The sequence below is a fragment of the Sander lucioperca genome, chromosome 11, assembly GCF_008315115.2.
Source record: "Sander lucioperca isolate FBNREF2018 chromosome 11, SLUC_FBN_1.2, whole genome shotgun sequence".
In the NCBI taxonomy this organism is placed as follows: domain Eukaryota; kingdom Metazoa; phylum Chordata; class Actinopteri; order Perciformes; family Percidae; genus Sander; species Sander lucioperca.
This window is the reverse complement of record NC_050183.1, coordinates 33,605,052-33,665,999: the sequence shown is the minus strand read 5'-3', so window position 1 is coordinate 33,665,999 and position 60,948 is coordinate 33,605,052. Positions and strand designations below refer to the sequence as shown.

Here is a 60,948-nt window from a genome sequence, read left to right as displayed (position 1 = left end):
CAGCTTTGAGCTGTCTCACCAGAGGATCTGACCGTGGTGGCTGACACAGCGAGACGTCTGCCTGTTTGGGGACAGAGGGTGTATGTAGGTCAGCCATGTGCCCGCATGCTGTGACAGCAGCATGGTCACTGTGCTGTGCAGCAGGACAGGGATTGGAGTGGACAGAGAGAGCCAGCGTGGAGAGAGGCCCCCCTCACACGTCAGCACCGATACTTCCTCATTTGCCACTTTAAACACTTTGACATTATCAGGCCACACAGAGCAACGTCCACCCTCATTATTCTCACCTTTGGTACTGCAGCAAAATGGGCAAAGAGAAGAAGAAACCGGCAGAAATACTGGACGGACATCAGATCATGGTGCGTGCCTGAAATGTTGGGATGGTCATTTGATGGGTGGAAGCCCCATCCATGTCAAGACATGGAACACTAGTGATGTTTAATTACAACACGGTTACAGTTTTGACAATATAGAGCTGTGTAAACACCTGATTGTAAAAAATAAGCTACTGGCAAAGCATGGCAACACAGCTTACTTATTTTGGATTTAAATTTGAAAATGTGCAGAATAATTACTTTACTCAAATACACAAACAGAATAAAAAAAATAAAGTAATGATTTAAATGTATTTATTACGCAACCAAGAAGTTCTTTTAAGAGATCTTTTATTAAAAAAAAAGGGTGACTAGTAGAGTTCCAAGTACAAGTTATTATAAACCCATAAATGATGACATACTGCCATCTAGTGGCTTAAACACTGAGGCTCAGATGATGTATCAAAAATGAAAAAGGTCGTATTAACATTTTATGTTTGAGATCATTTTACACTAAGAATGTCAGTGAAACAGATTAAGAGAGAACAGAGTGATAACTTTCTAGAAGTTGGTCCATTCTATGAAAATAATGGGTTTATATAAGGTTACAAAAGGTATGTATTAAAAATGCTGTCATTGCTGTAGGCGAGTCACCGAAATGTAACAAATGTTGGCTTAACAAATAAGAAAAGGAGCTCATCGGTTGTAAGGATGCATTGAACCGGATGCAGATTTGATGTTTGTCTTGATGCTGCTTGGCATTTTTCCTGAGGAAGAAAAAAAGGGAGAGAATCAAAGGTTCGGTAGGTAACTTTAAGAAAATAATTTTTTTAAGTTTCTACCAAAGATTAACAACCAATCAGAGCTGAGGAATCTCTAACGAAGTGTCATGAACTGTGGTCAAAGCCTAGTTTTACAGTTTGATTGGAGTTCACGAGCAGTCATCGCTAGAGACTCCTCGGCTGTGATTAGTTGTTTTCCTTATGCCATTAGGAGCACCAGGAGGCAGAGGAAGGTGATTTTGTTCACAGATTATCTGATTCATGTAGTAATGTCAGGATACAGTGACAGTGTGAGCAAAAATTAAAAGTTATTTTTTATGAAAGTTGCTTTAATACTTGGTTACATGTGCACTCAGAAATCTACAGAGTTCAGCACATATCAAGGGTATTTATTACTTATTAAATAGTTCCCTTGAAATATCAGGCTCATTCCGAGATGAATTTCTGTCTCACCTGGAAGTGGACGAGCATGACAAAAAGCGGAGGTCAAGTCAGATAGTTTTAAACAGCATCACCACTTTATAAAAGGAAGTCAAACATTTGCCCTGACCCTGCTCATCATAAGAAATATGTATTTGTTAGATCTATTCATTAAGCTTTTACTGTCCAATAACTGTTTAAATTATGTTGTGTGGAAGGGTATCAAAATATGGTGAAATCATTATATAATTTATCATTTAACCTTTACACTGTAATTAATAAATACTGTACATAGACATTTAATGTAAAGACCATGTCCACCTCAAACTCATTCACATCCTAAGATAGAGAATTTTAAAGCATTAATTATTAATACAAATATTCTCACAATTACACAAAGACAGGGAGCTGAAGAACAGCAATGGCTTAACATCAGTACAAAAGAATCCAACACGAACAACACACACTCAAAGTAGTCAGGTGAAATACTAACCCAGCTCTCCAGGTCTCCTACCTGGCTGCCCTTGCTGTTGTGGAGCCACATGTCCACCCATACCTGCTTGCTGGCTTGAACCACCACCAATAGTGACCTGCTGTAAGGTTGGACCTCCACTCATCATGGGCCCTTGCCCTGGATGTCCAGGGGCCACTGGACCTGGAGGTCTACATTTGGAAAGCCCCTTTCCAAATGCAACAGCTCCAACCAATGCGTTAGTATCAGCAGGGTTGAAAGATGGTTTGTTCTGCCGTATTGCTGGGAGAAAGAAAAAAAAAAAAAAAACGTGTCAATATATTTAAATACATTTGAGAGGAATTATCTGGAGAGTGAAATTGCAACATACCTGCACTTTCTGCATCTCTGTCATCACGAGGATTGTTAAGTTTCTCTAGCAGATTGGAACACAATTTATTCAACGTCTGGATCTGTTTCTGTTGATAAAAATATAACCGGGGACGATGGGGTTGAACAATGCAACATATAGCTACAGCTGTAAGCAATGTAAGGCAAATAACTGTTCTACATTTTACCACAACCAAATTGTCATGGAAAAACTTAAGCAGCATACTGGATACGTAAAGAAGGTTCGGGAGATTTTGATGATTTACACAGAAGCATTAAATGAAATGTAGTGCGGCCCCAACACTAAGTGTCTGTGTATTTCCAAGAGGCATATATCTCTTGCTAAAGCTGTCAAATTTGGGTTATGCAAAGATATTGATGGCGCCGTAAAGCTAGGTTTATGCTAGCCACGGTGTTCCCGACGCTCCCAATCTCTAGAGACGCACATAAATTCATACTTGAACACAGGACAGGTTAGGTGTTGGAGCAGGGTCGAATAGATCTTCTGGTCCCCTGACCTGTGACGTAGGAGTAACCTGATGTTACCCAAGTTTTCCCCCTTGTCTCATCTTACCACAACATAGTGTTTCTGTGAATTTCCACCATAAAAATGACTTAATATTTTTGCATATGAGTAAGACAGCATTGATCAACTCAGTCCATATGATAACTATTAATACCTCTTTCACACCACCTACCAGGGTTGGGCTACGGTTGTCTGATCAGGGTTCAACCCTCCTTTTGGAAATTCAAACTAAGCCAGTAGGGCTACACAATGAATCAACTTTTAATCACGATCACGATTTTGGCTTCCCACGATCAAATTCACGTGATCGAGCGATATTTAAAATGCTTCATTCCATTCATAGAACACTCTGTATCAAAGTTGTTTTTTTTTTTTTTTTCCAAAGCTCTGTAAACCACTGTCTGATCACGTGCCTCCATGAGCCAATCAGAGTTGTTCCCTGCACCGCGCAGCTTAGTTTAGATGTAGACAGTCACAGAGGACAGAGTAACGTGAGGAAAATTCCACAACAGACAGCAGTCGGTCATAAGTCGTCACAAGGTTTACCAGTTTACCAGTAAACGCAACATTAAGTCCCGTCTGTGTTGTTTTTCAGACAACAGCAGTGACCAGTGCTAGTTTGAGTCTTTTAGCTCATAGCTTTAGCGGCAGACTGTTGTACATCCCGCTGTTGGAATCCTCTACAGTGAAATACAGTCACGCTACACCGTTTAGCTGTCAGCATTTTAGCCGTGTTTAATCCAATTACTACTGTAGCTAACGCAGACATTTAAGTGGCACCGTAATCCGTGTTTGATTTTATCCGGTAGATACCGGGCAACGGTGCCCTATTGGCACCAGATTTTAACATGCGCCATTAACGTGAACAGAAAATTGCGTTGCCTGTATCTTTTCATCATCAGAGCGCAACGCAGACATTTAATCCGCGTTGCTATTTCGTCCAGTTAACATGAACAGAAAATTGCGTTGCCTGTATCTTTTCACGGCAAACGCGCATGTTTGGAAAGCGGTCACACAACAGCTGAAATGGCTCCTTCATAGTATCCTTCAACAAAGGAGGAATGTAGCACAATATGGATGTGAAAGCAGTTATAATTAGCCTATGTGACAATAAAATTTGTTTTGGTTAAAATCAACAAATAATCATGATAATTAATCGTGATCAATATATTGATCAAAGTAATCGTGATTATCATTTTGGCCATAATCGTGCAGCCCTATAAGCCAGTCTAGATGGGTGTATTCCTGGTCATGACAATTCGGAGATCCCCTGGGTCAATCCGTGAGCAATGCATAACAATTTCCTTAAGTGCTAGAAATGGGCGAGGCTTTCACATCATATTCAGTGAACAGCTAACATCACAAACTCCAGTCCAGCTGTATACCAGCAGAACTTATGTTTTGTAGCTACTTGAATCTGTCATTGTACAGTAGGGAGATAAATAAAGCTTACTTTATGATTGTTTCGCAGTGATTAAGTTCTAAAGCACAAATAAATAACCATCTAACACTTCTCAGGTGATTTTGTGCAGAGTGATTTCTCAGCTCTGCATATTTATTGCAACAGCTGACTGACATTTCTCTTTGTTTGATTTCATTAAAAGTAAAGTTGGGCTTTGCTTTTGTCTTCATGACACATTTTTTGAAAAAGAGAGAAAAAGAGAGAGAGATTCGCTCTCCCCAGCAGCCGCACTAAACTGCGGTCTGCAGACTCTCTCGTGCTAAAGAAAGGGAGTAAGAGCGGCGGTGCCGAGACAATTAAACAACTTATTTTCACACGTTTAGATTCTAACGCTGGGTTTTTACAGGCAGTTTTGCCTTTAAAACTCAGCTACCGCTCTGCAAAAGGCAGACTAGTGAACATCCGGGCACTCACTGTCAGTGGACTGTTCGGAAATGAATTGAACCGCTCTGCTGTTGTTGAAGCTGCCGGAAATAATCCTAGTTGTATACAGTTTATGGTGAAAACTCAGCGTAAAGCACAGTGAGACAAAATGTATGTTGTTTTTTTTTTTTTTAAAGTGTACGGCGAACATAGGCGCCGACCTGTGACGACTGCCCCATTGTCATTTCCAACCAATCGCATAATTTGTCCCGCCCCGGCTGTTAGTGACCCAAGTTGTGCGCAATTCACATGGAAATCAACCCTAGTCTACCCTGATCAAACCCACCTGGCGACCTGGGTCACGAAGCTGAGTAGATCGGGGAGGGTTAACCCATTCAAACACACAGTCAACCTGGGTATAACCCTGATTGAGACATTGGTGTAAAAGGGGTATCCCTGACCTGTGCCACCTCTGGACCAATTCGTGCCGCCTCTGCACTCAGCTGTTTCTCCTGCTCCTCCACCTCTGGATCAGGCTTGGTCCGCAAGTAGTCTGGTACAATCTCATGGCTGAACACTGGGACACGCTGCTCTGTGAGTTTCTGTGGGGGAACAATCAGAGGCCGTAAATGGACAGGTCAGAGAGATTGCTTTAACATCAGAGAAGCAGAAACGTCAGTCGGTCGCTTTGATACTCACTGCTAAATCCTCATCTCGGTCTGGAGACAGAAGCAGTGGTATTATAACCTGGTTGCGAAAAGATGGTGTCTTCTCGTTCTTCAGCAGTTTATTGATAGTGTTTAGCTGACCAGATAGAAGAGCGAAGTTGTCCAAAACAGAGGGCCTGAATGACACAAACACACATCACAAAAAAACTTCCAATAAAGATAGTTGGAGGAAAAACCTTGCACAGTAGTACGGGAGTATTACACTGGGTTTTCACAGGCAGCTAGCTATATTTCAACTGCAAATTGTTTGTTACCATCCAGAAATGTCCCGTGCACAGCAAAGTAAAATAAAAAAAATGATAATACAACAGAGGCAGGGTCTCTGTAGATACAGGCACCGTCACACACTTTTCGTGGGTCCTAAGTGATGATTGAGAGTGATTATTTTTGTATTAGTCTATACATTGTTTTTATGAGGAAAGCACTGCTTATTAAAAGGTATAATAAGCAGTGCTTTCCTCATAAAAACAATGTATAGACTGGTACATACTTGTATTTAGAGCGGATTTTCAACGGTACAAACTGAAATTAAACCGATATTAGCGACTCTTTGGAAAAATGCTTTACTTACCATGTTAATCGCTCGTATTCATTTTCCAACTTATAAATGAAACTGTGAAGAGCGTTTTTGACGTGTGCTACCCGAGAAACGAGAGACTCCACCGCCGCTTCTAACTGCTTCTCTTCTCGTTGCTATGGGAGATAAAAGAGAAAAGCTCTATGTGATAAACAAAAACGCCAAATGCACACCGAACACATCAAACAATCCTAACGACAGTCTGTGGGAAATACGTTTTTTAATTAATTTTAGTTGAAGTTTAACGTTACATTAAGGTTGACCCATTGTAACAGTTACGGTAAACTAGCTAGCTAACGTTAACGTTAACCTGAACGCGAACTAACCTAACTTAGCTAGCTTTTGACTAAACGTTAACGTTAGCTAGCTACCTTATTTAGTAAGCTAACGTTACTGCTGGCTCTACAAATAAGTAAATCAGAAGCACCATATGCACAAGTAAACCGTCAATGAAAATACCTGTGAATAATGTAACAAAGTATCATACTGTAAATGACAATAAAATAACATTACCTGCATTGTTGAACTATAAACTAACGATGAAATGGTCAAAATCCGTGTCAAAATCAGTCAAGGTAGAAACACTTTCCGGTTCACGGGTTATATAGAGCTGGTAAGTCCCGCCCCTTCCGCTAATCGCCCTGGACCTCAAAGTGGAAAAACCGTCAATGCAAGTGAATGGGAGAAAATAATTATTTTCTGTACCCGTTTGAATTTTGCCATGAATGTGAACATATGTTGTGTGTGAATTTTTTATATAATTTTTCGTGTAAAGAATGCTTCAATTTAGCGGGTAGAATTTTGATACGGTTAGACTTTGTGTGAGAGCACTTTGTGGACTACAGCTCTTCGCTGCTTCTAGCAGAGTAGTGGGTAAGTCAACGTTTGCTATTTTCACATACCTGATCCGTTTTATCCAGCGATTCCTAGTTTTTACTTCAGACGGGAATCTGAAGAAAAGAACAGCCCATTTTGTTTGAATGGTGACATTTGGGTACAAAACACACAGGCATCTCGATCTGTCTTCATAGATTATCGCACCGTGATTTATGGAGGGAAAATGCGTTATGGGGTGACGTCACATATGCGACATGTAGTCTTTCTAGTTTTGTCTTTTCCACAACGGCTAGCCGAAGAATCATGCAATATACTGTCAAACTCGTTACATGAAAAATTATATAAAAAATTCACAGACAACATATGTTCACATTCATGGCACAATTCAAACGGGACCAGAAAATAATTATTTTCTCCCATTCACTTGCATTGACGGTTTTTCAACTTTGAGGTCCAGCGGGGTTTTACGGAAGGGGCGGGACTTACCAGCTCTATTGCCTCATAGACTGTGGTTGACCTTCTTTTTCTTCTTCCTCTTTGGAGATTTACGGCAGCCGATATCCGTAATGTTGCATTGCTGCCCCCTTCTGGAACTAGTCTTTTACTGTGGCACCTTCTTCCAGTGGATTTAATTAACAGTGACTTGATCCCACTAATGACATTGGCCATACTATTACCCAGACCCAATTGTCTGAGTTTGTGCAAATACCTCCCTCAGTATAGTATCGAAGTCTTCACCAACATGTCAACAATGTTCAAAGATCTCCTATCAGCATCCAGCACTTTGATTCTTTCTGACTTTTTCTGTATCTCAACAGCACAATGTATTACTGTGGAAAGAAATGCCAAAACCCCTTTTTTGTCCATGCAGATGCTCTGATTGGCTGCATCTCTTTCCTGGTCCAGTTCCTCTTGCACCATTTCTTCGTTTCTCTTTGACTCATAACCCCACCCCTAGTCACTACACTTTGCATTAACCTCCATCCTGGACTATACACCCGCCGATTGCATACTATATATTTTTTGCACATCCTGCACTCAACCCATCCTGCCTCCTTTTCCTTAAGAGCTATTTTGTATATATTTGTTTCTGTATTTATTGTTTATTTTAATATTAATGTTTAATGTTTGTTTGTTTGTTTATGTATGCACCAATCAGCAAGGCAAATTCCTCCTAAGTGTAACTTCAAGTGGCAATAAACCTTTCCTGATTCTGATTCTTAACAGATTCAGTCACAATCACTTTACTTTTCTGACCTCATTTACTTTCACTTGGTTTATGTTCTTTAGACACTGTGCTGACCCCGCATGGTGATTTCCCTCACAGTGCAGGCACTTTGCTTGCTCTTCTTTTTCTTTGCACTCCTCAACACAGCAGCCTTTCCCACATCTCCAACATCTTCTGACTCTTCTACATACTGCAGCAAGATGTCCATACTCCTGGCAGCAAAACACCTGAGAGGAACTGTCTTAATATGACCTCACCCTGTACTTTATCTTTACCCCACATTATCTCAAAATACAAGGATTGAGATGTCACAAAGGTTGATACAGAAAATGAAACAGACACTAAGCCAGGGCAGGAGATTGTCGACAAAAAACATATAGGGCACAAAAGAAACTGTAACTGAGACACAGCATGAATTAGGGCAAATGGAGCACACTGTGACCACTAGGATGCAGAATGAACAAAGCAACAATCAAATGACAATCCAGAGACACATACTGGTACAGAGGAAAAAACTGATGTCAGTCTGAAAACAGGACAAATACAGAGATAGAGACAAAGGTATTTTAAACACAGCTAAAGTAGTTGGCCTGGGCAGCCAAAACTACAGGTTAATGCTTCACCTTAAGCCCAGTAATGTTGCAGGCACTACAGTCCACTGACATGTCAACCATAAAGAATCTACAGATATAAACTACTGTTACTCGAGTTAACAACACAGATGTATGTGAGGATGTATTTCTAACCAAATATATGCATCATTTGACTCAGCAAAACAAGAGGAGATAAAAAAACTGGTGTGATAAAAAGTTAGGGATAAGAGACAAAAGTGCATTTTTTACCAAATGGGTATGCACCCTCAAAAAGACACTCGCTGGTTTAGTACCAAAAGCAAGGCTTGTGACTAGAAGTTTTGAGGAGTTAAAAGGCTGCGTCTCATTTCTCTATCTTACCCCTACCCCTTACCCCTAGCCCTTGGTTTGCGCGCTCCCGGGAGAGTAAGTGCTGTCCCAATACTCATTTTGGTCGAGGGGTAGGGCCAAAGAATTTCTAATACGGGCTTTGGTAGGGCTAAAGTGTCCCACATATACTCCAGAGTCTCTTCGGCTACTTGTAGCAGCAATTTGTCAAAGACAGTGTACGCTTTATCCTATGGATATAAAATTGGCATTTCTACAGGGAATGGAACTGTCATGTGACATTTACATCAAGCCTCCTCCTGAGGCTGACTGTGAAGAAACTTCACATGGGGTGCGCTCACTTTCTTCCCATCTCAGATCTATATTCCTAATGTGACGTAAAGAGCATGACAACTTCTGTTTTGTGGGACTAGGCTTTGTGGCTTTTGACAGAAAAGTTCAAGTACAGCAGTAACTAGTGTTACAGACAATCATCCACTGGTTGATGCACTCAAGTCCATAAAGTCACTGAGAAAATACTTTGGAAGTGAGCAGAATTAAAGAATTTATTCAAACCCAAAAGGTCGAGCGAGTCCTGTTGCACAACACAAAAGAACAACTTGCCATTACCCAAAAGGGTCATCAGTTCCCCAGATACTTAAGGCACTTAGTGAAGGACAATGGAAACTTGATTAAGAACAAAGCTCTGTTTCTGAGTCAAACTTAAAGGTACTCCATACTAGAGGCATATTAAAACATGTTATGTTGTGTTGTTGTCTTGTTATATTTATGTTCAATATATATAATAAGCAATATTGTGAAGATGGTATAATAAGGTTTTAGTAATGTTATTGATATGCGATGAGAGCTGACTGTCAAACATGACACCAAGGTATTGGACAAAAGAGGATGGAGTTACTGGAGTGTTGGCAATGGCTTGCTTTTTTATGGTTTACACAGTGCCAATCAGAAAAATCGCTGTTTTTGAACAAGAATAAAGATCAATTTAATAAAGTACTACTGAAGAGTAATCATAAAACTTTATTAATATGTAAGAAATAAGGATACAGACAATGTCATACAATAATACTGACAAATGGATCAGATGTTGCTGTGCCAATTAATCATTAAAATCTCATAACAATGTATAACATGCTGAATACAAGGTAGACATTTGTATCCTTTGGTAATCAATGTAATTAAGAACACATTTTTACCCTCTAATTTCTAAGTGAGACTTAAAGTTAAATAAAAACATAAAATGAGAAATCCAACAGAAGGTAGTGATACAGTAGCTGCAACAGTGTTTTCTCCAGCACTGCAGATCCAGTACCAGCTGTCCTCTGATATAGGAGCCCTGACTGCACAGTCACAGTGCAAGAACACTGTTGAACCTGTCAGATGATTAGGAAAACTTGGCTGCTTGGGGAGGAGGTCCCAGGAAGCCTCCAGCCTGTTTTGTTGCAGCTCTGGAGGGAGCGAGACCGAGCATCTTCTGAATATTCTGGAGTAAAGAAATAGAACACTCTCTCAAAAAGTGTTTACAACTGTGTATAATAACAGTGAAAAAAATAATGTCCTTCCTTCCTTGTAAAGGTGTATCAATTATTGAATTTGCCAAAGTCAATATTGTAGTTTTGGGCATGTCTACCAAAAATGTATGTCTATGCTAATGTGCCTGTTTTGATATATGGCCTGACAGTTCGGCTGGTGTGTGTGCTCGTGTTGATCTTGACAAACTGTTCTTGTTTTTGTGTTTATTAGCATTCGTATAACCAGTCCCTCCAGGATTTCGCAGCCTTTTTTTGAGATTGTTGCGCCCCAAAATGCATGATTATGCGGGAGCTTTTGTAAAAAAAATTGCGATAAAAGTTGCGATGTCTTTTGTATGTTTGTTGCAATGAAGTTGCGGGAGACAGTGAAAGTTGCGATTTTTTTTTTTTGTAGTTCTTTAAAAATAAAAAGGAAACTTGTTTTGGGGGGAATAAAACTACTCTGGGCTGAGTTTTGGCTGGTGGATTTAAGACAAAAAATAATAATTTATTGAATGAATCAAATTTGAACATATGTGTCAGTGGCTTGTTGATCTTTACATTGTAAGTTAATTTCCTAACCTGGCCTGGGACACACATTCATACGGTTTGATAAAGGACTTTAACTTATCATTGCCCTTAGAATAACGGAGAGTAGCTGTCCTCAATTTAGGTCATCATGTCGTCTCATCTGCGTTTTTTCCTGCATCCACCATGTGTGTTTGTGTGTGTGCGCGCGCATCAGTAGCGGGGGAACTGTATGAGCAGCAGCCCCGCCCGCTGCAGACAGCCGACAGGATTGAAACAGCAGCCGCTGACTTTAGAGTTAAAAAAACGTTACAGCGTACATTGATGTTAAAATGTATACAGGTTGGCAGGATGGTCTGAAATGTTTTGTACGGTGTTTCGCTGTACGTTTTGTTGCGCGATCGCGACATCGTGAAATCCTAGAGGGACTGTATAACCAACTTTTATTGTATAGGGCTAAAACTATATGTATTATTTATAGCTTAATTGTTTAGGGTGACATCCTACCACCAGTCCAGTAGGGGTGGGAATCACCAGCGGTCTCATGATTCAATATAATCGCGATACTTATGTAACGATATGATATTATTGCAATTTTAAATATAATGCAATATTCTGCGATATATTGGAATTTATTACCCTTTTTTCCAACTCCATTTCAAATTATGTCCCCAAAGGAAACTTTGTCAACATCTGTTTTATCTAAAAAGATAAATTTCTCTGTTCATCTCACTTCAATTTTATTGCTGCAAAATGGGATTGTCAAGCAGACAATCTGACCAACACATACAGTATATAATAAAAAAAAATGGATACCTGGCGTCTGTGTATCGATACAGTATTGCCACGGAAAATCTTGCGATACTATGCTGTATCGATTTTTTCCCCCACCCCTACAGTTCAGGGACAGCAGATGTAAAATAGCCTCCTGGTTACATTAGTGTACATTGTCCCTGCTCAATAAACCTGAAATAAGTATCCACACTAGTGGTCTGTGAGGCTGTTGTAAATATATTGATAATATATTTGAGTTACTGTGCTTTAGGATTAATACTAACATTTCAACATGCTGAGCATGCTTAGTATGCTAACATGCTAATGGAGCATGTTTGATACCCAAAGTATGATGCCCATTGCTTGTGTCCCAACCGGCAGCATCAGATTGCCGCCCAACAAGAGCCAGGGTCTGTAAAAGGGTGGGGGGATTGTTGGGTCTTTGTAAATTATAGAGTGTGGTCTTGACCTACTCTATATGTAAAGTGTCCTGAGATAACTCCTGTTGTGATTTGACACTATAAATAAAATTGAATTGAAATGCTCAGAAACTGTAGCGTTTCCTTCAGAAACCTATGATTCCCTCCAATATAATACAGGCCATGACATCCATAACTGTATAGTGACATACAGTAAAAGGAATCAACCCCACCCCGAGTCTAAAGATGTTGCAAGGGTGGAAGTTACCTGTCTGATGGACATGGTGCAGAGGATGTAGAGGAAGATAAAGGAGCAGTCAGTGTAATCCTCCCCCAGCAGGTTTCGATGCGACAGTCCCTGGATGTAGGACAGCGGCACGAATGGCAATTTGGCCACTACTCTTCCATCAAAGCTGGACAAAACAAAAAGGCATGTTAATAGTGGAATGAAGAAGTTTGCTACAAGTATATTATATGTACTTTTGTCAAACGCAAACAAAAATTCCTTATCTCTCAGTGACCAATACAGACAAAGTCATCACTTTAGAGCTTGATTTATACTTCTGCGTAAAATCTACAGCGTTGCTACATACGTAGGTACGTGGCGACACGAACCTACGCCAGAACCTACACCGTAGCCTGACGTGCACCTTTCGAAAAATGTAACTACACGTACGTCGCCGCTCAGCCGTGGCTTGGTAGCGTTGCATTTCCCCCCTACTAATTTCCTGGTTCTCCTTCTCCATAAACAACATGACATCAAGGAGAGGGTTAACTTTTCCAGCTACAGATTTTCCACCTTGGTCAGAAAGCACAGAGGTGACTTTGTTTCTCTCACTATGACTCTAGAGTCACTTCTCGCTCCGAAGCTAATCACCGTCACTCTCTCACTTTCTCCCTTGCTCTATCACCCACTCCCCACACACACACACACACCAGTGCACAAGTATAACATCAGGCCACTTACGTAGGCAACGGCGAAAGCTCTGCGTGGAGCCTCCGCAGAACCATAAATCAAACTTAAGGTTGGCCGAGTGGCTAAGGCACAAAAACTGTGTTTGTTTTTTTTAATTAAAAGATCAATCCAATGTACAGTAACTACGTGTAACACTTACATGGAGTTGAACATGCCCATCAAAGCTGTAAAGCAGAAGCCTATAGCGAACATTGACTTCATGCGCACCTACAATCAAACATAAGATACAATGGAAATTTAAAATTAGATCACATTAGACTAAAGTTTGGCAATACTGAGACATTTGAATATCAATGTATTTTTTAATATTGATAATGTAAAAGTGCAGTTAAGCCTGTTAATGTTGCTATACAAAATGTATTCTAATTACATCCAAAACAACCAAAATCCCAGACATGATTTCATTTCATATGGCAATATATTGATGGATTTAACTCTAAGCTTAAGCATTACATATGTATTTATTGTAACAAATTGTCCCTCACCATAGACAAGTCTCTGTTGTTGTTCTTCAGTTTCTCTTCCTGTCTTTCTGTAATACATTCAGAGACATATCACTTATCAAGGAACAGTGTCAATGTGAGGAAAATGGCTGTTCATAAGAGCAGAGTGTGTCAAGATTTTTTCTTTCAATTTGTCAAGGTTTGCTTAAACGCAACTTATTACTTAGCCATTTTGTTTACTGGTTTCTTACCAATTTTCTTCTTCTGCTGACGTCCGGCAGATTCTGTGATAGTTTCCTTTTTCTTCTCAACTAAAAACAAGCAACAGAGAATGCATTAAACAGTCTACATGAAACTAATCAATGCAGACAATACATTAGTATGAGGGTCACATAGGAGTCACTTACGTTTTTTGCTTTGTTTTTCTACTTCAGCCTTTAACCTCTTGTACTTTTCAGTGCGATACACTAAAACCCAGGTAATCCCTGAGAAGAAAAAAAATCAGAAGAGGTTTGTAAGTAAAATATTATGGTGCAACATAGGGTTGGGCAACATACACAGTAAAATTATATAAATGTCAGATTTTTCCAGTATTTGATATATATTTATTGGTTTAGCCAACTGTAGATATTTCTGTCTGATTATTTTATCAATAAGCAGTTATTCAGATTTCCCAGAAATGGTTTTGTATCATCATATATAGGGTACTGATATCACAATACAATTGCATAGACTGTCATTTAGAATTTCATACATATTGCATACTGCTAGTGCAACAGTGTGGAGGTGTTTATTTGTTAACATTGTTTAATTAAGCAGTTTCATTGTAAAAACAGTCATGCCAAAAAGGAGTGGCCTTCTTGGTTTGTTTGTTTTATGTCAAAGTAGAATTAAAAGTCTGATGCTAAATTGCACCTAATTCCCAATCTATGCTCTTGGAAATTCAAGGGCACAAGACAAATTAATTAATTAATTGAATTTTGATCACGATTTTGGTCGAGGAAAAACAATTATTTTTCACATTACGTTTTGCAAGTAAACTTATTTTGTCTTGTGTTTTTAAAAGGACACACATACTTTCGCCAAAGGTTAACTCACTTAACCAATATTTGAATATATTTTTTATATTATTTATTTTAAGGGTAATTTAAAGTTAAACGGGGAAAGTATTAAGGGAAATTCCGCAGTTCAAGGTTTTTTCACTGCTGATTTGTTTAACTGGTTTTTTTTCAGTTAAATAAATGCAACATCTTTCCAAAAGTCAATGAGTAATCGTGTTAAATAATCGTGATTTTAATACTGACCAAAATAATTGATCAGAATCGATTTTTCATAATCGAGCAGCCCTACTGTCTTGAATTTTCCTGCATTAAAAGAGTTGCTCAGCAGCTGAATTTAAAGTCTTGTAGTTTTTCACTGCTCCTGAATGCCAAGAAGGGGGAGGTTTAATAAAGCCCTTTGGATTAAGCTACAAAACAACTTTTACAAAGAACAAAATGTGGCTAACCCTGTTTGGGAAACAAATAGATGAGAATAGGAGTATATAAATCCCATCTAACAAAGTCATATGACCATGTTAGAACAATACAACTTCGGTAACTGTTTTAACTTGAACGATTTTATTTTAATTTCTGTTCTCCTTAATTAGGGTGGGTAAAATGCAGAGGACGAGTTTCCCAGAGGAAATGAATAAAGCATAGTTGATACCTAACAAGCGTTTCAACCATTGACCTTTCAACACGTTTCTCGTGACTGTTAAATTCAAAAAAGGGTTTACTCCTTGCGCTGTCTGACCATCGATGTGTCTGACGTGTAAATGTCAGGTCAAGTATTAGCTAGCTTTGTTGGCTAAATTCGCTGGCTAGCTAGCACACTGCTGGTCCTCAAAAGCACCAAAGTAGTAATTTAATAATATTAATAACGTTAACAATTTCCCCCGCTATGTAACTCAAAATGGTGTAAAAAAAACAAAAAACAAAACAAGTAACGTATCATTATGGTTTGTCTTTCTTGGACGATAAAATAATAAAATACATTCCTGCTTAAGCTGCCTGTCGAACTGTTAGGAGGATTACACTCACCTTCGGCTAATAGCGCTGTACAAACAGAGATGAACACGATTAGAATAGTGTCTGCAAACATGGTGCTCATGGTGGTAGGCTCCCGTTTACTATCCCGTTTATCCGATAGCAGAGAGAAATAGACAATTTGTTATTAGAGGTTACACCATGAGCACATTACATAGGTCTAAAATTCATAATGCTATGTCAGCGTTAGCTTAGTGAGGTCATACGTGTGAAAAGTACTTCCGGGTCAACGGTATCACCCAAAATGAAATATATGATAAAAAGTAATTTATAATATTCCCAGAGGGGAATTCAGTTGTTGTGTAGTGTTAAATATTTAACAATAATACAAAGCAATTGAACGGTTCTATAATAAAATGTATTTATTTAGCTCATAGTCTGAGTTTTTGAGAATGGTGTAGGCGGATTATTTTGGCATAGGTTACCGTAAATTGCAAGGTGATGTGCACCCAAAAACAGTGAAATAAATGTCCTAAAGTAAATGCTTTTATCTCAAATGTGGTAATAGAAACAAGTAATGAAAGTAGGCGAATGGAGAGCTGAGGGTTTAATAGACTAAAACAGTCTATTTTTATAAAAACTTCACAATTCACAATTGGAAAAATTACAAAGAAAGGCTACACTCTTGACTTACTAATTGACTAACATATTTAACGTAATATACCTAACTCTGATTTCATCATCATCATCATCATCATCATCAACATCATCATCATCATCATCATCATCATATTCATGCATAATCAGACCACCACTTATTTTTTTATTTAGGCCTATTTATGTATTGCCAGAAAAAGTGCAAGGTAGCCTATACAAGGAAAAAGGAAGGACAATAACGTTTTCTCAATCTGAATCTAAGATGTCCATATGTTGAATGTTTTTAAAGCCTTTTTGTTATGGGATTTAGAAATTAAATTTAGCCTATGTAGGCTAATGTTCAAACTCCTGGAGGCAGACCACCACTTATCATCATCGCTTCCATGCCCATTAACGTCAGCCTCATCATCGTCACCATCATCAAATGGGAGGAGCGCAGGCACCCCAGTGTGTGTTGTAGGTTGTAGAGGGCCGCATCGCGCTGCAGATGAAGCATGACAGGCGATTGCGAGACAAAGCCAGGTGACCAAGACGAAAATGAAAGTATTAATCGGCATCCTTTCCTCATTGGTGTGGCTGGAGGGACAGCCAGTGGCAAGGTGGGTATTTATATCATAATAAAGGTTTTTTTTTTATTTATAAGGTGTTTGTTGTATTTCACTAGCCTATATGTGTGGGGCGAGACAAATGGATTTGTTTTTGGAAATTTAAAGATGACGCGCATTTTGTATTTTCTTTTGTAAAATAATCGTAACGTTATCATATTTTGTTATGTTTCTGTTTGATAAATTGCAGTGATTGTGTTGCTTGGTAATTGACGTAGCCTATACGCCGCCCGACAGCATGTCAAAACAAGAACATGTGCTTATTTAAAATATAGGCTACCTTTTCTTAGATGCTTAATAAAGTAGTGTGATAGGCCTAAATGGAAATCAGACTTAAGGTCTCATATCAGGATCAGAGTAAAATCAGATGATGTCAGTTAATTTGCATCAGCTGCCCAGAGTCTGCCGGCTATGATGAAAATGAGACAAAAAAAACAAAAACAAACCAAAAACACATTGAAAACTCAAACTCCACAATCTTGCATATAAGCAGATTGGCAGACTGGCTAGTATCAAGTTGTGATGCTGCCTTCACCCCATTTAACTGGATGGCTCATTAGCATTACAATTCATGTCTTCATTGTCATGAGAGACTTACTCTTAATATCTGCATTATCATATTTTATTCTGTATTCAATATTTTTGTATGTAAGTGTTCTCTTTTGAAGAGCAGAAATGGATGCATTAGATTTATATTTTGTTGCACAGTTGCTTTGCAGAGTAGATCATCAGGATACAAAACCAAAGGCAAAATTAAAGTCTTTATTTTTTTCTTAATGTGTGACAAATGTGGTCATTTAAATGCCAGAGGTAGAAGCAAAGTAAGCAGTCCTGCCTGCAAGCCACCGTAACAGTTTAAACCTGGCAGGTATATAAATGTAGTTGTTATTGAAGTAGGCTGGTCCTTGACGTTAGTTATGTAGGTGACACTAGGATGATTCTATAGGTGATTAAATCAACAAAACTTGATTCAACAGACAGTTGTTTGTGGGTGTAACTTCCTGATACTATGCCCCCTTTTTCCCTTAAGACTAACTGCTCACAGAACCACCTGCTTTCCCACGCATGTTATCTGAATGTGGAGTAAACTGCAATCTTTTGTTTTGTGTAGGCCTATGTGACTTTCTGTGAGTGCATTCTTTCTGCCAGGTCCAGATATGATATGAAAATCCAAGTTGCAAGACTTTAAATACAATATGGATCAACATACTTCCAGACCATGAAGACATGCGCAAACTAAATGAAAGCATAAATTAAAGTGTATGCGTTGGTTTAATTTGTACATACAACCACTCATGTTCCAAAAGCGGAAGGTTGCGGTGAATAAGGGACCAGTATTTTGTCATACTATTTTGTTCTTCTGTGTGACAGTCGTCGGTGTGCAGCAAGATCATGGATCTGCTGGGCCAGAACGAGATTGACCACCACCAGCGGCAAGTTGCCATCCTCAGCCAAGACAGCTTCTACAGGGTCCTCACCCTAGAGCAGAAGGCCAAGGCACTCAAGGGCCAGTTCAACTTCGACCACCCAGGTATGTTGATAATCCATCATCACATGCTTCATTGTATTCATGCATCATCTGGCAGCAGGGTAATCAAGGATAGAAGTCTGTTGGTCTGAAACAGCTCTCTTGCTGGGAAACATTTGCCTTGTGTATTCAGTTTTGATATGTGATTCCAGCAATTAAGTCATATGTGTTTCAGGATCTTGATGTGTGTGGTTTGCTTGGTGATATTTCATCCTGCTAGAGAAATAATTTCAACTGTTTTGTACTCTTTCCTTCTGTATAGATGCATTTGACAATGACCTCATAATCACGACTTTGTGGAACATCAAGGAGGGAAAAACAGTACACATCCCCGTTTATGACTTTGTTTCCCATTCCAGGTGAATGAGTCTGCTACATACAGAGACATATAACAGGTGTATTGCACCCATAGATGTCTGGAAGGGGGGCAAACATATTTGAAAATCTGGATCACATCACAGTATGCTATGGAAAATGGTCGTCCGTAATACAAAGTATATGTAATTGTAGTAAATTGACTAAAACATGCAGAAGTACGGGTGTGGTCCCTTTTTTTTTTTTTACTTTTGTTTTGCTGTTTTTCTCTTGTGTTGCTCTGAAACGATGACTAATTAAACACTGAAAGATTTTCATTGTAGCTTTAAAGCGAGACTTTTGAAAAAAGAAATGACACGTTTTTCCCTTTTTACAAAAGAATAGTTCAATAAAACGAACAATTGCTCAGTTCAGTACAGTCTTTGGGTCAGCAAATGTAGGCACACTTTAAAGTGTTTTTACATTTAATGTCTTTTGTATGGCAGGAAGGAAGAGACGGTGACAGTGTACCCTGCTGATGTGGTGTTGTTTGAGGGCATCCTGATGTTCTATTCTCAGGAGATCCGAGACTTATTCCAAATGAAACTGTTTGTGGACACCGACGCAGATACACGTCTATCTCGAAGAGGTGAAATGTACAAGCATGACTTGACAAATCCCTTCAGTTTCTAAACACAAGAGGCAGGAAACTAAATTAAAGATAGTTAGACATTTCAGGAAATACACTTATTTGCTTTCTTGCTGAGAATAAGATGTGAAGATTGATACCACTCAGGTCTGTAAAGTAAATTTGAAGCTACCACCGGAAAGTGGTTAGCTTAGCCAAAAAAATTGGAAGCAGTGGGAAAACGCTAGACTGGCTGTGTCAAAAGGCAATACAATATTTGTTTATTTAATCTTTACAAAAATAAGTGTAAAAAAAAAAAATATATGACACTTTGTGGTTTTATGGGGAGCTATATACTAAGATATTCTTGGAGTCTTTTTGATTGAACAAACTGGCGGTAGTTTCATATTTACCGTACAGACACAAAATTCATTCACAATAATTCTCGACAAACAAGCGAAAGCATTTTTTTTTTTTCTCAATGTCAAATTATTGGTATACCTTTTTTAAAGATAACTTCCCTGGTCTCATTTTCCCCCAGTGCTGCGTGATATAAGTGAACGTGGACGGGACTTGGAAAGCGTTCTAGCACAGTACATTACTTTTGTCAAGCCTGCATTTGAGGAGTTCTGTCTGCCAGTAAGTGCTATTCTACATGTGCTGTACTGCCCAAATCCTTTGGATGGTTGTGTTCTTCAGCTTTGACTCATGGTCAAACCCTTTGTCCTTTTTATTGATGCTGTTTAGACAAAGAAATATGCTGATGTGATCATACCGAGAGGAGTTGACAATCTTGGTGAGTATTTGGGCTTTTGGAGCTCAGAGATGGTACTAAAGAAATTGAAACACAGCTGTGTTTAGTGGCCTCTAAACTGGGAATTGTTTTTAAAAACTAAAGAAGCAAAAGCTGCTGGGAGAACAAAACGTGTGTGTGTGTGTGTGTGTGTGTGTGTGTTTTAACAACTGGCCTTTTAAAAATAAAAATCTGCCTGCCTCTATGGGAATTTAACATAGGGGTGTACTCACTTTTGTTGCCAGCGGTTTAGACATTAATGGCTGTATTATTTTGAGGGGACAGCACATTTACACTGTTATACAAACTGTACACTTAATACTTCACATTGTAGCAAAGTGTAATTTCTTCAGTGTTGTCCCATTAAAAGATATAATGAAATATTTACTAAAATGTGAGGGGTGTACTCACTTTTGTGAAATACTGTGTATATATAGCATGTGTGTATATATATATATATATATATATATATATATATATATATATATATATATATATAACCACACATTCTCTTTGTCTCTTAATACAGTTGCCATAAATCTCATAGTTCAGCACATCCAGGATATTTTAAACGGTGGTTTGACCAAACGGCTGAACGGGTGCATTAATGGTCATGGAACAACAAAGAACCAGCCAAACGATTCCAGCAGTCAGCTCCACTGAGCAGCTCTCCCCAAAGAGAGAAAGGAGGGTTTACCGGTACATGCCAAATTTGCTCTACCTTGCGGCTAACAAGGCAGGAGTAATTTGCCAGGGAATCAAAAGGCCTCTTTTTGCTATCCTTTGTGTAGCTGGTTTAAAGCATTCGTATTCAGTTCTAGTTTTCTCTATAGCTTGTGTACTGTATGAGATGGAAGAATAGAAATACAAAGGGACTAACTTGTAATTTAATTTAAAACTGCTGCTTGCCTTTAACACAGCACTGAAACTAATTAAAGAAGTTTTTGTGTCTAAAAAAGTTTCAACACATGACCGCCTTTAACCATACAATAAATGGAGTGTAGCAATATACTGTTTTACAGCCTTACCCTATCTCACTACCGTTAAAGGCTAATTCCCTTTATCAATGCAACCTGACAATTTTTTTTTTCAAGCGCTGTATTGAAATAATGTACTATAGATTGAAATTTTTTGTTTGTTTCACGTTGCCCCAAGCTGCACTTGCTTTGTCTTGTCTAAAACTAACAAACTAAATACGTTATTAGTCAAATAAAACAACTGATTCCCACCTCAAATCATCTTGATGTATGACATCACCAAAAAATATTTGTACCGTCTTTGTGGACTGATTTTTTTTATTTCAATGTGATACTGACATTACATTAATTCATTTAATAAGATGTTGGTAACAAAGAACAATGACTTATGTTATGAAATTACATTAAGTTATTAAGTATTACTTTTCTTTGATTCCCATAAACTTGAATCGTCAGATACTAATGTATGCAATGTTCATGTGAAATACACTGAAAGTGTTACTAAATGCATTGAACTATAAAATGTCAAGTTAAAGATACCCAATGTTAATCTGTTCTGTAAATGATGTTTAATGGAGTTTTCTTCCTGTATACATTTTTCACATGATAAAGTTCTCAGGTACTGTTTGCTTGAAGTGACCCATCTGTCACTTCCAAATTCTTGAATTTGATCTAAAAAAAATATACATTTGTTTTCAAGACATGTGTTGTTGTTTTTTTAACTGTTCTATTTAACTCTAAATCTAGACATTAAGAGAAATGCCACATGATTGGTGCTATATTGTAAGGTTGAACATTTAACTTGCTTTTAATTTCCAAATACTGTGGAGTAATGTAGTGGCAATGAGGCTGTAGCAACCTTTGGTCATATCCTCTTGTTTTTTGTGGAAATTTGGGGGTGCAGGCAAGGATTAGATAAACCGCTTGAATTAGCTTCTTCCACACTAAGTTTAAGTAATAAGACTTGAACACTGTGTATGACAAGTCATAATTTCTGCTATGAAAAAGCCATATCCAGTATTTTTTTTTTTTTTGTGATAGTGAAAAACCTAACAAAAACTACATTTTTTTTTTGGAAAATGTTGCTGTTTATCTGTCACTGCCAATAAGGTTCATTCTAAAAATGCAGGTTTTTTTTTATCGTGTCCTGTTAAAGCAGTGAAATTTGTTGAATCTTGTATAGTTACTGGAAAACAGTATGCTATTAAGATATAAGTATACCATACAGTTTCCATGTTGTATGGAATTGGGACACATAAGTAAGTACAGTTCACTTTTTAAAGAAAAGGTCATACAATTTGAAGTGCACACTTTACTTGAATCATATGAGACTTGGTGATAGAAGAAAAAATAGATATACTTTGTTTTTCTTTAAATCCACTTAACAGTCATTAGGCATTTTGTTTTGTTGGAAACACTCATGTATTGCATGTTTTATCAAAAATTGCTCATGGCTCAGGCAAAAAGACATAACTGAAAATGTTGCTCTGTATAAAATGTATTAATGAAGAATTATGTCCCCTGCAAGTCCATATTCTGTCAAGCTTCTCATGCCAAAAAGCAGGCCCAGTTTCTGTCCTAACACAAACTGCTACTCTGCGTCATTCAAGGGTGAAGAAAAGGCACTGCCTACATCCTAAAACTTTAGCATGTGCCCCCACAGTCTCTCCTTCACATCACTCCCTGATTGTGGAGTTCTGACCAAAGAGGCCACGATACAGTTCACTGCGTGCATCGTCACTCACTGAGCTGTGGTCAATAGGAGCCATAAAATTGACCAGCTTACTGTGGATGTGGAATCTGACTTTACGGCCCTTGCTGGCTTTGGTATCTACCTTCTTCTTGATCTTGCTGCGCAATTTCTGGATGGCCAGCCACTGCCTGCCCATAGCCACCTGATCATTGGGGTCAGCTGCACTTGTCTTGCGTTCAATCAGCTCTCTTAGAAGCTGGTGGTAGAAATCATCATCATCAAATATATCTTCATCCAGATCCTTTAGATGTGTGTTTGCTTTCAGCTGTTCCACCTCCTCTCCCTCTGTGGAGACAGTTTCAGAAGTGAGAACAGAGGCCTCTTTTTTTCCCAGGACTCTGTATTCTGAGCGTCGGGTCTGGGTGCGTCGCACCAGCCTTTCCTTGTCCATCATCACCTGCTCCACCTGGGTCAATATGTTTCTGTCGAACGCCCCAAAACCCTTGCTGCTTTTGCCCATAGTCAGTCTGGTTTTATCATGCCACTTTTGCAACGTGGCATTACAGTAAGGCTGGAAAGCAGCAAACCGTTTGGCCATGAAGTCCGGGTACTCTGCCATCTGTAGTTTTCGTTTAGGCGCGCCGTCCTCCTGCACAGACCCTTTTTCATCCTCATTATCATCACTGTTTATCTCCTCGTCTTCACCCTGAGTTTTCGTCTTCCCTTGAGTGATGCTCCTCGTGTTTGCATTCTGATACAGCGTCTGGTCGTGAAGCTCAAGGAGGGATCTTTGAAGAGCTTTCAAAGCTTTGTGGGTGTTTTTCAGCTCCCCCGCAAGTTCGGCTCCACCTCTCCTCTTGAACTCTGGGAAGGTCAGCGGCTGTGGAAGCTGGTTGGCAGTCACCAGAGCTTTCTGTATTTTGATTCGACCCTCAAGCATTTGGTCCCACAGGGCCAGCTGGTTCTTCACAGCATCCCCTTTCTCAACTTCTTCGTCTACTTTCTCTTGAGAAAATGTGCGGACAGTTCTCTCATCCTCGTCGTCTTCACCATTGTCTTCCGTCTCGTCGTCATCTTCATCGCTGCCTTCAGTCTCCTCGCCACTGTCATCATCTTCACTCACTCCCAGGTCATCCATGCCCTCTGTCAGTTTGTGGAAGTCCACTCCCTGAGGAAATGCAATTTGAGCACCTAGTTGTGCATCACTGCCCACCGACTCCTCATTTTCATCATCATCATCATCATCAGCTTCTTCATCCCCTAAAGAATCCTCTTCTTCATCTTGCTCTTCTATGCTGCCCTCCTCCTCACCAGATTCATCAATATCCATCAGTAGCTGTTTACGAGAGACTGTCTTCCCCACATACCGTCTGTCCGTTTCTGAGAGCAGAGATGTATTGTGCTTCCGCAGTGCACTTAGGCCCCCATCTTCATCGTCGTCCTCGTTGAATCTTTCTATCACTTTGGCTTTAGTCGCCTCGTCATCGTCATCCTCTGGATCTGCAAATTTAGGCAAAGGATTCAACAAATCCTCTAGCTCCTGAGAAAATGAGCCTGCCATGGGTAAACGTTTATAAAAACCACACGTGTAGTCAAGACCGATCCTAGGAGCGGAAAGTGATGACGCTAGTAATATGCGACGACCGTTAAAGTCATAGGATGACAAACCTGAGTAGCGTCTTTCAGGCAGAACTTTTTTCAGACAGTGTATGAAGTCCTTCTCTTATAACATATTATATAATCACATCCACGATAAAATCCTGAGCAGAACCAACCACCAACATTAACCAGTGACTGCTTAATTAAAGAAGTAATAATATTTTCGGACCAACAACTAAAGTAAGTTGAACTGGAGTCAAATCAGACCAAAAACTGAAAGGTAAAAAGAAATCAAACTGAAAAGTTCAAAATAAATATATTCACAAACGTATTAAGTTTTATATTTTGACACTGAAGAAATCTCGCTTCGTGAATGTGAAGTTTGCCCATGAGACACAGTATTTTTGTATGGAATTATGGATTTGAGTATTGTTAGACCACAGTCTATGTGATAGACTCTAAATTCAATGATAAAACCCTACTTTATGTACATTTCACTCAGCTTAATATGGCAATTTGAGTATGATGAGTATGAGTATAATGTTAATGAATTTATTTCAGGGATAGTAAATCCTCGTCCATAGCATATTAATGCTATTAAACATTCGCATAATAATCTTTAATACAACCATGATAAATACGGTCCTAAGTATATAGTAAGAACTTCCTGAAAGACAAATTTCGGGGCACAAAAGTCTTAAAAACCGGGTGACCCTCTACGCATGCGTATATTGATGGTGAGACACTTCACTAGCTTTTCTTGCTAGCTGAGTTTTGTTACGCAGACTTCACCAGAAAGAGTACTTTCTGGAGAGTAAAGATGTCAACAAGTGACTTCTATTTGAGGTATTATGTTGGGCACAAGGGAAAGTTTGGACACGAGTTCCTGGAATTTGAATTCAGACCTGACGGTAAGTTCAGTTTGGCGGTAATACGAATGTTTTAGCTCTCCTGCGTCTAAGCTAACTTCGCTAGCCACCCGGTAATGGCTAGGCCGCAGCGGATTTAAAATGAGTTGCGAGCGCCAAATTATCTCTTTGGTTTCCACTTTAATGATAAGAGTTGATGTCTAGACTAAATTCATACCGCAAAAATATTAATTATAAATGCAGTAATGTTAAAAGTAATATATCCTGAGCGTTAGGCGCCATGTGGCCTGTAGGGTAACGTTAACAAACGCATGGGTTTGGTTAAAGTGATGCATTGTTTTGAATTTCCACTGTAAATAGAACATTTTTTTGCAGGTAAACTGAGGTACGCAAACAACAGCAACTACAAGAATGACGTCATGATCAGGAAAGAGGTAAGTCATAATTATAAACACGTTGCTGTTGGAGTAACTGAATAATTTGAAGTCCATGATTTTTGGATTTCTGTCGTTGTCTTTCATTGACATTATAAATGGCATAGCAGGTATTTTTCTGAGATATTGTTTCAAAGTGCTTTCATGCAGTATTGTATGTAACAAGGGATGGGTGTAGTGCTCATTTATTAAGGGGCTTTATAATGATGATCACCCAAGCAGAGATATTATTTCTGTTAAAACACAGTACACGTATTTAGATAATCAACATCTAAAAATGTATATATTCTCACGTTATAAATGTATGGCCCAGCTTCACACATGTACAAAGTGTAACTGATGAAAACTCATGTTTGTTCTGTGTACCAACCCAGGCATATGTACACAAAAGTGTGATGGAGGAGCTGAAGAGAATCATTGATGACAGTGAGATCACCAAGGAAGATGATGCTCTGTGGCCGCCTCCTGACAGAGTTGGCAGACAGGTTTGTGACTCAATTCACCATCAGACCTATGTTATCTCTAGTTCTGTAGTAGGACTGTAGTAAATCAACTCTGCATTGGATAATTTGACCAGACGTTTTTGAAGCCTTAAAAATAAGTTGCCCGTTTTTGTCCTAATTTTCACAGGAATTGGAGATCGTCATTGGAGACGAGCACATTTCATTCACAACCTCCAAAATTGGCTCTTTGATTGACGTCAACCAGTCAAAGTAAGCGCTTTATTCAGGAGTTGGGAAAGTAGGCACTAGGGGTGTGAATCTTCACTGGTCTCACGATTCGATTACTAATATCTAGTCAACTATCCAATTCGATATCACAATGCGTCACCTCCTCAATGTTATTTATTGCTACACATGGTTTTCATCAACAAATTCAAGAAGTCATATATATGAACTCCCCTTTCTATTGTATCTGCACTTAAAAAAGGCACTTCCTGAATGTAGTGGAGTCTAAACACAGCAGAAAACATACAAAAGGCAGATGTGGCCGCCAGTACCTCCCATGAACTTCTCTACATTTAGTTTTACATGGTTGTCTCTCTTTACTGAAAGAAAAACACATTTGATACATTTTCATTGCGCCCCTAAAATTCTCAATGCGCTCCTAAATTTTTCTACTTAGGAGCACATGTGCTCCTTGGGGAAAAAAGTTAGCATTGAGCCCTGCCTAGTAGGCACTGTATATTTGTCAATAACAAAAGGGTTTAACTTTTTAAATTGCATTGTTTCAGGGACCCTGAAGGTCTTCGCGTGTTCTACTACCTGGTGCAAGATCTGAAATGCCTGGTCTTCAGTCTCATCGGCCTACATTTCAAGATCAAGCCTATCTAAATGTGGAATTTGATCGTTTTAATTGCTTTAGCTAATGTTTTGTTGTACCGCATTTGTACATTTGCTTTTGGTGGAACTGTTTATTTTAAATAAAAAGGGTCAGAAAAATGTATTGCTTGTCTAAGCTACTTGTATTTCATTACAAGTGTCCTTTGCTGGTATTAACAGTCTTAACATTTCTAATGAGAATTGTATTGTCTGTTCTATTACATTGTGTATAGAAATAACATTTTTAGTGAAATAGCTATTTTAAATGGGAAGATGTTCTTGCAACACACATGGAAAAATGGAGCAAATGTAATGGAGTTTTAATTTAAAATACATTCAAACACTAAGCATGAATAATATTAACATTAATAAAACTAATAGTTATTACAGTGACTCACTGCAATTGCGCTGTTAAAAATCACATTTTGATTAGGCACAGTCTGACTCATTAAACTAATCTGTATTGCAGAGAAAATCTACATCTGACAAGCCCAGTAAATATGACCAGCACTCTGGAAAAAAAAAAAAACCCACCCCCAAATCCTTGTGTCGGTTTGTTTCGTGGTGCAGGTTGGCGCAGTTTGTTTTTATGCTGTTTGTGGAGCCTGGGCTGTCTACAGAGACTGCGTTTTTTTACAGTGTGTTCAGGGGACCGGCAGCTAGCGGATAGTGAGGAGATGATTGCTGTATGTGACAATGTTGTAGCCTAAAAAACATGTGACATCACTTAGAGCACCTTTAAAGGTGGAGTCAGCTATTCTAATCCAATATACTTTGTTTAATTAGGCGAATATCTCCTCAAGGTCTGCTAGATGTCTCTGTGTGGGCTGAAAACAAATCCAGTGTTCATACAAAGCCCTGGCTCTGTAAATGGGAAACAAACTCGGCTCGGACTGACAACTCCACATTTAGGAGACGGTCTTGGAAAGCCAGTGGATTTAATCAGTTTAAGTGGAAAGCTAACATTTTTTCCAGTATTTTATATTCAATTTGGTTTTCATGATACATGTTATGACTTCTGTCCGCAGTCGAAGGTGGACACTAGAAACATCACATTAATTTCTATGAATTAACAAAATCACCCGTTTGTACCTACAGTAATATCCAAACCCATTCTAGAAATACATTTAAAGTTCCAAACTTCCCAGAGAAGTTAATCAGCAATTTGGGAACTTAGAATAATGGCAAAACACTTGTTTGTTAGCCGAGTGGCTTTCCTTCCAGGACAGTAAAAATGTCCTCTAAGGACTTGTAGACACACTGCAGGAATTCGTGGACGTTGCGAGCCGGGTAGCTGGAAACATTGCAGCCGATCCAGTCGTCATGGACACCGTAGCCAACACCAAACCCATCAGGCACCACTGGGGCAAAGCCACCAAGGTTCACAGCTGGACTGGTGAGGGTGCTGGTGGAGAGGATGTTGTGGTTGATGGCAACATAAGCTGGGTCTGTGTACAGGCTGTGCAGAGCCTGGTTCTTTGAATAGGCCAGGTATCTTAGGGCAAACAGGTGACGGTCAAAACCTTGGCCTGGTGAGAGCAATAAAAGAAGTGATTAGTACAGCAGACCAAAGGTGTGTGTGTTTTGAGACCAGCTTTGTCTTCAATTGCCCATTTACCCTTTAATCTAAAATATTTTTGTCTTGTGCACAGATTAACTGGTGCAACCCAGTCATTATCTTAGTAGATATACATTCTTTCCTGTTAATAAATTACCTAAGCCCCTTATAAAAATTACCAACAGCAAAGGTTAAGTGTAGGGCTGAAAGATAAATTGTTTTCAAATCAAAATCGCGATTTGAAAGAATGATTAATCGAATGTGAATATTTAGTCACAGATTGTTTACAGAAATGTCCTATTTTCAGTGGATTTTTCATTTATGTTGTATTACTTCATTTAACATGATCATAGAAGGTGCAATATGTAGATACTGCAATTGACCTGAGGCATATCAGAAATTTCAGTTTACAGGAAAGATTTAAGATACAGGATATTTTTTTATTATCATAACTTTAGCTTTTGTGAAAGATGTTCTGTGTTTGACTGTTCAACGTTCCATGCTTATTAAAAGAAAAAAAACATATTGCGGGCAATTCGTATCTATGTTCTCATCCTTGCATAAGAATATAGAGCAGTTTTGATGGTGTTTCATGTTGCAACCATTTAAATACATGTTGAAATGTCCTGTACTCACCCATAGCTGCTTCTTTGGTGAGCTGTCCATGATATTTAGAGCATTCACTCAGCATAGCCTGTAGTTGCTCCACACTGTGTTGGCCTGGTTGGCAAACAAAGGCACGTGAACATCGTTCAGTGTGTATGGTGGCTGGCCGGATGGTCTCTGTGCGCCCATGCTTGAACGCCGCAGTGCTACAGGACTCATATGTGGCTACTGTCTGTCCATACTGCCTCAGAAAACCCATTTGAAAAGCCAGCTGGGCTATAGCATCTGGACTCAACTTGCTCTTCTTTAACTTTTCCTTGCCACCTTTTTTGAACTCCATTGCATCAATGGTGAGTTTCGATACAGCCGAGTCAAAGTTCTCCTTAGCTTTTTTGATGCCATTCTCTAGCTCACGGTCCAGGTTGAACTGCAGTCTGCGCACAGCAGAGGCTGAATCCACAGCAGCAGCAGCAGAGCCCGGGTGTACCAGTGGCTGCTCCGTTGTGTCTTTGAAGATCTCATTTTGAAAGCGAAGCACTGCTACGCCATCGCCCCAGGAGTGCTCAAAATTGATGGCTGCCTGTCCATCTTTGGTCAGAATGATGCTGAAGGACTTGTCGTACCACCGATTGCAGCCGTCGCCATGCAGCATGTTATGGGAAATTTGAATATGGTCCCTCATGCTTTCATCGTCCAGACTGAGACAGAAAAGGGCGCTGTCAACAATCCGTAAATCCTCTACATTTCCAGCAGCTGTCAGCTTCTCCCTCAGCCCAGCCCACACATCCCTGTTTTCACTGGTCAGGACTCCGAGAGGAAAGGCAGGCGCTGGCGTCAGGTCAGACAAAATGTAATTCAAGTGGGACTGGATCTCTGCAGGCTTCACCAAATTACCATCCCTGTCTACAATGTCAAACACATACATGTTGCCTTTCCTCATAACTAGGAGATGTCGTGCTTTCTCATCAGTAAAGAGCTCGTCTCTACCACTCTTGGGAATCCGAGTTGAGTTGAAGAGGCGAAAGTACTGAGACATGTCCAGGGGGTAAGCATTCACCATGTAAGCTCCATACCAAGACAGTGAAGACGGTACCCAGCGGATAAACCTTTTAAAGCCATCTGTGTCACTCTTTGCCGGGTTGAGGTGAAAAACTTCTGGCTCCAGTAATCCGGCTCGCAGTGTTTTCATGAAGCGCACTGCCGAACAAACCATATTTGTCGCCCGCACAAGCTGGTCATTGTACTCCGTTTTAGGGTCAGGATTGAAGGACATGAAGGGGTTGAAGTTCAGCACCACAGATTCGCGAGCAGAAAGATACATGTCAAACCATGGGCCTGAAAGAAAATAAGTTTTCGACCAGATTAATTACTGACTGTATGTTAAATACACAAATTGAGAGTAGTTATTGTCAGAATGGCACATTCACCTGATATGTAGCTTGTGTGCATATTCTTTTTGTCCTGAGCTACCAGTTCCTCATGCAGCTGTTTCCCCACACCATTCTGGAAATCTTTTGCAAGTTTCTCTGTTGTTCTAAAATACACAATTAAGATTGCTGCAGGTAAGATTCAAGTAGTTAGTATTGGTCAGTAAGTTTTAAATATTTGAAATTAAAAAGGTGGATTTTCTTTATAAAAACTCACCTGAACTGGTCAACATCCAGCAGAGGCCTCTGCGCAGCTAAATACCTTTTGACAGTATCCTCCAACTTTGGTATGGGTAGCCTAAACAATTTTTTAAAACGGTACAAACAGTAAATGTTATGTCAGTAGATGGCCCCCAAGTGGTCATCGACCAAAAACCAGTGTGCACTTTCACCTACATTCATCTAAAAGCTTAATGGGTCACCTTCTTTAACTTAGAAACACATTGCTACAGCCACCAGACATCTCCAAGGTAGTTTAGATTCAAAACAGACCAGTTATGTTGAATGAAAGCGATATTCTAGGGTAATGTAAAAAAAAATAAAATAATAATAATTCACATTTAGCTCCTTACCTGGGTAAACTCTTCTGGTAATGCATCGATGGTACAACACTTTGGTGCAAATACTCGGTTGAAGACCCTTTTTTGCTGCTGTAGTTTCGCTTATCGATGCCCAGAGCAGAAGTTAAATGAATTAAAGTTACGCTTCCGGATTTCCTCAGAGATGTAAAGCTTTGCATCGAAAGCAGGCTGGCCATGGTGCTAACTAGCGAACTGAATACCTACTGGGGTGTTATCGACATAAAGCACACCGGCTGAAGCTAATGGACAAAAGCAAAAACCTAAAGAGACATCCGTGTCACAGCTGTCACTCTACGATAACTAATGTTAGCCAACATTAGCAACTTGCACTCTTCTTCTTCTTCTTCTTCTTCTTCTTCCTTGGTTCCGGCAGTGTAGATGCTGTTAAACGAACTACTGCCATCCACCGGTCAAAGCTTGAATAGAGTCTTTATACAGTCCTGTTAGCCTGGTTGACACCAGACCCTTCTCAGTTGTAACCATAGACCAGGGGTGGCCAACCAGTTAGGTATGAAGAGCCACAAAAAAAAACGCACCATAGCAAAAAGCCACACAACACAGGCACGTCCACACTACAACAGCAACAGTGTCTTCCAGATCTAATGTCATGTCATGTCATGTCATAAATACATAGCAGTTTTCATAGTTTTTTTTCTCACTTAGATTGACTCAGTGGGAAACCTGACCGTCTTTGTTATCCACAATCCTTTTCAGGTCTTGCTTAAACTCGGTTGTGGCCACTTGAAGAACTCTCTCACTCATTTCTCACTAAAGGGGCTTTCAAACAATCGGATTCAGCAGTGAAAGGGTTAACGAGGAAGGTGATCTGTGGCCGCTGTTTTTCCTCAGGTTGCAGAATCTATCCTCAAAACTCTGCTGCATTATTTTCCATTTTAAAATAATTGGCAAATGTATTGGCAGTATTGGCAGATACATTCAAATGTGTTTTTTTTTTACTTATCTGAAATACTGTATGTTTCCGAAAAGTTAAAAACAACAATCAACCAATGACACAGCCCCCAGCCACACAGTAAGAGCCTCACAGGAGCAGGCAAAGAGCCGCATACGGCTCAAGAGCCACAGGTTGGCCACCCCTGCCATAGACTGTATATATTAGTCTATGGTTGTAACTGAGTGGGTCTGGACAAGGTTTTTTTTTTTTCTTCCTTCAATTAATTTATTGAAAGCATTTGCAGTTACAAACAACACATACAAGTACACATACACACAACTACAAAATAAATACATAAACAAATTATATCCCAGGGAGTCTGCAAAGTCCAGCAAGGCTAATCAACAAGCAGTCCAAATCATAGCATCACTTACAGTATCACTCCCTCTGGGAAATAAACGTCACCATGGTTCTGGTTACTGATGGATTTATTGCACTTCCTGTCATCCTTTTTTCCGCCATCACATCCACCGTCATTGGCAATTCACCGTCAATGAAATCCACCATCAAACTACAGTATGACAATACAAAAGATAAACACGCTCACATACACTATAAAGAGGTAAATACAAATACACTCGGGAAATACAAACAATGCACATACCTCGCTGGCTGCATATAACCAAGAGGGAATGAGTTCACTTGCAAATACCCAATTCAAAAAACAAAAATGAAAAACATCTTCTTTACTTCTCTGCTCAAAAGATGAGTAACTCTTGTCATCACACACGGAGAATAACTTCTCACTCCATGTGTTTCTCCTATTGCACCTTAAAAAGTATCCGTGTGCAACGCAAAATGTACTTTATTTCCTAATTAACATCGACACTCAGTATTCATGAATGATTAAATACATTTAACAAAAAACATGTTACATAATAACAGAAATAATATGCAGTTATATACAGTTAGAAGAGTTCCAATATCATTCAGTCACGTGATGTCACAAGTGTTGAATATATATTCACAGTCTTCAGAGCTTTACAGTTCTTTGAATATCTATGGAGTCCAAATATTCATTGACTTCACTCTCAAACACAGGAATAAAAAGGTTTAGAGCCCCTGAACTTACATTGATGGATGTGATATTTCGCGAGTATAAATAAAAGATTAATAATGAAATATTTTCCTTCCTTGTCTGTCTTAAGCTCGACCACACCAAAGAAAACATCCTTAAAACAAAATGAGAAATCCGTAACGAAATAGGTTTGGATAAATTCAAGGACATCTGACCTGAATTTTTTTGTGTAGGAACATTTCCAAAATAAATGGGAAATATCTTCATTTGACCTTTTACAGAAAGAGCAATCAGATTCCATATCTGGTTTATACTGCTTACACACACTTTGCTGGGTAGAATCTGTGAATTAATTTAAACGTAACTTCTCTCACTTTATTAGTAAGTATATATTTGAAAGGCAAAGACCAAACATTTTTCCAAGGGACATTCTCTATTAAACTGTTCCAATATGGGATTATATAAGGAATAGTAACAATATCTTTTTGGTATAGAGTCCTAATTGTTTTATTTTTAGTCCGGCGCACCGCCGAAAAGCATAAACTCCCCACAGCAGTATCAGATAAATCCATATTGTGAGTCAGTGGCCATGGGAAATTAATGCCTTCTGATTCCAGAAGGAATTGCATCAAAGACAATTGCATACTCCTTAACCGAAACAGGAATTTGAAATTTCCGCAAAAAATCTCAATAACTGTACGGTCTGCCATTTGTGTCATAGAGTTGGCCAACAAGTAAAATATTACTCCTGTACCAGTTTTCAAAAAATAAAGATTTGTTTTTGAAGAGAATGTCCTTATTATGCCAAATGTAATATCGATGAGGTGAGAAGTTATGTTTATATAAGAGAGACCAAGCCAAAAGCATATGTTTATGAAAATTGGACAGTTTGATTGGGATTTTGCTAATATTATAATTGCATAATAACAGTAAATTTAGGACACCGATTTTAGAGAAAATATAGTTTGGAATAAAATTCCATAGTGATGTTGGATTATTAATGAATTGTCTGAACCAGTTGATTTTGAAGGTGTTGCTTAAAGTTGTGAAGTCCAAAAAATGTAAGCCCCCACACTGATTTGTGTTCATTATTACAGACTTTTTTGACAAAATGAGTTTTGTTTTTCCACATGAAATTAAACAACATATTGGTAATTATTTTCAATACCCCACAATCAACATCCAAAGAGGCCGCCAAATAAGCAAGTCTGGAAATTCCCTCCGCTTTTGTCAGGAACAGTCTTCCTCTCAAGGATAAGTCTCTTTGTAGAAAAGAGTTTAACTTCTTTATTGTTTTTTTCAATGATTGGGCTAAAATTTAATGGACTCCTTATATTGTGGTCTTTAGTTATTATTGATCCCAGGTATGTAACCTGATCCTTCACAGGGATATCACATATAGTAGAAACATCACATTCTGTAACTGTGTTGGGACCAGCAGTTGTGTTAAACCTGATTTGAAACCAAAAAGGCCTCAGATTAAACTGACCTCTGGAGACAAGACACAGATCTTGGCCTAGGTGGAAAACCCACAGCCCTTGTCACCAAACTACGAGAAAGAGAAGAGTCCCAAAATGGGGCTGCAGATAAGGTTCGCACCTTCCTGTAACTTTGATCCTTCCCATTGGTTCAGAGGTTCATCAAACACAGCATGGGGCCTTAAACTATAAACAGCCTGAGCACCCAAAAACTATTGTCTTCAGTTGCAACCCCGTTGCTGAAGGAAGCACACAAGCACTTGTGCTAAAAACTTCCATTTTTGAAACAAAGTGGATTTAATTAAGGGATCCTGGAAACACACCTCGTGTTTCCAAAACTGCAGAAGAGAAAACGTTTCTCTACCAGAAAATCGTATAACAGTGGACACCGCTTTTCTTTTCCTCTCATCAAGTCAACCTAGCTTGTGCCCCGCTGCCTTGAGGAGCACCCAGCTTGTCCGCGCCTGTTGACGAGCGGCTGGATTGCGTTCTGTTTTTTTCGTGGAAACCTACGGACTGATGGACTACATACAGTAAGGCTTAGTGTTCTGGGCAGAGATAGAACATAGTATGTTTATCAATGTGTAAAGGAGAATGTTGCCATTGTTTACCATTAATGTAATCGATTGATAAGCGCTACTGGTGCGTGTTTGATTTATTAATCTATGATTACCGCTGAGCCAAATCTATTTCTGTGAATGTACTCTGATCACGGTGCATTTGTTGATATGTTGTGTTGAATATGTAGCTTGTTCAGACTGTAAATGCTATTTGGGCTTCTCCCACTGAGGAGTTTAGTTACTGTTCGGCGAAATAATAATAATCTCCGTCGGTCCGTCTGTTCACAGCCGCGAGGCGACGAGAATGCCACCCCGCGGTGTAGACCGGTGGAGCCGTTTTATCTCCGCGGAGAATGAGCTGTTTAGCACACTGGAGTGGTTATAATGAACGTTCCCTCAGTCAGACGAAATTCTCAGAGTCTGCCCTAATTTCACGTTGGTCCAGATCTGAGTGACTGAGAGGGCTGATCATTATCAATAACTAAGATCTAAGTGTGTCTCTTTTTTTTCTTTCCTCTTTCACTAACCGCTCAAACACACACACACACGTACCAACAACTGCGCTCCTTGAAGCGTCTTTGTGTCAGCAACATGTTGGGTGGAGAGCTAACTAGCTAACTGGCTAACTTAACCACGTGGAGCTGAAACACAGCCCACCACCGCCCTCTTGAGGCTAAATAGCTTTTGTGCAGCTAACACATAGCCTAGCTTCAATGAGCTAACGGCTAATCTGGGCGTGACCGAGCAACCCCCGGGTTTCGTCACCCCCCCTCCACTTGCTCTCTCTCTCTCTCTCTCTCTCTCTCTCACACACACACACACACGCACACACGCACACACACACACACACACACACACACAGATCACATGCTAGTTTGTTTTTGCTTTGTTTTGTTGTAGTTTAAAAAAGTATATTGGTTTTAATTGATCGAAGGATTATTGATTGGCCATTGATAATTTTGAAGTTATAAAATTCGAACCCTGGTTGTCTCCCCACTGTGACCTCCAAAAATTACAGTCACTGGCTGTTGAGTGACATTCTTGAAAAAAACTAAAATCTGTCTTATTTTTCTTTGCAAACAAAAACAGAGCCTTGCGTTTCACACTATTTTTAAGACCCCTGGCAATAATAGACATTAAAGACAAAGACATAGAACAATATCAAGTATAATCTGAAAACTGGAAAAATACACAAGATTCTCTCTAACCACCTAGTTAGAAAATTGTTATAAACTGCAATAGAAAAAAAACAAACCCCTAGCAAAAGACCACAGGCATGTATTTAAATTCTGTATAAATATTTTGAGAAATCTACCCCAAAAATAAAGTTATGTCCTATGAGGAAAACACGTTAAGACATTTTTTTCTCCAATTAGGCTATAAAAGAGCCGTTGACCTTACAATAAACTGATTTTTAAAGTATAGTTACAAGAGCCATTAGTAACTTTAATTAGTTACCTAGCATACATTTGTGACACAAAAAGGAAATAACACATTTAATTCTGTCTTTTTAAGTTGTGCTTTTTATCTGTATCCTTCATTTTTCTGTTTTACCCACCTTTTCTGAAGTCCTAACCAGAAAATGATATTCAGCATTGAGAGCATTACGTCTAAACTTGAAAACAAAAAGGCCTATATGTCCATCTACAGATGACCCATATTCATGTCATCCAATCAGTGGAGAGTTGCTACCATTCATACAACTCATATTAGGTTCTAACAGCTTTACAACAGAGGTGTGACTTATTCACACTAGTGGAAGATAAAATAAATAATTAAAGCTGCAAGCAGCGATGAACGGGCCCTCACCTTCTTGCAGTCGGGGGTACTGGCAGACGCAACATCACATGTAGACCACACATTCTAAGTTTCATGTAAATCGGAATAAATCTTGGTAAGATACGCAACTTCCTGTTTCAACAGCCCCCTACAGGAAGTTGGTCCTCTGTAACTTGCGCATTGTGTTAGCTATCAAAATTCTTTTGATAACTTTTTGTCATGACGGTCCACCGAGTCTACGTGTATGTTTTTGTGCAGATGGGACTCACGCTCTAGGAGGAGTTAAAAAAAAGTAGGTTTCGCTCAAAGCGAATTTGCTAATTAATTAAAAAAAATGAAAACAGCGCCATCTAAAGGCCGATTGACGCCATATTTGGCACACAGCCTTATTGGCACATGAGGAACAACTGTCTTAAGTTTTGCGTCCATCGGAATAGCCGTGTGCAAGATACAATCGTTCCTGTTTCGACACCCACCTACAGGAAGTTGGTCCTCTGTAACTTGCGCATAGTTTTAGCTATTAAAATTCTTTTGATAACTTTTTGTCATGAGGGTCCTCCGAGTCTATATGCCAGATTTCGTGCCGATCGGACTCACGCCCCAGGAGTAGTTAGACAGAGTAGGTTTCCCATATATCAATATTTTGCTGATTAATTAAAAAAAATTAAAACAGCGCCATCTAATGGCCGATTGACGCCAAGTTTGGCACAGATGCTAAACCGGCCACGAACAACTTTGTCACGTTTCGGGGCAATCGGAATAATTGTTGCCAAGATAACGCAACTTCCTGTTTAGACAGGAAGTTGCTGTAACTTGCGCATTTTTTCAACTATCAAAATTCTCTGGATAACTTTACGTCATCAGGGTCAATAGATACTACCTGCAAAGATTCAAGAAGATTGAAATCACGGCCTAGGATGAGTTCGAAAGAATGTAAAACACATGAAAAATGCATAATTAAAAATGCCCGCCTTCCGATTGGGTGGAGCTAATGAAGGTAAATGGGAAATATGTCCGCAATGATTAGAGCAATATGGGTATTAAATCTGGTGAAGATCGGAGCAACTATGTCCAAGTTAAGGCCTTCCAGGCATTAGGGGGTGCTATGGAGCCCACTTACAGGTTTGGGCCAAATCGCTGTACAGTCTCGCAAATCTCCCAGGTGTTTATGTGGGCGCCAATTTTTGTAAATTTTCGTATATATTGAGGCCGTCAAAAATGTGCCCAAGGGCTAAAACCAATTAGGGTCCCATAGGCCACGCCCACTTTGACCAATTAGTACCTTACTGTAGGGGTGGCCTCATGAGTGGCTCTAGATGGTACCCATCAAATTTTGTAAAAATCAGATGAGCCGTTCATGAGCTATAAACTTTATGTACTTGTAGCGCCCCCTTTTGTACAGATCGGTCGTACGGTCTAGGAGGAGTTTGGCAAAGTAGGTTTTCGATAAATCGCGATTTTTCACGCATAAACGTCTGCAAGCCTAAGCATATAGAGCAGCTCAGAGGCCTCGCTTACATGTTATTCACTGTGACCCTTTTACCATCAATATGCGCGAAATGTCCCCTGAAGCCCGCTTTCTTCCCCTCCTTCCTCGCCTGTTCGACCAGCGGCCACAATTTGTTCCTGGCATCTGTCGCATCTTGAGTCAGGTCTACGAAGATTTAGATTTTCCTTTCCTTGAGTACGGTCGATGTTCTGGCATCCTTCCCCCTGTGGGTTCGTGATAGAAACTGCACAATGATACGGCGGTTGGAATGTGCATCTCCTGAGCGGGGTCCCAGTCTGTGAGCAATGTCCACGGAAAAGGCCAGTTGGTCTGCGATGTCTGGTGAGACCTGGCTGAGTATGTCCACCATCATTTTTTTAAACATTTTCTGCTTGTTCCTTGACCCCAGCGACACATAGATTCCACCTCCTCTTGTAATTATCAAGTTCATTGCACACCTGTCACAGAGCACACCGTTTCCAGGAATCCAACTTTTTTCTCTAGGGTTTCAACTTTGTCTGTTGCTTCTTTCATTTGTTTCCCCATGTATTTCATAGCGTCAGTGACACTTTTTATGGAGCAAGTATTATCTTTAACTGTCGCCTCCAACGACTGCAACCTCCTCAGTGACTCTTCTTGCATCTTTTCAACTCTCTCCATTACTTTTAGCAGAACAGAGTTGAGCACAGACTGACCTTCATTGTCATCAAATGTTTTACTTGGCGGCTCGCGGCTTCGGCACATTTGGCAACAGTTGCTCCTAGTCCGAGCCCTCCTGCTCTGGCAAAGTTACCTCCATCTCTCCTTCTTCGACCTGCGGAGCCTTCTTGGCGTATGAGTGCATTATGCTGCTAATATCTTCCTCTTTGTCAATTTTTCAAGAATATGTGGGTCAACTGAGGACTAATGGCCGAATAGAAGAAATAACAATCCGTTCTGTTTGTAAAGTTAGCCGTTGGGTTATCAGAAAGTGGTTTGCATTAGCCATTAACTTTAGCCAGGTTTAAGAAAGCCAAAAAAGTAAGGAAACACGTAGAAAAACATCTTCTTCAAGAAGTCTCCAAGTTCAAGTCAAGTATCAGGATAGCATTTGATTAAATTTTGACTCAATTCGTGTTAACTGTTCAAAAAGTTTGTGTTGCTACTTCATATTGCAGAGTGACAACAGAGTGATGTTACTGCGACGCCATCTTGCCACCACCCCACCTTATTTGGTCTGGGCAAGGTTCATTCACAGCTCATTTCCAAAGGGGTGTCACCAACGGACGCCGCTGAAATGCCTCTGGGCGCAATTGGATAGTCCTTCAACCAATCAGACCAACAATCCGGGAGACGTAGCAGCGACAGCGGTATCAATGGGTTGCTGCGCTTCGGTGGCTAATACATCCATGTTCGGTGGCCATCATGTTGAATGTAAACAAAAAGCTGCTTGCCATCGCTGCGCTATCGTCATCATGTAAACGGTTGTGATTGGTGCCTTGATTTGGAAAAATTGGAAATGGGCTTGAGTGGGCTCTTGGCCAGACTGACTTGCAGAGGAAATGTCAAATTTGCCGGAAGTTCGTCAGGGTTTTCCCAGGCTACAGTTCTGTATCATGCAGCAGGAACTGGGCTACGTTCAGCCCTCTTAATACATCCATAGTTCAGCCCCGACAAAACGTAGAAACCATGGATGTGTAGCAACACGTTTTTTTTAAAAACTGAAACGGGGGTGCGTTGAACACTCTGTTGTGTGTGCAAGCTCTGCCTTTTTATTACCACAAGTTTATAGACACTGATTGGGTATCACCTGTGACACAGCCAATAAAAAAGGGACACACCCACCAAAACATAACTCAAAGCCCGTTGCGCACCGTTTCACACAGACTGTTAATATTATATTAATAATTAATAATAATTAACATTATTATATAATGTTATATAATTAATATTTACAGTCTATGGTTTAACACCATTCTGAGGAAACATGTCGTTCACAGGGGCCCCCCTGATATATGATTTTGTCGTTTCCTATAGTTCACTATTACACAAGAGGGTTTGATTTAATGTAATTATTGGCAGTTTCAGTGATGCTGCTAGGACCGAGGCACTTGCGCAGAGGTTCGTAAGCATCACTGAAGTGCCAATAGTATGTCGTTAAAGCTACATTGTGTAAGAATTTCTCCCATCTAGCGGTGAAATTGTATATGACAACCACCTGAATATTTCTTTCAAGCCCCCCCCCCCATTCCGAGCATGTTTTAACTCCTACGGTGGCCGTATTATTCCAAGAAGTACGACTTTGTCTGTGAGTGTTCCTTCCAGTGTAATAATAGTTTTACGTTATTTTTGTTACAGGGAGTGACAGAACGGACCCAAACGCACAACTCAGTTCAAACAAAAGGTTTTATTGGGAATGAAGGAAAAAGGTAAGGGAGAGGGGCCGTGAGGAGGTGGATGCCAAGGAGCAGGATACGGGCACAGGCTGGGGCTGGGAGCAGCTAGGGAGCTCAGGGAGAACGGGGAAACAACAGGCGAGGAGCTCAAGGAAGGGCGCTGGAAGCTGGGGGCCGAGGAGAGGGGAGAGGCGAGGAGCAGAGGTAGTGTAGAGCAGGGAGCCGCGAGGAGGGGACTGGAGGATGAGGCCAGCTGACTGGAGACAGAGGGATGGAAGTAATGACTGCAGGGAGAGAACACAGAGAAAGGGATTAGGACAGAGAAACGGCTAATACGGGAATGCAATAGCAATCTTGAGGAGCTTGGAGCTTGTGTCACCATGAAGGATGAAACAACGATCAAGCGAAGATGGTGAGTAGTAGTAGTGAGTAGGGGTTTAAATACTGTGCTTGATTGTAGTTGATGACTGGCAGGTGTGTACGGCGGGAGGAGTGATGGTGAGATGGCGAACAGGTGTGCACAATCAGCTGGCTGGCGCAGGCAGGAGGGGAGGGGGGAAAACAGAGAGACACAGAGAGGCAGGGCCGACACAGAGACTGACAGGAGAGCATAACAGAAAATAGCAAGTAGAAAACAACACAGAAACTCACAGCCAAGAGGGCATAACAGAAATAACCAACAAAGGTATGCTAGACGTCATTCTAGAGTTATGCACAACCATGCTATAGTTAGTCAAGCAACTATAAAACTTCAAATTTACACAAATAGGCAGGATTACCTTTTGAGAAGAAAGCAGGCAACTTCGGCATCCCTTTTTAAAATCCTTGCTCCTCATGAGCTCTTTCCATCTTGGAAAAGCCACTCCAATATTAACTTTGGTCTTGTTGCTTTGCCTGTCGTGTTGTCGTTTTAATTCTCTTTTAAACTTCCTGGGCGACTCCATTATCTTCTCCCATTCCCTGGCATTCACGGTGCCACTGATTTTAAAAGCGCGAAAGGCGGAGGTATGTCCCTCTTTGGCTAATGTATTTTAAAGATGGAGGCGCAACATGACGGCCGTCATTCGAGCGAGTCGCTCGTATGTATTCTGAATGATTCTGAATGGCAGATTCTACGCGTACAAGAATACTTTGATTAGTTGGTGGAAGTAATTACACATGAATGAGCACATATTTGTGAAAGAACAAAGGGGTTTTTGATAAGAATCAACTCAAAAAATTACACAATGGAGCTTTAAATCAAACCCTTGAGTGTAATATTGTGACTATACAACAACGGTTACCAACAAAATAAAAGTTATAATTAAACTGTATTCATATTGTGGGGAAACTCGCTCTCAAAATTAAAAAAAGCAACAGAGACAATTTCTAGTCCCTCCCTGTTTTGTCTAGCCTAGAAATCTAGACGCACCCTAGCGGCAGCATGTAATTTGCAGCCAGGGTCGTTCCGTTGGCTTGCAAGCTGGAAAAACCAAACTCTAGTCAGGCCAATCACATCGTGTATAGAGTCGGTGGGCGGGCTTAACATAATGACAGCAGACTTGCGAAGGTTCCGCGTGAATTCCAAGCCCCCAGGAAGAGCGCCGAGTCTAAAAGCCACCATGGGCTTAGCGGATAACGGTGGTACTGCACCCCATGGCCCAGAAAGACTTTTCACATAGACTTTGCATGGCGAAAGAAACGTCTATATTTCAGCGGATAATTTGTTTCTGGGTATATCAACTTACCAGCCCGAACACTGAAAGGGTCCTTGTTTAAAACGTTACGTTTTTAACATTTTTAACATTCACTAGAAGCGAATCCAGAATTATTAAATTTGGCATGATGAACGCGCATAGTGGACGCGGGGCCCTGCCAATGGTGTGTTGCCAGACCCAACATATTGATGTGGGTCTGGCTTGTCAGGCTATATTTTGTCAACTTAAATTAACTTTAGCTTTGTAGAGATCGTTGGATTTCCTAAACTGAATTATTACTGCAAATACAGGCCCGGCGCCAAGGTAAAATAACTAAGGGGCAGGTAAAAAACCGGTTGGTGAATGAGTGAATGAGGTTGGTGAATGAGGCCCAATATGTCTTTATTAACCGGTTATGTACCGCAGTCATTTAAAGTAGCTGTGATAAAACCTCTTCTGAAAAAAACCACCCTCGATCCTGAGGTCTTAGCCAACTATAGACCTATATCTAATCTCCTCTTCTGTTTTCTGTTTTATTTTGGTTGTCCGGTTTTCTGTCTTGTCTTGTTTTACTTCCTGTCTCTTAGTTTTCCCTCCCTGGTGATTGTCTAATGTGTTCCACCTGTTCCCCAGCCCTGGTGTCACCTTTCCCGTTACTCGTTACCTTGTGTATTTAGTCTCTGTGCTGTCTTTGTCTGGTGTGGGATCATTGTTTGGTTTTGTGCTTCATGTCGTGTTGTGTACTGTCATCGTGGCTTGTCTCCTGTGTTTTTTGCTTCCTGGTCTTCAAGCCTTTTGGCATTATTTTAGTGTGTGCCTGCCTGCTAACCTCTGGACACTCTTATTTGTAAGTTTTTGTTCAATGAACTCCTTATCTGCATTTGGGTCCAAGCTTTGTCTATCCCTCGGCAATCCGTGACAGAATGATCCCACCACAAATGGACCCAGCGGAATCATTCGAGGATGAACTTTTTGATTTAACATGTACGCTTATTTGCGTTGTTGGGGAATGGAGAATAGCTACTAGTTGGGAGGCTCAGGAGGCAGCTCTTAGGTCTGCTCGCTGTAAAGTTTCCACTCGACCCTGGCTCAGGAGCTCATTGCCTGAGTGGATTCAGGACTTCCTGGAGACTAGCTGTGAGCCATCACCCCAACATGCTAGTAGGTCAACTTCTTTCAAGCCTGTTAGCAGTCAGCTACCCCTTCAGCCCGTGCTTGTCCCAGCCCCGCCGACCCGTCGCCTGTCTCCAGCCCAGCTGACCCATTGCCTGGCCCCAGCCCAGCTGACCCGTCGCCTGTCTCAAGCCCCGCTGACCCGTCGCCTGACTCCAGCCCAGCTGCCCCTTCGCCTACCCGGCCCTCAGAGAAGCTCCGCCTTCGCCGACCTGCTCGGCCTCCAGAGGGGCTCCTTCGAGTCCCACTGCCCTCAGTCCCTCGATCCCCGAGTCCCGCTGTCCTCAGTCCCTCGATCCCTGAGTCCCACTGCCCTTAGTCCCCCGATCCCCGAGTCCCTCTGTCCTCAGTCCCCCGATCCTCAAGTCCCACTGCCCTCAGTTCCCCTATTCCCGAGTCCCACTGCCCTCAGTTCCCCGAGTTCCACGGCCCTCAGTTTTCAAGCCCCATTGACTCTCTGCCTCCCCCGGACCCTCTCCGCCCTCCTTGGGCCGCTTTTCTTTTTGTGGACGTTTTTGTGGTGTTTTTGAATTTTTTGGGTCATTCCTCCTCCGGTCCCCCTCCGCCCTCCCTGGGTTGACTTGTGTGTTTTGGACGTCTGGGGTCCGTCCCTTGTTGTGATTGTGTATGTTTCTGTTTTCCTGTTTTGATTATGTATCATTCTGATGATAGTGTATGTTTCTGTTTTCCTGTTTTGATTATGTATCATTCTGATGATTGTGTATGTTTCTGTTTTCCCGTTTTGATTGTGTATGAATCTGATTGTGTATGTTTCTGTTTTCTGTTTTATTTTGGTAGTCCGGTTTTCTGTCTTGTCTTGTTTTACTTCCTGTCTCTTAGTTTTCCCTCCCTTGTGATTGTCTAATGTGTTCCACTTGTTCCCCAGCCCTGAGGCCTGTACTACGAAGCGAGATTTGGCGTTAACGAGCTAACTTCAGGCTCAACCCAGGGTTTTGTGTACTACGAAGGTGGATCACTTGTTACCGGGTTAAATCGCCGTGGTAACTTATGCTGAACACCTAACCTGGTCGGGAGCAGGTTATGTTGGAGATTAGAGATCAACCGGTGTAAAAGCACCGCCTACTGACCAATCAATACTCGATTGATAACAGCGTCACCGTTCTTAGAAGATCAGCTGGAGCTCGGTGGGCAGAGAGAGAGAGAGAGGTGCGCTCAGAAAAGTTAAAACATTTAGAGACCGACAACCCCGTTAACATTCCCTGATGGGTATCTTTATGAAAGACATAGATTTGAAGCGGAGGGAATTACATATAGGCTATTTGTCGGCTTCTTCAGCCGTGTGTTGCCAATACGCACATCGGTTAGAATTATGTTTTGATATTTTTTTTATTTTCTCTCACAGCTTACCACTGCTGGGGTTGCAACTGAAATAAAAGGCTAAAGCAACGACAGTTCATGGAAAGCAGAAGTGTAATTATGGTCAGATCTTGTGCCTGACTGATGGGAAAGTGACCAGTGTAGTCTAATGTAGGCTATTATAGTGGGTGTACTGTACTGTATATTAGCCAGAATCTGCCTTTGGGGAGGAGGGGGGCATATCATAGTGGGGGGTCTGGGTGTCCTCCCCCAGGGAAGTTTTAAGCGTCAACGACTTCATTTCCTGCATTCCGATACACTTTTATGCATAGGCTACCTTAGAAAAAAGCACGGATAACAATTCAAAATCTATCAAAAATATAATCGAAAGTATGTTACGTGTCATTGGGCATTTTTAAGTGGGTATATAGACATCCTGGAGCTATCACGTAGACTACACCACTGGAAGTGATATTGATAGGATAAGCGTTTACGCAAAACAGCGTCGGCTTTTTATGCCAGCTTTCCTTCCTGCATTTTGCCTGTAAAACCGTGTCTGTGTTCTTCATATTTATGTAGAATTATAGTTTGCTCTTCTTATGTAAAATATGCGGCTCTGGTAGATGTTTGCGATTGGTCATGCTGCGCAAACACCGCCTCTTTTATGTGAGCGCGCGCGCCGTTGGATTGGGAAGCCCTGGGTTGATTGAACTAGTTGTTAACCAGCGTCGTGATACAGGTTATGCGCGACCGCGGTTGTTAGGTTAGGTGAAGCCGGATAACTGAAAGAAATCCAGGACATGTTGATCTTGATTCGTAGTACAGGCCTCTGGTGTCACCTTTCCCGTTACTCGTTACCTTGTGTATTTAGTCTCTGTGCTGTCTTTGTCTGGTGTGGGATCATTGTTCGGTGTTGTGCTTCATGTCATGTTGTGTTCTGTCATCGTGGCTTGTCTCCTGTGTTTTTTGCTTCCTGGTCTTCAAGCCTTTTGGGATTATTTTAGTGTGTGCCTGCCTGCCAACCTCTGGACACTCTTATTTGTAAGTTTTTGTTCAATAAACTCCTTATCTGCATTTGGGTCCAAGCTTTGTCTATCCCTCGGCAATCCGTGACACTTTCAGTCAGGATTTAGAATGCATCATAGCACAGAGACGGCACTCGTGAAAATTACAAACGACCTTCTAACTGCTTCAGAGAAAGGACTTGTCTCCGCACTTGTCTTACTAGATCTTTGTGCTGCATTCGACACTATTGACCATGCCATCCTGTTACAGAGACTAGAACACTTAGTTGGCATTAAAGGAATCGCACTAAGCTGGTTTAAGTCCTATTTATCTGATCAATCTCAATTTGTTAATGTTAACGAAGATCCCTCCAGGCACGCTAAAGTTAGCCATGGCATTCCACAAGTCTCAGTGCTTAGACCAATTCTATTCACCTTATGCTTCCTCTAGGCAATATTATTAGGAAACACTCAATTAACTTTCACTGTTACGTGGATGACACCTAATTATACCTATCAATTAAGCCAGACGAAATCAGTCAGTTAGCCAAACTTCAAGCATGCATCAAAGATATAAAATCATGGATGACCTACAATTTTCTGATGTTAAACTCAGACAAAACTGAAGTTATTGTGCTGGGCCCTAAACACCTCCGAACCTCATTATCCAAAGATATAGCTACTCTGGATGGCTTTGCCCTGGCCTCCAGCACTACTGTCAGAAATCTAGCAGTTATTTTTGATCAGGATATATCCTTTAACGCCCACTTAAAACAAACCTCAAGAACAGCCTTTTTTCACCTTCGTAACATTGCCAAAATTAGGAACATCCTGTCTCAAAACGATGCTGAAAAACTAGTCCATGCATTTCCAGGCTTGACTATTGTAATTCCTTATCAGGATGCTCAAATAAGTCCCTTAAGACTCTCCAGCTGATCCAGAATGCTGCAGCGCGTGTTCTGACAAGAACTAAGAAAAGACATCATATTTCTCCTGTATTAGCTTCTCTCATTGGCTTCCTGTAAAATCCAGGATTGAATTTAAAATCATTCTTCTCCTACAAAGCTCTACATGGTCAAGCACCATCATATCTTGAAGAGCTCATAGTACCTTATTGTCCGTCTAGAGCACTGCGCTCCCAGAATGCAGAGTTACTTGTGGTTCCTAGAGTCTCTAAAAGTAGAATGGGAGCCAGAGCCTTCAGCTATCAGGCTCCTCTCCTGTGGAACCAGCTCCCAGTCTGGGTTCGGGGGGCAGGCACCGTCACCACATTTAAGTGTAAACTTAAAACTCTTCTCTTTGATAAAGCTTATAGTTAGGGAGTGAGGAGTTGCAGCTTCCGCCTAGCCCGGCCCACCTGCTTCTCGTCATAGTCGTCAGATTAATTTACCATATGATCAATAATATAATCAAAGTAGAGGGAGGCAGGCCAGTACAGCCCGATCCAGTTGGGGAGAGTTCTAGCCCGACCAGGCTCCTCTCCTTAACCTGTCTCTCTTAATTATGCTGTTATAGTTTTAGACTGCCGGGGGACTTCCTTTGACACACTGAGCTTCTCTCTCTTCTCTCTTTCCATTTGTGTGCATCCATGTCCCAGAAATGCTTAAAAAATACTGGGTTATTTTATTAACCCAACCACTGGGTCGAGGCTGGTTAACCCTGTATTATGTATATTCAACCCATATTGGGTAACTTTCAGTAACCCAGTTGTTGGGTTAATGGTTTTGGACTGTTCCTCAATCTTCCTTGATCTGAATAACCCAACCAGTGATCATTTTAACCCAGTGGTTTGGTCACCTTCAAGTTTGGGTTCCCTCCTTTTTCTTTTCCTCCGAGGCGGGAGACCACTTCTGGAAACGCTTAAGGTTTGTCATTTCTCATTTTTTAGAACACTACCTCTGTCTTCGACAGAAACATGAGCTCGCTAGTTGTTAGTAAGTCATTCTTTTCATAACGGGACAAGCCTGTATAACTTTACTTTACTTTGCCGAAAGCAACCGTTACTGCCCCCTCTAACGGCTACCACTGATGCTAATTAAGCAAACAGCTAGCAAGCTAGCAAGGAGCCTATGCTTACTACAACATTGCTTGCAGTCAAACAGCAGACTTTAGCTCCGGTTACTGGTTACTGACTTGATCTTGATTCATGGTGGTCTACACATAGGGTTGTAATATCCACACTTAGTCAGCATTGCCGGATACGAGTAGCATTTTAGCTCTGATAATCCATTTAGCAACAGTGATTTCTAGCTAACTATGACTCCTGCATGCTATAAGGCTAGCGCAAGTTCAAGTATGATAGCGCTAATGCTAGCTAGTTGGCTAATGTTGTAGCATGATACCTAAGATTTAACTGGAGAATATTTCTAATTCTCTGAGGCAGTGACACATAAACAGTGCTGTTATACCCACTGTGTGTGTGTCTGGGGCAAATCACGAGACAAATTCACTATGATATGAGGTATTATAACGTTTTAAAAAGATCGCTAATGCTAACCGCTAGCTAGCGCTAATTGCTGACTCATGCTGTAAGCTAGCTAGTAGTACAGCTAATAGCGAAGCATTGAAGGTGCATTGCACGCATTCTGTTGATAAAGTAATGTGTGTTTAGTGTAGTTAACACACTTTGATTGTAGAAATACCACTACACTGTTTTAAGTGATTATGAAAAGACCACTAGCTAGCTAGCTACATGGCAGTAGATTACAGCAACTTCGTTATATTTTCACTAAATAGATAGCTAGACAGACAGACAGACTGCAAAATACACCTCCATACATTGATTGAACATTAACAGATCTTGTTCTTCTCCCCTGTAGCGATTGAATATGGATGACTTTGTTAAACTAAAGTTACCAGAATGGCAACTTCCGGAGCTGATGGACCATTTTGCAGGTAAATGTTATATTGTTGTACTAAAGGCCTATTATTAATACTGTTGAATATGTCAGCATTAAAAAATGAGTTACCCTATCCTCATGCATCCCCAATGAAATTATAGGCTACACAATACTCCATTTTGTATAGATGTACAACATCTTGACATGTAAGAGCATTATGTAAAATAATCTAACACTGTGTGTGCCACTGAAGACCATGCCTCCCTAAACAGAATCACATTTTGATTACCCATCACCTGTGGTCACCATTGTAGGTCCCTGAAATACCATTTTGATAGTGACAGAAATTCCTCCACTATAGAAGGCAAACAATTGGCATGAGGTTTTATTAACCTTACCATGGCCACAGAATCTATAGTTTAGCTACCTCTTATTTTACCACTACTCCTCTGTCTACCATTGTGCACAGCAATACTTTAAATGTAATTTTCTTATTAAAAAAATGTGCTGGGGTCTCTCTCTCTCTCTCTCTCTCACACACACGCACACACACTCCACGTGCAGACACGGTCTTTGTCACAAGGTATAACATATAACATAAACATAATCCTAAGATTTGAATATTTGGAATATTTGTGCATTTTTTGAGCTATAAGCTACTCATCCGATAAACTATGATAATACTTAAGTCAAACCATTTTCTTTCTTTACAGGCTCCAAAGACTACATTGCCCTGATGGTTCTGCCAAGCCTGATGCCACCTGCAGTCTTCAGGATGGGCCTGAAAGACCGTGAGGTCTACAGTGTCTGACGCCATGAAGGCCTTCATCGATCTTAAGCCTGTGAGTATTCCTAGACTCACACAGCCCCTTAGATCTAGTGATGCAGGTCTTGTAATTGTAAAATCTGTTAGAAAACATTAGCTGTCAGTCTTTGTCATTCAAGTACTTGATTTGTGGAATATTATTATTTGCAGGTCGGAACAAACATGGTGGAGTACCTTCAGGCAGCAGACCAGACCAGGCCGTACCCCTACACCCTGGTGTTGGGAGGCGAGGAGTGCTGCTCACAGCCATTCACCGTTCTCAGTGGGCCGGCCCTGGAGCAGGACAGCGGTGTCCAAGCTGGACATGTTTGTTTCAAAAGTTTTTATGTGTTCGATATCAATTTCCCAAAGCAGTGTTTCTCTGCTTGGCATTTCCTCCAGGAGGCTGTCTATGGAATGGGGGGGGGTAATGTGGCCCCATGCGTTTGAGTTTTGGAAATTCTCATGTGATAAGGGAATTCTGTCTCTCTGCCTCTCTCTCGCTGTCTCTCTGTCTCTGTCTGTCTGTCTATCTCTCTCTCTCTCTCTAATATTTAGGAGGAATATAAGGAGGAAAGTAATTATTGTTAATAATTGTTGCTTGGTATTATTATTCCAGTTATTTGATACACATTTTGAAATGAGGTAGGGGTGATGTGGCCCCATGCATTTCTTTTTTGGAAACACTCATGTGATAAGGGAATTGGGCATGTTATTGTTATTCCAGTTTTTCAGTTTTTCTCTTTAAATGAGTAAATTAAATATTGTTCAATAAAATCAGTGACATTAATGAAGTGTATGCATTGTGTATTATTATTATTAAAAATATAGTAATTTTATAGATTAAAGAATAACTAAATGAATGGGTCAAATATCAACCCAACAAGGGGGTCAGTTGAACTCATTATTGGGCTGGTGGGTCTGACCCAGTAATGAGTTGCATTAACCCAACGTTGGTGTCACAATGACCCAGGTTTGGGTTTGTTGAAGCAACCCTTCTACTGGGTTAAAATTTCAACCCAACTCAAAAAGTCAAATCAACCCAGGATGTGTTCTGTCCTATATTGCACCAGGAACTGGGTTGAAAATAACCCAATTTGGGTTATTTTCAGCCCAGTATTTTTTAGTGTGTAACCTAGCTCTGGGGAGCTTATTCCCCGGAGTCCTTATGTTTCCTTGGATTAGGGTGGCACCAAAATCATGGTTGCAGCTGTCGCCGTGGTCCTGCTGCACGCCCTGCTATTCCCTGTTACACCCTGCTACACTCTGCGGTGCCCTGCAGTGTCCTGCTATGCTCTGCTGTGCCCTGCTACGTCCTGTAACGCCCTGCAGTGCCCTGCTATGCCATGAACTACTACAACTACTATTTCTAGTCACTGTTCCATTATCTTTTATTGTGACTGTTATTGCCACTATTCATCACACACCCAACCGGCACCTTCAGACACCGCCTACCAAGAGCCTGGGTCTGTCCGAGGTTTCTTCCTAAAAGGGAGTTTTTCCTCGCCACTGTCGCACTAAATGCTTTCTCTTGGGGGAATTACTAGAATTGTTGGGTCCTTGTATATTATAGAGTGTGGTCTAGACCTACTCTATCTGTAAAGTGTCTTGAGATAACTCTTGTTATGATTTGATACTATAGACCCTTTGCAAACACGTGACCATGACCACGTGACGACGCCATGATGGACGGCAAAATCACCGGCAATAACAAGCTAAACAGTGTAGTAGACGAAAGGAAAGTTTCATAGTTTCAATCAGTTTGAAATACATAACACACACACAGTGTCATTTCTGATTTTCCAGATAAAAGTCCAAGCTGGTAACTTAATCATAACAGGATATTCAAAATTAAAGCATTATTGTATCCCTACAGGAAGCTCAGGATGAGGCTTCTTTTTTTCAAAATAAAAGCTCCCATACAGCCACTGTGTGTCAACAGAAAACTGGGGATGGACCTAGTTTTTCAAATTAAATTGTTTATAATTCAACTATTGTCAGGGCATGGACCTGTTTTATCCTCATCCCCACAAAGACAATTTAAGGAAACGTTGACTTCTTTTTAGTACACTTAAGCTCATTTAAGTCCTTGCCGTAAAACTCCCATTTGAAGTTCCTTCATTGCTTACTCTTTATTTTGCATCCTTCATCCATTTCCCACTTTTACAACTATTCGTACTGCTTCAGTTGTTTTTTTGTGCATATTCAACTGTATCTACTGATTCATACTCGATTCAAACCTTAACATTTTTCACATCTTTCATACAATTGGGATTCTTCTTGCACATTTCAAACTTTCCAAAAAAACTTTAATTATTCCACATCTTTTTTACATTAGTGGTGTTATTCAACTTTTAAATAAAATTCATACTAATAAAACCATTCCTACTTTTCCAACTATTCTCACTACTTCACCTTCTTCTTATGAATTTAAGCTAGCAATCCAGTTTAGCTTTCGTAATTTAGCTTTTCAGCATTCACACACATTTTCTGCAGGAAATGCATTTTCTAGTGTATAACTGTGTTTGGCTTTATTGTGTGCAGCTATGGATGAAGATGTGAGGCATCAGTTGAAGCCTTTTAAGTTTGTCTTTCACAGAATGGAAGACGTGGAAGTTTCTGGAGGAAATCGCATATAGGTGACACTACTGCGAATGGCAAGACGACAACTGACTGGAGTGTCACATGACCTAATGCGCATGACCGGCGCATATTGGTAAAATGTTCGCAGCCCTAGAGAAAATTTTCGCTGAGCTATTAGGTCTGAAGGAAATTTGCTGTTCCATTGTGTCGATGGAGTCGAAGCTCTCCGGCCTGGTCACCAGAATGAATGAGGTTGAGAGCCGCATCAAGAGTTTAGAGGCGGCTAGAGACCGGATGAGCCTGCCGCTACCAAGAGAGAGGTCGACATGCTTTGGTAAAAAATGGAAGATTTTCAAAATCGATCTTGACGAAATAATGTCCGTTTTGTGGGCACCCCTGAGGATAAGGAAAGAGGAGATACAGTGAAGTTTTTGGGCGAGCTGATTCGGGAGTTGCTGGAGACTCAGGGAGAGATTGATATTGAGCATGCACACAGAACCGTCGGCCAGCAGCCCCAGAATGGATTTTGAACTTTTAAGGAATTTAAACTCAGGGATGCAAACACATGTATGGTAAAAAAAAAAAGAGAGAGGTAATCGAAGCCCTCGCCCCGCGGCAAATATCCAGATACTTACATTGCCACCAACACCTGCCATCCCTGGCCCACCCCTATAGGCACATAGAGTAAAATGAAATTCTGAAAAGTAAAATACACCAAAACTAATTTGGAATATTCAATTTCATTTTTTATTCCGAAACATAAACTCTTATTGAACTATCTAGCACTTCTTCTTGCTTTACTTCTCTTCCTGGCCACCTCCTGCAACATATCCAGGGCCTTCCGTCTGGCTGCATTAATTTTCTTATCAACATGTTTGAGACGTGTCTGCCTCTCTTTGGCCAGAGCAGTGGTCTTGGCCTTCTCAGCACTTTCACATGTAGCACTGCAGCCATACTCCGCCAGCCTCTTCTGCTTTGCCTCCATCCTCTTCTCTCTGTCGGTCTTGTCCCTTCTCCCTGCAGTCCTAATGTTCCGGCAGAGAGTTTTATCAACTGGCCCCATGTTGATGTCATCTCTTTTGAACATGGCAATGCCAGTCTTGCCCCTAGACCTCAGCACATATTTCACAGTCTGCACTGCATCAAAGGTGGAGATGTTCATGTTAGATCTTTTAGCGTGAATTACATCTCCCATGAGACTAAAGTAGGACTCTTACCAGTGGCCCATGGAAGATGGAGAGGGCACCTCTGACCTCTGACCTGGCTGAGAGCTGGATACTTCCTCAAACCCCCCCCCCATGAAATCAGGATCTGTTCTAACCATCATCAAATCAGATAATGTTTGATCATATACTTCACTGTCACATTTATGGTGGCATCATGCAGGGCTGTACAATCAGAATTGAAAAATTTCCAAATCTTTACTTTTACCAGTCTACATATACATGTACAAATCAGTCAATCAAACGGAAAGAGTAATTACAATACATGTTCCATTTGTCCCATATTCTGTACTTTCGTGATTACGCTGTTGCATTTTTTTAACCAGTAGGTGGCAGCATGACCTAAGGGATACTGCTGTTCTGAACCGCTAATGATAAAATGGAAAGAAAATTAAAAGAAATAGTAAACTTTATTTAAAATACTAACCGGATGCTTTGGATGGGCTGCAATCAGGTCTTCTACGACTTTCCCAACGTAAATCTGGGAGTGAAGTGTGTTATTGGCCGAATCCAATTCTAGCAATTTGTTTGGTGACATCTTCAGATGCTCGGACTTGATGAAGCAGGCAAGAAAGTTGATGAACACTTCAAGTTGCTTGTCATGAAGCATGTGAATCAAGGTTTTACTTCCCTTCAGTGAACATAAAAATCGCATTTTTAGAACTGACTGAACTTGCTGTTGTTTTTCAATAGACATCAGGATCATCTTACTTCTATGTTGAGTTGCATACACTGTATAGAAATATACTTGAAAGACCATCACATATTCCTTCAAAATTGGGAGGACACCGAGGTACACACTAAGATTAAGGTCCACTTTTTGGTTTTCCACCCAAATCTTCTTTACAATTCGGGCCTTCCTTTTCGTCATTCCTTCAAAAAGAAAAAAAACAAACAAATATACAATATATATATAACAGTGCATACAGATTTAAAGTTTGTGCAATACCAATGGTATACATAAAATGTTGCAATAAGATATAATAATAATAATTTACTTGGGACAAAAGTGTCTGCTAAATCATAGCCATAACCATAAAACAGTAGGTATAGATGTACAACACACATTTTATTCATCTCTCTCTCACATAGACAGACACATATAGCATATTTACTACTGAATACTAAGATTCAATAGTAGGATTTTAGTTCCTTCTTGACCATATAACAATCTGTTACAATATATACATACATACACATACATACTCTTCTTGCAGAGATCCTGGTGAATAAATTCAACCCTTCGCTGAGCCTTGTCACTCACACCATGATCTCTGTACAGGTCCTGTAATATTTCGTTGTACAGTTCTTGGTCATGCTTTCCCATAAATCCAAAGTAGAGCACTCTGAACACAGGTAACATTCATTTAGTGTTGATCCCGATTCCCTACATCATAAGCTGACAACCAGCAATGGGAGACAAATCGCTGGGGATTGGTGGCAGGTATGTCCAGGAACTCTGCTATTTCTTTCAGGTACGCCAACTGCAGGTAAAGACATAACATATCTTACACTACTAGCAACACTCAAAACGTTAAATAAACTAGTTATTATCTGATTTTTAATAAAAAATGAAATGCATGTTCAGATACCTGATCTGATTCCCATTGATGGTCTGTGTGGATGTCTGCAAAGAACTGCTCCAAGTAGTTTTCAAAAGGTTCTGCAAATCTCTTTGCAGTGTTGTGGACGTGATGGCAAGAGTCACCATCCACACCAAGCAGTGGGACAATGCCTCTCTCGGATCCTTGTCTCCAGCCCTGATTTGCTCCAGCGCATCACGTTGCATGAGTCTAGCATTATACTGATTAGGTTCGATCAAGGAATGTTCTTTTTCTGAAAGAAGTCACACATCAACCTCTCCAAACTGGCTGAATTGACTTTTGCAACTTAAAGGGAGTCCAGGTGTTCAACCACAACATCATTCAGCCCTTTGTTGAAGTAGCTGACGAGCATAGAAAGGACCTTCTTCTTACTACTGGAGGTATTCTCATCAGCATTCAGAGAAAAGTGGTATTGTCATAAGTTGGAGAATGTTTTCTCTGAAAATGTATGACCCATACCATACACCATTTTGTAAGAAGCTGCATTGCGGGACAGTTTAATTTGGCTAAGGGCTGTCTTGTCTGCAGCTAGACACTGGCTTAACTCCACCAACACAGGTGCCATTGTCAGAAGTAGAGAGTGCTCAGCAATAACTGCCAGGACCATTGCCTAGTAAATAGAGAAAGAAAATACATAAATTACTCATTTAGTGATTCATTTTAAACTAATTTTGTTCATCTCCATTTGCTTTGTCCTCATTATGTACTCATTTCCACAAAAATGATTTTTGTTTAACTAGTCTTCAACACACACACACACACACACACACACACACACACACACACACACACACACACACACACACACACACACACACACACACACACACACACACACAAAACACACCTTTCCATTAGCAATGCGATTACACATAGGCACTCACTTTCCCTGATCTTTTCTGCTGCTGAGGCCTGAGTAGCCTGTAAAGGATCTTCCTTACGGAGGAGTTGTGCCACACTTTGAGTTGATAAAATTTGAGGTCACTCTGTTTGTGTGTATGGATGTCTGACAGTGTGCAAACAGGGCATGCACCCCTCTGCTAATGTAGTTAATTTCCTTCATGCAGAGAGTGCATTTAGCACAACCCTTTTTTTTTTTTCCAATTTTCAGACAGTATGAATGTGTGTTTGACTGCATGAACCTTGATTGTAGTTTCAAGTTTCAGCCAAGACCAATTCCAACTGCTTTTACAGCCTCTATCCATCTGTTGCACAAGAAGTGCCTCACTTTCCTCAATTTCCCTCATTCTGCAAATGAATAGAGAGGTGCATATTTTAGCAAAACTGTATCATAACGGAGTGCAAATAGTTCACTCTGCCCCTTTCCACAATATCTTGTTTATATGCTGCAATATTTCTCACCCACTCTGGGATTGCCATAAAATGTAGAATGTTTATGGATCCATCAGTGCCCTGCGCTACTTAAAAATCATCTTCAGCAGTCTATTTGCGTTGATTTACATGATAAGGACCTCCTTAAAAATAGCAAAACCGGCTGCTGATCAGCTAAGCCCACTCACCAGTTTCTCGCCTTTCATAGCTTAAGATATGGTAACGTGGGATCGCGTTAACAAAACGTTACTATGAGAAAATCGAGGACGCGGATATGGAGAAAAAAAGTTATGAGAAGTAAACGCAATGCTAGCTAACCAACAGCAAGCAAAGTCAAGGGCAATATTTCTAGATGTTAACCATAGTAAATCCATGGGCATGCACCATTTGAAAATAACGCAGTTTGGTACTCACTTTCGTTTAAATGCTTCTCGGTGGCATCGGTGAAAAAGCCGGGACTACCGACACATTACTGAGAGAGAGTCAGAGCGGTACCTGTATGTTCTGAGGTCAGCAAGCTAATCTAGCATTAACAACAACATTGGAAAAGCGGTAGCGTAGGGTATACTTTAATATTACTGTACAAGATAGGCGATAGTAGCCAAGTCAGGAATTTAATATTAAAATGCATGAGTTGCAAACGAACATGATTATAGTCGAACAACTTTTTATATGTAGCTAAAGCCATTCATAATTTGATCTGCTAGCTAACACTGGGTCTTTTACAGGTGAACTTGATGTAGCTAAAACGTAATGATATGGAGTTTACACTAAGGTGATCAGATTTCTGAGACATTAATTTGGGGACATTTTCAGCTCAGAAGTATAAATACCTCCAAAACAGGTAATATTTTTATCTTTGTAAAACTTAAAATGGGGACACTGCCCCTCACTAGACCTATAGCTGCATTGGGGCACAAGCCTCCCTAGGGGGTCCATGGGCATGCTCCCCTTTAAGAAACTTTTGTCTATTTTAACGTTTTGCATCAATCTGGTGCACTTTGAAAAGAAATTCAGAGGTTAGACTTGATTATTCTTATCTATGGATGGACATATTTGTGCTGTAGCCTGAACTATTTTGCACTTCAGAATTTTAACCATGCACACACAGGTGGAATGGTTTTTTCTTCATATTTTTGCATTAATGTCACTAGGAAGCATACCAGTAGAAATATGTATTCATATTTGTAAGTGGGATGTATATAAGTAAGTGGGATTGTCTGGAATCTGGCAATATAATAACCATTATGGTGGGATACAATGGCTAAGCAATTTACAAAAATGTCTGTGCTGACATAAATAGTTTACATGAGAATACATTATAATTTGTACCCAAATTTTGTTGCAATTTCAAAACCGGATTACCCGGGAACCGCTTGTTGTACTGATGCATGTGTTGAGTAAAGAGTTTGTGAGATATTTCACAGAGAGTAATGGGTGTGCAGAGATTTATGCAGAATGCAAATATGATAACATTTCATGTAAGTTCAATGTTAATTTTCTCGCAAACCATTTTTCACAGCAAGGGGGTTAACACTTTTGCATGCACTATATCCGTGTCACATTCTCTTTGGGGCTGAACCCCCCTAAAGGTCTGATCCTAGAATCGTCCCTGCTGCTACCTCATACTTGTACTCCACTACACCTCAGAGGGAAATGTTGTAATGTTTACTGAACTACATTTATCTGACAGCTTTTGCTTTATTGCTTCAGGCTGGGCTTGTTTCTGCAACAGCTCATTGAGTATCGGATAAAATTAAAACTATTGAGGAAATATTTTCCTTTGACATTGGTCCAGTATTAAACGAGATTGCTGCAGTCGGCAACGGCGAAACAAGCTACAATGTAAGTTAATAGCACAATTGTCCAGCTTGTATTCACGTTCATAAAAGTGCTCGTTTTGCCACTGACAGGCTCAGATTAATATGAAGTGTCTGACAACATTATGGAAAGGATTTCTAAGTAGGTCGGCCTTTCTGTTAAAGAGTAAGATACTTTTTTTAAACATAAAAAGTCCGCGAAATTGCGTTCGCTAAACCCACCAGACTATGTAGGCTACTACTATGTAAATAAACATTAATTTTAGTATTGTAAAATATGGACATTCTACATCTCTGAGCTCTGAGCAGCGCTTGCTCTGGCTGTCTTGAGCCTGCGTGTGTAGGGTGCACGACTATACGTTTGGTCAATGTTTTCTTTCTTTCATTTCAATTTGATCAGTCACAGTGAAAACCGGGGACATTTCCGGGGACAGCTCCAGCCAGGGACAGGTCACCGAAACCGGGGACTGTCCCCGGAAACCGGGGACGTCTTGTCACCCTAGGTTACACACACACACAACGTATTACCTACCCAATTGAAATAGGCCTAGTTGAAATGTTTAATAAATTACATGACTAGTAGATTATATAACATTATAAACCAAAAATATCCTTACCTCCAGTGATCTCACCAGTTGCCAGTAAGACGGGAAGGTCTTCACTGGTCTCAGGGAGAAATTTGTTTCAGTGGCAGATACCATAGACAGTAAAAGATACGCAGCAAGAAGAAACACTAGTGGTTCACACTTGCGCGCATACTGCTGTTTTGGCACGCAGTGTTCTGACTTGTTAAAGTCTTCGGATCTGCACGATTCACACAAGTCACCCAAACTGACGTGAAAAAAGCGGGAGGCGCCGAAAAGCACACTGTTTGCATCCCTGTAAACTGCATTGTTCAGGTTCAGGTACACATGGACTGTTCTGTGAGTATTTGGAATTTAGTTGTGTTTAGTCATCACCACTTTGTATTTGCTATGTGCTCAGGAGATGACTGTGAATACATAGTAATGTCGTCTAACTTAAGCTCTGTACCTGGAATGTTAATGGTATGGGGAATCACATCAAGGGGAGGAAGGTTATGTCCAGTCTTAAAAAAACAAACATGATGTTATATTTTTGCAAGAAATGCATTTTCCAATTGTGGAATCTGAAAAATTGTGTGGAGGATGGGTCGGATATGTGTTTAATAGTGTGGGGTCTAGCAGGAGTAGAGGGGTCATTACACTGATTAGCAAGCACCTGCAATTTAAATTAATTAAACAAATTAAGGCTAATTCTGGAAGAGTTATTATCATTGTGGCTTCAACACAAGGGCAAGAACTAATTCTGGCTAACATATTGTAGCAGCTCCGCTGCTGCGGACTTCTGTTCACAAGGACGCCACACACTCAGGGAGGAACGTTTTACACAGATCTTTATTTTGCTGACTACACATAGACAGAGCACACTATGTCAGACAGTTCTCATAAAGTTCCCTCGCTCCCACCTGGCCCGAGGCTCTCAGTCGCAAATGTCCGAACTCCCACTGTCCAGTCTCTCTCACAATGACAGTGTCCTTTCCTCTCACTGTCAGTGTCTTCACTTCTCTCCAGTGTTGGGCAAGTTACTTTTAAAAAGTAATTAGTTATAGTTACTAGTTACTTCTTCCAAAAAGTAACTAAATTAGTTATTCAGTTACAAATTATGAATGAAAGTAACTAGTTATTTCAGAAAGTAACTATTGCGTTACTTTCAAGTAAATTTTTAAATGCTCAAATGTGACCCCACCTCCACCTACCCCTCTTTAATGGAACTTAAAGGACAATTCCGGCACAAAACAAACCTAGGGGTTATTAACAGATGTGTACCCACTCTTTCGCTCTCTGGGACATGTTTTCATACTAATCGAATGAGTTTTTAGCTTGCAAGACGCTAGCGCGGATCGCCGATTAGCTTACAACGCTAGTATTCGGGGCACAGGGAACGTAAAAACAAATCGCTATTTATACCACTAAAAAGGCTCAAAATATCACCAAACTTCAACGGTAGCATAATGAGGGTCCCAAAATGTTAACCGAAGCATTGAGAACTTTGTAAGTGTACAGACAGTTTATTGAACAAAGAGCTGCGGGAGCTCCGTGAAAGGGCTACGAGAGAGAGAGAGCTACCGTTAGTCAATGCCGCAACATAGCTTCGTACTTCAGGAAACTGGTGGTGTACCTGCGGACATTGTGAAGCTATGGCCACCGAACAGGAGTGTCTGTGTTGCAAGGAGTGGGACCTGTTGCGTCACGATGCCCAAGAGACGCAGTGTTTTGTACAGTCTGAAGATTTCCCCTTTCTGATAAACAGGGCTGTACTCAAAACTTTTTCGGCGACCCAGACTGGAGGGACCAGATGGACAGTTATCCACTGAGTAAGTACACTAGACAAGTTATGCAGAGTGCGATTATTTCAGATATATTGAGAAAATTGCTTGCATTGCCAGCTGTAAGTCATGACTGGTTTCCAAGACAGCGGCAGCATGTAAACATGAACGCGAGTGTCTTTATAATCTATCTTTTCAATAAACTGTCTGTACACTTACAAAGTTCTCAATGCTTCGGTTAACATTTAGGGACCCTCATTATGCTACTGTTGAAGTTTGGTGATATTTTGAGCCTTTTTAGTGGTATAAATAGCGATTTGTTTTTA

At 40.5% G+C, this 60,948-nt stretch overlaps 6 protein-coding genes across 9 annotated transcripts; 2 read left to right on the top strand and 4 right to left on the bottom strand.

The window, feature by feature from the left end:
- Positions 1 to 648: 648 nt before the first annotated feature.
- On the bottom strand, positions 649 to 6,644 carry med8 (mediator complex subunit 8). Of its 3 annotated transcripts, none has more exons than XR_004898857.1 (7): positions 6,527 to 6,644; positions 6,008 to 6,129; positions 5,408 to 5,552; positions 5,170 to 5,310; positions 2,359 to 2,446; positions 1,895 to 2,270; positions 649 to 1,739 (listed from the first exon to the last, which is right to left on the bottom strand). XR_004898857.1 is itself a non-coding variant. In XM_031318438.1 (7 exons), exons 1-7 carry the CDS (start codon positions 6,530 to 6,532, stop codon positions 1,011 to 1,013), a joined length of 834 nt encoding a protein of 277 aa, XP_031174298.1. In that variant the 5' UTR covers positions 6,533 to 6,644; the 3' UTR covers positions 649 to 1,010. The 3 variants fall into 3 exon arrangements, 2 of the variants coding, with proteins under 2 accessions (XP_031174298.1, XP_031174299.1); XM_031318438.1 differs by having other exon boundaries at positions 649 to 1,081; positions 2,010 to 2,270; XM_031318439.2 differs by having other exon boundaries at positions 649 to 1,081; positions 2,031 to 2,270; positions 6,527 to 6,643.
- Positions 6,645 to 10,000: 3,356 nt separating this feature from the next.
- Positions 10,001 to 15,963, bottom strand: tmco1 (transmembrane and coiled-coil domains 1). Its single transcript, XM_031318069.2, has 7 exons — positions 15,731 to 15,963; positions 14,057 to 14,134; positions 13,901 to 13,960; positions 13,692 to 13,738; positions 13,346 to 13,413; positions 12,499 to 12,643; positions 10,001 to 10,481 (listed from the first exon to the last, which is right to left on the bottom strand). Exons 1-7 carry the CDS (start codon positions 15,798 to 15,800, stop codon positions 10,383 to 10,385), a joined length of 567 nt encoding a protein of 188 aa, XP_031173929.1. The 5' UTR covers positions 15,801 to 15,963; the 3' UTR covers positions 10,001 to 10,382.
- Positions 15,964 to 16,736: 773 nt separating this feature from the next.
- Positions 16,737 to 21,797, top strand: uck2a (uridine-cytidine kinase 2a). Its single transcript, XM_031318067.2, has 7 exons — positions 16,737 to 16,932; positions 18,310 to 18,469; positions 18,729 to 18,825; positions 19,267 to 19,409; positions 19,930 to 20,027; positions 20,136 to 20,184; positions 20,711 to 21,797. Exons 1-7 carry the CDS (start codon positions 16,828 to 16,830, stop codon positions 20,842 to 20,844), a joined length of 786 nt encoding a protein of 261 aa, XP_031173927.1. The 5' UTR covers positions 16,737 to 16,827; the 3' UTR covers positions 20,845 to 21,797.
- Positions 21,798 to 21,886: 89 nt separating this feature from the next.
- Positions 21,887 to 24,506, bottom strand: aatf (apoptosis antagonizing transcription factor). 2 transcript variants are annotated; one of them, XM_031318066.2, is made up of 2 exons: positions 24,077 to 24,506; positions 21,887 to 23,899 (listed from the first exon to the last, which is right to left on the bottom strand). In XM_031318066.2, the coding sequence occupies exons 1-2, from the start codon at positions 24,410 to 24,412 to the stop codon at positions 22,835 to 22,837; spliced, it is 1,401 nt and encodes a 466-aa protein (XP_031173926.1). In that variant the 5' UTR covers positions 24,413 to 24,506; the 3' UTR covers positions 21,887 to 22,834. The 2 variants fall into 2 exon arrangements, with proteins under 2 accessions (XP_031173926.1, XP_031173925.1); XM_031318065.2 differs by having other exon boundaries at positions 21,887 to 24,505.
- Positions 24,507 to 25,145: 639 nt separating this feature from the next.
- magoh (mago homolog, exon junction complex subunit) lies at positions 25,146 to 27,199 on the top strand. The gene is made up of 5 exons (XM_031318070.2): positions 25,146 to 25,361; positions 25,695 to 25,753; positions 26,128 to 26,238; positions 26,384 to 26,466; positions 26,988 to 27,199. The coding sequence occupies exons 1-5, from the start codon at positions 25,271 to 25,273 to the stop codon at positions 27,085 to 27,087; spliced, it is 444 nt and encodes a 147-aa protein (XP_031173930.1). The 5' UTR covers positions 25,146 to 25,270; the 3' UTR covers positions 27,088 to 27,199.
- Positions 27,200 to 27,978: 779 nt separating this feature from the next.
- cpt2 (carnitine palmitoyltransferase 2) lies at positions 27,979 to 31,610 on the bottom strand. Its single transcript, XM_031318064.2, has 5 exons — positions 31,239 to 31,610; positions 30,884 to 30,964; positions 30,667 to 30,773; positions 29,270 to 30,574; positions 27,979 to 28,604 (listed from the first exon to the last, which is right to left on the bottom strand). The coding sequence occupies exons 1-5, from the start codon at positions 31,421 to 31,423 to the stop codon at positions 28,276 to 28,278; spliced, it is 2,007 nt and encodes a 668-aa protein (XP_031173924.1). The 5' UTR covers positions 31,424 to 31,610; the 3' UTR covers positions 27,979 to 28,275.
- Positions 31,611 to 60,948: the final 29,338 nt, after the last annotated feature.

Bases quoted from the DNA above. Each gene is read 5' to 3' on its own strand.
- tmco1 (XM_031318069.2), bottom strand. From the start codon at position 15,800: ATGAGCACCATGTTTGCAGACACTATTCTAATCGTGTTCATCTCTGTT. The intron at 14,135-15,730 runs GTGAGTGTAATC...TTTTCTTCTCAG, and splicing joins TACAGCGCTATTAGCCGAAG to GGATTACCTGGGTTTTAGTG. The intron at 10,482-12,498 runs GTAACTTCCACC...TCTTTACTCCAG, and splicing joins GCACCATGTCCATCAGACAG to AATATTCAGAAGATGCTCGG.
- cpt2 (XM_031318064.2), bottom strand. From the start codon at position 31,423: ATGGCCAGCCTGCTTTCGATGCAAAGCTTTACATCTCTGAGGAAATCC. The intron at 30,965-31,238 runs GTAAGGAGCTAA...AAAATTGTTTAG, and splicing joins TACCAGAAGAGTTTACCCAG to GCTACCCATACCAAAGTTGG. The intron at 30,774-30,883 runs GTGAGTTTTTAT...TGTGTATTTTAG, and splicing joins CTGGATGTTGACCAGTTCAG to AACAACAGAGAAACTTGCAA.
- uck2a (XM_031318067.2), top strand. From the start codon at position 16,828: ATGACAGGCGATTGCGAGACAAAGCCAGGTGACCAAGACGAAAATGAA. The intron at 16,933-18,309 runs GTGGGTATTTAT...TCTGTGTGACAG, and splicing joins GAGGGACAGCCAGTGGCAAG to TCGTCGGTGTGCAGCAAGAT. The intron at 18,470-18,728 runs GTATGTTGATAA...CCTTCTGTATAG, and splicing joins GTTCAACTTCGACCACCCAG to ATGCATTTGACAATGACCTC.
- aatf (XM_031318065.2), bottom strand. From the start codon at position 24,412: ATGGCAGGCTCATTTTCTCAGGAGCTAGAGGATTTGTTGAATCCTTTG.
- magoh (XM_031318070.2), top strand. From the start codon at position 25,271: ATGTCAACAAGTGACTTCTATTTGAGGTATTATGTTGGGCACAAGGGA. The intron at 25,754-26,127 runs GTAAGTCATAAT...GTACCAACCCAG, and splicing joins ACGTCATGATCAGGAAAGAG to GCATATGTACACAAAAGTGT. The intron at 26,239-26,383 runs GTTTGTGACTCA...TAATTTTCACAG, and splicing joins CTGACAGAGTTGGCAGACAG to GAATTGGAGATCGTCATTGG.
- med8 (XM_031318438.1), bottom strand. The intron at 5,311-5,407 runs GTGAGTATCAAA...GTTCCCCCACAG, and splicing joins ACCGAGATGAGGATTTAGCA to AAACTCACAGAGCAGCGTGT. The intron at 2,271-2,358 runs GTATGTTGCAAT...TCTTTCTCCCAG, and splicing joins CAGAGATGCAGAAAGTGCAG to CAATACGGCAGAACAAACCA.